The sequence below is a fragment of the Hippopotamus amphibius genome, chromosome 9, assembly GCF_030028045.1.
Source record: "Hippopotamus amphibius kiboko isolate mHipAmp2 chromosome 9, mHipAmp2.hap2, whole genome shotgun sequence".
Lineage (NCBI taxonomy): Eukaryota > Metazoa > Chordata > Mammalia > Artiodactyla > Hippopotamidae > Hippopotamus > Hippopotamus amphibius.
This window is the reverse complement of record NC_080194.1, coordinates 44,176,318-44,246,538: the sequence shown is the minus strand read 5'-3', so window position 1 is coordinate 44,246,538 and position 70,221 is coordinate 44,176,318. Positions and strand designations below refer to the sequence as shown.

Sequence of the window (70,221 nt, the reverse complement as noted above, 5' to 3'; positions counted from 1 at the left end):
GATAATTTTGTTTAGTTGACAATAAGGTCCAAAATTAAATAAAGTTCGAGTCATATGTTTAAAATTTTTAAAACTTATTAATTCCATTTAGAAAAACTTTCTAGTAGCAACTAAAACTATCAATAAAATTCTTGAAGCAATATTTTAGATTAAAATATGTATATTGTGAATTTTATATATTATAGTCAAATATGGGAACACATAATAAATTGCATATTTCATAATAACTATATTTACATATTAAAATAAATTTATAAAAGTTATTAAGGCATATAAATTATAAGAGAAAATATTCCAAAGCATTTTAATTTCATCATATAAATCACTACCAGTTATACTGTGATTTTTATTATTCCTTAAAGCAGTATCTAAGTCCATAAAGAATCAGCATCACGCTATGAGCAGACCTACTATAAACAAATGTAAGAGTACTATGAATTATTTAATGTTGCAAAATATTTATTAGCTGCCACATGCAACTGTTGCAAATATCAAGCAAATCTTGAGTTCCTCCTAGACCACGACTGGAACTCAAGGAGAAGCAAGAAAATGGACACTGGTCCTCTGTGAAATGACACCTCATGATGCACTCATGCTGAGAGAAAAGATTCCACGGGACCAGTTCATTGTTTGTCTCTTCTCTCACCAAGGAACTATACCACTCACATGCCCCCTGTACTCCGGAGCAGTGTCCAGCTCTGATGTGGGCAACAGCACAAGACCCGGAACTTCAGATACCTGTGATGGAAATGGTCTGAATCCATGATTGAATGGGATGGTTGTTACATAGGTGGATGTATTTGTCTCCTCAAACTATGCACGTAATGGGAAAAGTGTTTCCCTGGGGCCTGGGTGGGGTTAGGCACAAGAGGGAATGTTTAGTGTACAAGACTGGCAGTACCAGAGCTGGGCACCAGCTCCTGAGTGTCAAATCAGTCATGTATTCTTTAGTAAACGTTTGTGTCTAGTGGGAGAGGGGTTTATGTAAGGCCTCTAAAGCACAGGGCCAAGCTCCATGGGTGGTATTGCCCTCGATCCTGAATTTTTCCTTACCTTCCCAGCTGCCCCCCACAACTTCCAATCCATCAGCTCATCCTGTGGATTCTGCCCCCCAGATATAGCTTAAATCTCTCTCCTCTCCATCTCCTCTGCCCCCTCCAGCCCAGGTTGCTATCATCTCTCACTTAGACAATCTCTTTTTTTTTTTTAATTTATTTTATTTTTTTATTTATTGGCTGTGCTGGGTCTTTGTTACTGCACGCGGGCCTCTTCTAGTTGCGGTGAGCAGGGGCTCCTCTTCCTTGTCAGTCGCATGGGCTTCTCAGTGCAGTGGCTTCTCTTGCAGAGCATGGGCTCTAGGCGCATGGGCTTCAGTAGTTGTGGCACGTGGGCTCATTAGTTGCGGCTCATGGGCTTAGTTGCTCCAAGGCATGTGGGATTCTCCCAGAGCGGGCTCAAACCCATGTCCCCTGCATTGGCAGGTGAATTCTTAACCACTGTGCTACCAGGGAAGCCCTGGACAATCTCTTCTTAACAGGCCTCTCGGCTTCCACTCTTGCCTTCCCCCTGTCTGCTCTCCACATAGCAACCAGCATGATTTTAAAAGATAAATAGCTTGGCTTCCCTGGTGGAGCAGTGGTTAAGAATCTGCTTGCCAATGCAGGGGACATGGGTTCGATCCCTGGGTCTGGAAAGATCCCACATACCGTGGAGCAACGGAGCCCGCGGGCCACAAATACTGAAGCCAGCGCACCTAGATCCCGTGCTCTGCAGTAAGAGAAGCTACTGCAATGAGAAGCCTGTGCACCACAACGAAGAGTAGCATCGCACCCCACCCCAGCCCCTGCTCACCCCAAAATAGAGAAAGCCCATTCACAGCAAGGAAGACCCAACACAGGCAATAAACAAGCAAATAAATTTATTTTTAAAAAACACATAAATAGCATTGAGTTGCTATCTTGCTTAAAACCATTCAACTGCATTCTCTTTGCTCTTAAGATAAAGACCAATGACCTTAGTGACCTTACAGGCTCTAGGAGGACTGGCCCCTATGCAGATCTCTGACCTCAGGCCATTCTCCTGATTTATCCTTGATCCACACATCCTATTTAGTGATTTGGGTGACTGCCCACTGGTTTGTTTTTCACCCCACCCCACCCACCACATCCACCGCCCCCGCCCCAAAAGCAGGTAGGGACTATCTGTTCTGTTCATTGCATTCTTACCTTGTACAATGAAAGCACTTAATAAGTATTGTTGGCCAAATAGATGAATGGATGTTTTTAAACTGAAGGGTGGCACAGATGGGTCTGGGTTTTTGAGAGGTCTCTGGCTGCAGTGTGGAAGGTGAAATAGATGGAAACAGGCTGGAGGCAAGCAGCTGCCATCTATGCATGGGCTTAAAATCTCACTGGACCAGCTTCCACTGTTGAGAGCTAGTGATTTAAAAACAAAAACAAAACAAAAAGTGACTTAAAAGCTGAGGCAGGGAGGGAGAGGCCAAGAAGCAGAGGTTTTCTGTTTTATAGGATGAGAATCTATATAAGATTTCCTTGGGAGAGTTTCCATTACTAAAAACGGATTTCAGAGCCCTCAGTGTAAAGGCAAGAACACAGGCTGGTAGTCAGAAGCCCTGAGTTCCAGTCCTGCTTCTTACCCTAAATGCCCTTCAGTAAGTCCCTTGCCTTTCCTGAACCTCAACGAGAGCAGGTATCGGGATGATTTCTGAGGCCAGGGCAGAGCGGACAAGCAGCATCTACACAAGTGGGGCTGAGCCCTCACGGGCCTGCCCTGGCCAGAGTCTTCCCTGTGCCCCCTTAGAAGCTGAGAGGGTCAAGGATACTAGTGATCAGGGAACCTAGAGGTCCCAGGTCTATGTCTTATCCCATGCCTAGGGACATGCTGGGCCCCTGGCTATTGCTGATGGGGAAAGGGAGGGAGCGGATGGGCTCTGACAGGGGCCATGGTTGGCTGTGGGCAGGGGTCCTGCCTGATCCCAGCCCGTGTAGCCAGATGACAGAACAGCCTGTCTTCTCCGTTGCTGGTGGCAATCTTGCCTTGGGGACCAATAGCTCCGGTGTTCTTGCTGGCCGCCATGCCCCTAGACTGAGCCATACCCCTTTGGACTGGGATTCTGACTGTTGATCCTGACCCTTCAGCACCAGGCCCACAACCAACAATGGCCTCTCGTCATCCTGGGGGCAGATTTTAAAAACCCCAAGTTGAATTTATGTCCCACAGACTAAGAAGTATTCCTTGACTCCATCCAGACAGAGTTAGTGGCGCCCTCTTTTGTGTATAGCCCCTGTCATGCTGTACTGTCACCGTCTGTGGACATACTTGTCACTACTTCTGTGCCAATTCATTTTTGTATCACTGGTCCCCTCTGTGGGGTGGGGTAGGACAGTTACTATTCATTGAATGGATGGAAAGATGGATGAATGGGTGGATGGATGGATGGATGGATGGATGGATGGATGGATGGATGGATGGAAGATAAGTGGATAGGTAAATGGACTGAACCACATACTAACCCCATATGTTGGAGAAAGACTGGGGCTCAGTAAGCAGATGGATACTCAGGGGAACTGCATGCCCTTCTAATACTTCCCATTTGACTGCTTTTGTTTATTTATTCAATAGACATTTTCACTGAGTACCTGCTATGTGCCAAACTGTGAGATTTTTGCTACAGCGTATTTAAAGAGGAATAAGACAGAGTGTTGGTTAAGGGCAAGGATTCTGAAACCTGACTACCCAGATTTGAACCTTGTCCCTGCCACTTGTTAGCAGCCTAATGGTAAGCAAGTTACTCACCCTGTGCCTCCATTTTTCATCTGTGAAATGAGGAAAAAACAGTACCTACTTCATGGGTTGTTAAGATATTACGTGCAGGGACTTCTCTTGTGGCACGGTGGTTAAGCATCCACCTGCCAATGCAGAGGACACGGGTTCAATCCCTGGTGTGGGAAGATCCCACGTGCCGGCCGCGGAGCAACTAAGCCCGCATGCCACAACTACTGAGCCCACGTACTGTAACTACTGAAGCCTGTGCACCTAGAGCCCATGCTCTGCAACAAAAGAAGCCACCGCAATGAGAAGCCTGCGTACTGCAAGGAAGGATAGCCCTCTCTCGCCACAACTACAGAAAGCCCGCACGCAGCAATGAAGACCCAATGCAACCAAAAAAAAAAAAGATATTAGTGCATTGATGATTTAAAAGCTTTCAGAATGCCTGACACATGGCAAGTACAACATAAGTATTCTCAGGTCACAGGCTGGAGGAGGAGGGGTGGAAGGGTGATGAACCCAATTCACAATAACCCAGGTAGACTATGTACTAGAAAAGGTAGTTTGTTGAGGGAAGGGGTAGGGGAGGCATTGGGGAGGAGGCAGACTTTGAGCTGAGCCTTGTGGGTTGCATTTAAATTTTATTCAGCATGATATGGGACGAACACTTTTTAAGGTGATGGTAGCCAAGTATCAGTCCTCCTGTCCAGAGAATTTGGGATCACTAGGGACCTGAAGATCCAGTGTTTCCTTCTATGGTTGAGACCCCTGGTAAAAGATCCCAGTTCAAGGACAGACAGCTAGTTATTCATTTAGCAAATCATTCATTCATTCCCCAAATATTTACTAAGAACTTACTTTGTGCCAGGCACTAGGCTAGGTGGGATCCAGGGATCAAACTATGCATTACCTACCACAAAGGAGCTCACATTCTCAAATACATAGTGACAGACACAGAACGAGAACCCTGATCCCTTGCCTCCCAGGCTAGCTCCTTCCAGTTCATATCAGGACCTTTCTCGGGCTAAAGCACTGAGTTCATCTTTTACCGGAACTGAGTCATTTGAGTTACTTTCTCCACCTCATACATATTTATTTATACACTGTAGGTACCCCAGGACAGGGCCTTAAGTAATCCAACCTCTGTTTTTCCCTCATAGCCTGGAGCTATCTAAATGTTATGTTTATTTTTAAACAATAGCACTGCCACTGACAACTCACAATGACTTTTGTAATCTGCTCTGAAACCTACCACTGTATATGTCTGTCCACGCTTTTTTATCTCCTTCCTAATTTCTTGGCCCTGAGCCTCATTTTGGTTGTTATTCCTTGTCCGTACTCCGATTCTCACTTCCTCGTTCCCTACCTCTGTGGACTAGTCCCCTACACAAGGATTAGTTGTGGGCTAATCAACTACAGGAGGATTAGCTGATATTTAATGCTTAAGTGTCTGCACTCCCTTAGCCCTACAAATTGCATATGGAATCTGGCCACACACCTTTGAGGGGCTGCCTTCTTGTCTAGGAGCAGGGTTGGAGCTGAGAGAGATCACACCACCCTGGGTTCCCTCTCTTGGTTAGTGGGTTCATCATCCTCAGAGATCTTGTACCCACTGGGCACCACAGATCCAGCACCTGGAGCTGACAAGATTTTCAAGGGCCTAGAAAAGTTTAAGACTACCTCCCCCTTGCCTTTTTTTTTTTTTTTTACAGAATCCAAAGTATAAAAAGAAGACGATAAAGTCAAAGTCAATAAATACTTAGACAAATATCTACCAATGTAAATTTATATCAACTTCATTGGCTGTTCAATTTAATTGTGATAGTGACTGCCACATATGCCCTCCCTCCTTTATTAACAGATCACCTGAGGTTTAACCAGGCACAAGATCACCAAAGACTATACTTCCCAACACCTCTTGAAGCCAGATGTGGTCATGTGACTAAATTCTGGACATGAGAAGTGAGCACACACGCTACCTGCTACTACTGGTTGTGCAGTGAATGGGGTCTTCATCTTTCTCCTGACTCACTGACCAGAGTTATTGCATTGGACAACTCAAGGGGGCACATTCGCATTGTGATCTATGAGAATGGTGTTCCCTGCCATTGTGCAATGCAGTGGCCCTGTTCCTGGCCGAGATGCAGACCTCAAGGGGAGAGCTAGAGTTGGTATTCATAAATATTTGATTACACTTAAAAATAATTTGCAGGACTTCCCTGGTGGCGCAGTGGTTAAGAATCTGCCTGCCAATGCAGGGGACATGGGTTCGAGCCCTGCTCTGGGAAGATTCCACACGCCTCAGAGCAACTAAACCAGTGTGCCACAACTATTGAGTCTGCGCTCTAGAGCCCATGAGCCACAACTTTTGAGCCCATGTGCCACAACTATTAAAGGCCACAGGCCTAGAGCCTGTGCTCCGCAACAAGAGAAGCCACTACAATGAGGAGCCTGTGCACCACAATGAAGAGTAGACCCCACTCACATCAACTAGAGAAAGCCCATGTGCAGCAATGAAGACTCAAAGCAGCCAATAAAATAAATAAATAAATAAATAAATAAATAAATAAATAAATAAATAAATTTATAAAAAGTTAAAAAAAAAAAAATGCAGGGAATTCCCTGGCGGTCCAGTGGTTAGGACTCTGGGCTTTCACTGCCGAGGGCATGGGTTGGATCCCTTGTCAGGGAACTAAGATCCAGCAAGCCACATGGCACGGCCAAAATGAAAAACAAACAAACAACAAAACAAAACAAAATTTGTAAGTTTGATTTTCTCACTTTGCAAACATCCATGTATGGACTGTGATTGACAAGAAATCAAATCTTGTCATAATTTAAGTAGACATAGCCAAATGATTTCAATGTGAAATTTTAAAAATATTTTCAAATATTTTCAGCAAAGAAACAATATTTTATATGGGATATAGAAACATTTTAATATAGGATAGGACCTAAAAAATATATGTATGGAGGACCAATGAAGTTCTTAGAAAGGTCTTGATTATTCTCAGTCCCCCAAGCTAGAAATTTAGAATCATTTTGATATTTTCCTAGTAACTTATTCATTCAGTAAATAGTCAGCAATTACTTTCAGACAATATATATACAGGAGGATTATCAAGATTGTGGTCAGGCATACCCAGGTCTGAGTCCTAGTTTTGCTAGCTACTACCTGCGTGACTTCGAGCAACCTCTGTAGGTCTCTACTTATCTGTAAAATGAGGGCAAAAATGCCCATTTCTTATATAATAAAGAATCTGACTGGCCTCTGTCCCTGATTACCGGGAAGGTGAATTTAAGCCCTTGGAATTTCCAAAGTAATAGGGGTAACTTTTTTTTTTAAGGTAAAGTTTATTTGTTTGTTTATTATTTATTTATTTATTGGCTGCTTTGGGTCTTCTTTGCTGCTTATGAGCTTTCTCTAGTTGCTACTCTTCGTTCCGGTGCACAGGCTTCTCATTGCAGTGGCTTCTCTCGTTGCGGAGCATGGGCTCTAGGCTCATGGGCTTCAGTAGTTGCAGCATGCAGGCTCAGTAGTTGTAGCACATAGACTTAGTTGCTCCATGGCATGTGGGATTTTCCCAGCCCAGAGATCAAACCTGTGTCCCCTGCATTGGCAGGTGGATTCATAACCACCACACCACTAGGGAAGTCCCAGCAGTATCTTTGTTATCATCAGCTCTTTGGCTCATAAATCTGAGTCTCTGCTAAGAGATGGGATGACTCAGGATGGGTGCTGGTCATCAGAAAGACCAATCACGTGGTTAGAGGGTTGGGGCTCTGAGCCAACCTGATCTCCTAGGGAGAGGGGGAGAACTGGAGATTGAGTTCAAGCATGTAACCAACACTTCAATCAACTGTGCCTATGTAACGAAATTCCAATAAAAACTCTGGACACCATAGCCCAGGAGAGCTTCCTAGGTGATGAACACATCAGTGCTCCTGGAAGACAACACATCCTGATTCCATGAGGAGAGGTCATGAAACCTCTACATTCATAACTCTCGCAGACCCCACCCTGTGTGTCTCTTCATTTAACCAACCCTGATTTGTACCCTTTATAATAAAACTATAATCATAAGATTAATGCTTTTCTGAGTCCTGTGAGTTGTTCTAGCAAATCATTGAACCCAAGGGGGTCATGGGAACCCCAGAATTTGTAATCATTTGGTCAGAAACGCTGGTGACTGGGAACCCCCAAAAGTGCAACTGGCATCTGAAGTGAGGACAGTCTTGTTGGGAAGTATGCTCTTGAACCTCTGGAATCTGCTGCTAACTTTGGGTGTTTAGCGTTGTAATTAAATTGTATTTCAGTATGTGAGCTGGTGTCAGAATACTACCTCATAGAGTTGTACAGGATCAAATAAGAAAATATATACAAGGCACCTAGCAATAATAATGATGACTACCCCTTAGGGCTGGAAGGATTACATAAGCTAAAATGCATGAGGCACTTAGCATAGTCAAGTACTTAGGACCCTTGTGAGCCACACACTATGCTACTCATGGAAGATAGTGTGTCCATTTTAATTGCTGAGCAGTATTCCACTGTATGAATATATCACAGTATATCAGTTCTCTTACTGACAGACACCTGGCTGTTTCCAATTTGGGAGTATTATAAACAAAGCTGCAGTGGACTTTGTTATACAAATCTTTTTGTGGTATAAATGTTCTCATTTACCATGGGTAAATCCTTAGGATTAAAACTGGGTCATAGGATAGGTGTATATTTAATTTCATGAAAAATGCCAGACCTTTATCAAAAGTGTTTATGCCATTTTACACTACTACCAGCAATATGCGTCAGTTCTGGTTGCTCTGCAACCTTGCCAACACTTGATGTCTTCAGTCTTCTTAAGTTTAGCCATCCTGATGACTGTGTAGTGACATTTCATTGTGGTTTTAATTTACATTTCCATATGATTAATGATGTTGCGCACAGGAAGACAGAAAAAAAGAAAACAGAAATAATAAACAGAAAGAACAAACAAAAACAAAAAAAGGGTCAAGCTTAAGCCTTAATATATCAATAATTACCTTAACCTAAATGGTCTAAATATACCAATTAAAAGACAGAGATTGGCTTAGTGGAAAAAAAGCATAACCCAACTATATGCTGTCTATAATAAACTCACTTTAAATATAACAATAAAGGCAGATTGAAAGCAAAAGGATAGAAAAAGATAAATCATGCAAAATTAATCAAAGGAAAGCAGGAGTGGCTACAATAATATCAGATAAAGCAAACTTCAGAGCAAAAAAGTTATCAGACACAATAACATTATAAAATTATAAAAGGGTCAATTCTCCAAGAATACACAGCAATCATAAATGGATACACAGCAAACAACAGAGCTGAAAAATATGTGAAGCAACAACTGATAGAACTTAAGGGAGAAATAGGTAAGTCCACAATTATAGTTGGAGACTTCACTACCGTTCTCTAAACAACTGGTAGAACAACTAGACAGAAAACCAGCAAGGATATAGAGGAACTCACCAGCACCACTGACCAACAGATTCCAATTAACGTTTATAGAACATTGCACCCAACAACATTCTTTTAAATACACATTCTTTTAAAGTGCCCACAGAGCATGTACCAAGACAGACCACATGCTGGGCCATTAAAATTTTTTTAAAGAACTGAAATCATACAGAGTGTGTTCTCTGTCAACAATGGAATAAAACTAGAACTCAGTAACAGAAAGATAACAGGAACACAACACACTTCAAAGTAATCCATGGGTCAAAGAGGAAGTCTCAAGAGAAATGTTTAAAAACACATTGAACTGAATGGAAGTGAACACACAACATATCAAATTTTGTTGTATACAGCTAAAGTCATATTGAGAGGGAAAAAATTATCACTAAAGTTAGCACTAAATCCATACATTAGAAAAGAGGAAAAATCTGAAATCAATTATTTACATTCCCAATGAGAAAACAAAGGAAAAGAAGAACTTAATATATGCTAAGCAAGCAGAAGGAAGGAAATAATAAAGATGAGAGCAGAAATAAATGAAATTGAAAACATAAAAATAATAGAAACAATAAAACAAAGAGCTGATTCTTTGGAAAAAAGTAATAAAATTAACAACCCTCTAGACTGACAAATGAGAGAGAAGATACAAATTACCAACATCTGGAATAACAAAAAGGACCTTACTATAGCCATGTAAACATAAAAAGGATGGTAAGTGAATACCACAAACAATTCTACACACATAAATTTGACAACATAGATAAAATGGACTAATTCCTTGAAAAACACAAACTACTACAACTCACCTAATATGAAATAGATAATTTGAATAGCTCTATACTATTAAGAGAATTGAATTTGTAATTTTAAAACTCCCCCAAAGAAATCTCCAAGCTCAGATGGTTTCACAGAGAATTCTACCACATTTAAAGAAGAGTGAAGACAATTTACACAATATCTTCCAGAAAATAGAAGAGGACAAATAGTTCTCAATTCATTTTATGAAGCTAGTATTACCCTAAAAACCAAAGAAGGACAAAAAGGAAAACTAAAGACCAGTATCTCTCATAAACTTAGATATAAAAATTCTTGGGACTTCCCCAGTGGCACAGTGGTTAAGAATCCATCTGTCAATGCAGGTTCGATCCCTGGTCTGGGAAGATCCCACCTGTGCGCTGTGCTCTAGAGCCTGAGAGCCACAACTACTGAAGCCTCGCGCCTAGAGCCCATGCTCTGCAGCAAGAAAAGCCACAGCAATGAGAAGCCCGCACACCACAACTGAAGAGTTGCCCCCGCTCACCACAACTAAAGCAACAAAGATCCAACACAGCCAATAAATTAATTAATTAATCTAAAAAAATTTTACTATTGTTTTTTTAAATCTCAGCAAAATACTAGCAAACCAAACATAACAATGTATAAAAAGAATTAGACAGTAAAGCAATTATATTCCAATAAAGAGCTTAAAAAAAAAAGCAAACCTGAAAAAAAAAAAAAGAATTATACAGAACAACCAAATAGGATTTATTCCAGCTATACAAGGTTAGTCAACATTCAAAAATCAATCCAAAAAGTCAATCAATGCAATCTACCACATTAACAGGCTAAAGAAGAAAAATTACAAGATCATATCAATCATTGCAAAAAAAAAGCTTTTGACAAGATTCAACACCCTTCATGATAAAAACTCTCAGGAAAACAGGAATAGAGGAAAAGTGCCTCAACTTGATAAAGATCTTCTACAAAAAAACCTACCACTAACAGTATACTTAGTGAAAAACCGAATGCTTCCCCTCTAAGATTAGAAAAAGGCAAGGCTGTCTGCTCTTACTACTCTTATTCAACATAGTACTGGAAGTTACATTCAGTGCAAAAAAGGCAAAACAAGGGAATTAAACACATACCCATCAGAAAGCAAGAAAATAGAACTGTGCCTATTTGCAGATAACAAGATTTTCTAAGGAATCTACAGAAAACACTTAGAACTCAGGGCTTCCCTGGTGCACCAGTGGTTAAGAATCTGCCTTCCAATGCAGGGGGACGTGGGTTTGATTCCTGGTCGGGGAAGTGGGAACTAAGATCCCACATGCTGTGGGGCAACTAAGCCTGTGTGCTGCAACTACAGAGTCCATGTGCTATAAGTACAGAGCTGCAACTCTATTTATTAAAACTAATCACATGGTTTTTCTCCTTTTTGGTGAATTATATTGTTTGATTTTAGAATGTTAAGCCAATTTTGCATTCCTGGGATAAACACACACACACCCCCTGCAAAAACCAAAAAACCATGACCAAAGTTTCAAAACTTAGGGAAAGACAGGAGAAAATATGAAAATCTTGAGGACTTGGGGCTAGGCAAAGACTTCTTAGACCAGTAAAATCCATAAAAGGGAAAGCAGATAAATTTGACATTATCACAACTATAAACTTTTGCTCTGCAAAAGATCCTGTTTAGAGAATGAAAGTACAGTCCACAGAGTGGGAGCAACTATTTACAAACCAGATATCCGATAAAGGACAAGTATTTATAATATCTAAAGAACTCTCAAAACTCAACAGTAAAAAAACAGAATCAATTAGAAAATGGGCATAAAACATGAACAGATATTTCACTGAAGAGGCTATACAGACGGAAAACAAGCACATGATAAGATGTTCAACACCATTAGCCATTAGGGAAATACAAATTAAAATCACAATGAAATACCACTATATACCTATCAGAATGTCTAAAATAAAAAATAGTGGTAATGCAAATGTTGGCGAGGATGCAGAGAAACTATATATATATATATATATATATATATATACACACACACACACACACACATATACTGCTGGTGGGAATGTAAAATGGCACAACTACTCTGGAGAGCAATTTGGCAGTTTCTTGAGAAACTAAACATGCAGCTACCATGTGACCCAATAATTACACTATTGGACACTTACTCCAGAGAAATGAAAACTTATGTTCATACTACTTTGTCATAATTGCTGGAGAAATTTGCTAGTATTTGCTTAGGACTTTATGTCTACATTTATGAAATGTCTTTCATGAGAGCAATCAATGTTATTAGTTTCTATAATTAAAAAAGACCTGAGCAAAAGTAATGAAATATTAAAAATTGATAAGCCTGGATGGTGAGTAAATGCTAATTTGTTACATTATTCTCTATACTTTTCTGCTTTCTTCTTTTCATTCTTCTTTCTTTTCAATTAAACAATCCTTGGTTGCAGCTCAGAAGACAGATTCAGAGGATAGATTGAGGACATAAAAACTGGGTTCTGTATGCTATTAGGAATACAGGGGTAGGATAGCCATGTGTAACCTCTTCACATAGCAATGGGCCTAACACATAGTTGGTACTCAGTAAAAGTGTATTAAATGAATTTATATTTGTTTAAATCACACTCCAATACAACATAATGGACGCTGCGATCCAGATCCACCCTCAGGATCGTCAGTCATTCTCCCAGCTTTCGGGAGTAGGTTGCTCATGGCTCATAACTCCTTTCTTGTAATTGCCCTCCTCAAAGAAACAGCCTTGCCAAAAGTTACAGCACCTCTTCAGATACAGCCTCCATCACCGATCAATGCAAGGATATAAATATCTGGCCCCCTTCTTTAGAATAACTCTGAAAGGTCATCCCAGGCTCTTTGGGATTGGCTGAGGCTTCTGCTGAGATAGTTTCACAATTCAGCCTCTCCTTCTGCCTAATCCTGCTTAAATCACTCCCTCACAGGCTTGGCCTTGAAAGTATCTTCTCCCCACCCCACCCCAGTAAACCTCCTTCATGTTAATCTCCCTGTTCCTCGGGGAACTCCACTCAGGACACGCATTCCCCTATTTTACTTTTCTTTTCAAAGCAGTTATCTAGTATGTGAAATAACCTGATTTATTTAATGCTTTAATACTTGCTCATTGTCCACTGCACGAATGTAAGCTTCCCGAGACACACCTTTTTCTTTACCCATACAATATGCACTACTGTATCAAGCACCTAGGGCAGGGCCTGCAGAACTCAAGCAGGCCCTCAATACTGGTTGTTGTAATGAATGAATGAAAGAGACACACCTTGCACTAGGTATCTCACAGTCTCTCAATAGCCAGTAACAAGCACTCCGGGAAGGAGGCTCCGGACGAGTCCCCGAGTCCCCGCCCCTCCCGGCACGCCCCCAAGCCCACGCAGGAGGCGGGGCCCCGCAGACTCCGCGACTGGAGCAATGCGGCAACCGGTGGTACGGCTGGTGTGGCTGCATCGGGTGCCGTACGCCGAGGTGCTGGCGCTGCAGGATCGCTGGCTGCGGCGGCTGCAGGCCGAGCCAGGGACCGAGGCGGGCGCCCTCCTGCTCTGCGAGCCCGCGGGGCCCGTGTACACCGCCGGGCTGCGCGGCGGCCTGACGCCCGAGGAGGCGGCGCGGCTGCGGGCCTTGGGGGCCGAGGTGCGCACCACTGGCCGCGGCGGCCTAGCCACCTTCCACGGCCCGGGCCAGCTGCTCTGCCACCCGGTCCTCGACCTGCGACCCCTCGGCCTGCGCCTGCGCGCCCACGTGGCGGCACTGGAGGCGTGCGCCGTGCGCCTGTGCGAGCTCCAGGGCCTACCGGGCGCCTGCGCGCGGCCGCCGCCCTACACCGGCGTCTGGCTGGGAGAGCGCAAGGTCTGCGCGATCGGTGAGCGCCCAGTGGTGGTGAGGGCGGAGCTCCGGCTGGGAGGAGGTGTATCTGGCGCGGGATTTGAATCAGAGCTGCTGACTGCCTTTAGGAGTTTTTATTCAGAACCACAAGGGCCCTCAGAGGTCATCTCTTTCAACACTCGTTCTTTCGAACGGAGAGACACGGGAAGTGAATCGCCAGGGTGCTTCACAGTATCAGGACGAGGAGGGTGAAAACATCTTTTCAAACTTTTTTGTAAGCAACGGAATCTCTTTGTAAAAGGACATTTTCTGTAATCTCCATAATAAGTGCGGCCACTGTGGAGCCACACACCTCTTCTCCCGTTTTGTCCCCCTCCCCTGATCTGTGCACAACCGCTTGAGTGCTGTAGAAACAAAGTTGGAAAATCAGTGGTCCAGCCGAGTTTCCCCATCACATGATCCCCAGGGGATCTTGAAGCCTGGGGAGGGAGGGTACCCATTCTAAGACCTGTTGGTTTGCCTTGCAGGAGTCCGCTGTGGAAGGCACATTACGTCCCACGGCCTGGCGCTGAACTGCTCTACGGACCTCACTTGGTTTGAGTACATTGTGCCCTGTGGGCTGGTTGGGACAGGCGTCACTTCCCTGAGTAAGGAGCTCCAGAGGCATGTCACTGTGGATGAAGTAATACCACGTTTCCTTGAGGCCTTTAAAGAGACCTACAAGTGCACGTTGACCTCAGAGGACAGCCCCAACTGAAGGGTGTTTATATTATCACAGCCTTGGAAAGCACCACACCTGACTGGGAGTCACTGAAACCCAGATTCTAGACCCGGCCCTGTCATTCACACACCGTGAGACTATGGGCAGATCATGAGCTCTGAGCCATTGGTTCCATATGTACCCTTGTTTATTTATATCTTCCCCACCTACCTCTGCTATAGATGTGAAAAAATTATGTAAAGCATGCTATATAAATATAAGGCATTAGCACTACTGTTGACATCATTTTCTCAGCTTAGAAAAACTCATAGGGTGTCATTTTTCAAATATTATTTCATCAATACTGTATTTAACTGGGGAAGTCTGGGCTCCAGTTCCTTTGATTTTTGTGAGAATCATTTCTCTGCATCATCCAGGTGAAGGTGATGTGATATGGTGCTTTTTCATTTTCAGGAGACCTGAGTGCTTTCTGCAATAAAAGGGAAAGGCCTCTTTAAAGAATAAAATGGAATTCTGTCTTCCTGGGCTGGATTCCTCAAGCCTGATAGCTACTTTTCATTAGGTAACCTGAGCTAGGCCAGAGGCTGGGGAAAGAGAAGAATAATTTCTCACACTGTACAAATGCCAAAGATAAAAGTAAGTTTTTCTTATACGAGATCTCTAAGTTTGTAAGGTTCTGTATTTTCTATTGCTGTGTAACAAATCACCCCAAAACTTAATGACTCAAAAAATATTTATTATCTCATATACTGTGGGTCAGGAATTTGGGAGAAGCTTAGCTGGGTGGTTCTGAGTCAAGGTCTCATGAGGTGCAATCAAGGTGTCATCTGGGGCAGCTCTCATCTGAGGACTTGACTAGGGCTGGAGAATCAGCTTCCAAGATGATTCACTCACATGCTTCATTGGTACTGGTTGTTAACAGGAGGCCTTAATTCCTCACCTTAGTGCCTCATCAGTCCGTAGGGCTGCTTGCATGTTCTCATGACCTGGCAACTGGCTTCCCCCAGAGCAAGTGATGCCAGAAAGAGACAAGGTGGAAGCCACGGTGTCTTTTATGACCCAGCATTGGAAGTCACACAGTTATTTCTGCAGTCTCCCAATATGTGAGCCTTATTCAGTATGGAAGGGACTACGCAAGGGTGATAGGAGGTGAGGGTCATTAAGGGCCATCTGGGAGACTGCTTACCACAGGCAGTTAGGGTAGAAAGAGCCTTGAATGAGGAGTCAGGTGACCCTAGTTCCAGTCCTGGCTCTGTGGAACAGTAATCAACAACATTCAAGATGGCGGTTGCTTTCTGAGGGACTGTAATTAGGAGAGCTCCCTGCTGCTGATGGACTTGTAGTGGAGTTAAGCCACCAAAATATGGGGGTTGTTCATTACCACAGTATAACTAGCTTATGCTGGCTGATAAAATATGTTTATATTAATTAGGGCTGTTGTATTTGCAAGTATAGAAACCCAACTCAAACAAAACAAAAACAAAAACCCATAATGGGAGGGCTCTTGGAAAAGGTACTGAGGGGTCTCATAAAATCCAAGGGTGGGGCTGCAGCTGGGCTCCAGAAGAGAACCAGAGCATGTGGTCCTTTAGGAACCCACGTGATCTCTCCTGTTCTCTGCTGTGCTTCTTGGTGTGTTTACTTCATTCTGGCTTACTGCAGTACTGCTTTCTCTGTTTCCCAGGCCATGTGGTAGAAGATGGCCATTGCCGCCGTTATCCAAGTCAAGGGCAATCCCTAGGTTTCTGGCTTGAGCAAGTGGGTGGATTCTAGAGGTGTTGCTGGGATAGAGAACACTGGATGATGACCAAGTTTGGAGAGGATGATACTGAGTTCAGTTTTAGGTAAATCAAGTTTGAGATACTTGTGGAAGATGCAGGTAGAGAAGCCCAGCTGGGTGTGTAGATCTGGAGCATGGCTGTGATGAGTGATGGTTGAGGTCTGGGAGCCCAAAGAGAGAAGAGGAGGGCAGAGGACTGATAAATGTGAGGCACAGGCCAAGGAGACTGAGAAGCCGTCTAGGCAGAGATGCAGTGCGGGACCCAGAATGAGACAACCGCATCATCTCATTCACTCTTCTGGCATGGCAGCAAGATAGATAGGCTTATTTTATGAATGAAAAAGCTGAGGCTTGGAAGGCTAAGTGACATATGAGGTCATGCACTTAGTTAGGAGCAGAGTCAGTCCCTGGCTGCTAATGTGGGGTCTTTTCCACTCTTCCACAGCTGCCTCTGACGGGGGAGCAGGGCAGGTAACCTGGAGGAGACATGCCTCCAAGAACAGGTGGATCGACAGAGCCGAGTAGGACGCAGGGCGGAAGGCCAGAGTTAGGTTGAGGCCGGGTGTGTGGAATTGGGTCAGACCACTGCTGCGGGTTCCTGACTCTCTTTCCTTCCTGGACAGAGCCCACCTCTGGTTTCCCACTGGGGCCCTTCCTCAAGGAAGGAAGCTGAGTATGCGAAGGAGGATAGTTAACACCCTGGCTTTCCTACCTCCAGAAAACCTCTTCTTGTTTATGAGGAGTCTTTTCCTCATAAATAAACAAACTGTCCAGCGTCTGGTGAATGAGTAGTAAGTGTGAGGACGTGACCAACTGCAGTGACTGGCTCAGCATCTTGTTCCTCAGCGAGGCTGGCAGGAAACCAAACAGAACCTGCTCTGGCAGTGTGACCAGGTGCACAGCACTTCATGAAAAAAGCCTCTCACTGAAAACCCTCATGGAAATGAGATATTTCCAATCAAAATCTGATTTTTTTTTCACTAAATCGTAATTTACCTTACATATTATCATACCATATTATAACTATAAAGTTTTAAAAAACAACTTGCATTCCCACCTAAAAAACATCCTTTTCATTTATATGTTTCCAGTACTTGATTATGAGCAGATATCTTTTATTATTCTATCCTATTGTATTTTATAACTCTATTATTATGAGTTATTATGTGGATAAAATTTTGTACACTCTTTTAAACCAAACATAATATTACAAAGATTTTCCCACATTGGTAGTCTTTTATATTTTTAACATCTTAATTTTGTTTTTATTTCTTTTAAAACTTAGCTCTTTTAAAAAATGTGTAGGCAGATTGAACTTGGTGTACCCCCCCCAAAAAAAAAAAAAGTTACAAGAGAAAAAAAAAAATGTGTAGGCAATGAATGCACATGGAATAAAATTTAAAAGGTACAAAATGCTACCGTGAAATGTAAGTCTTATTCCTGTCCCTTTCCCCTGTAAACCCAGTCCCTTTCCTGGAGGCCTAAATGATGGTAAATGTCTTATTTATATTCTTCAGAGATATTTTATACATATGTAAGCATACATGCTTACATGTGTACATTCTTTTTCATATAGTAGTATACTATACACACATCCCTGCACTTTGTAAGATTGTTTCAGGTCAGCATATAAAGACATCCTCATTTTTAAAAACAACTATGGAGTATTCCATTCAGTGGATTTACCATGACTTATTTAGCTAGTTTAGGTTATTGCTGATCTTTTTCTTTTACAAATAAAGCTGTAATGAGAATCCTTATATAAATGTGCATGTGTGTCTCTGTGTGGTGTGTGTGTGTGCATATTGTATCACACATGGTGAGCACAGAGTTTGCATTTTTAGAAGTAATTTTCTGAGTCAAAGGATATGTGCATTTTTATTTTAATAAATGTTGTCATAGTGCCTTTCATAAAGCTTATACCAGTTTGTATTCCCATCAGCAATGTATGATGCGTGAATTTCAAATGTTTTAGCATCTTAGATTTTTTTCATCTTTAAAGCTTTTTATTATAAAATCTTTCAAACATACAACAATGAACCCCACGAACCCATCATACAGGTAAAACAATCAGCTCATGGCCAGTCTTAGTTTATAAACCAGTACCTGTTTCCTGCCTCCTCCCTGGATTGTTGTGAAGCAAATCACAGATACCATATTATTTCATGCATAAATGTTTCAGTATGTATTCCCCAAAGATAAGGACTCTTTAAAATACTATATATATATATATATATATATATATACAGGACTTCCTAGGTGGCACAGTGGTTAAGAATCCACCTGCCAATGCAGGGACACGGGTTCGAGCCCTGCCCCAGGAAGATACCATATGCCACGGAGCAACTAAGACCGTGCACCACAACTATTGAGCCTGCACAACTATTGAAGCCCACACACCTAGAGCCCATGCTCCACAAGAGAAGCCACCACAATGAGGAGCCCACGCACAATGAAGAATAGCCCCTGCCTGACTGCAACTACAGAAAGCCCTTGTGCAGCAACGAAGACCCAACACAGCCAATAAAAAAACAAATCCAATAAATAAATTTATTTAAAAAGTAAATAAAATAAAAATATATATATACAGTAAAACCTTGGATTGAGAGTAACTTATTCTGCAAGTGTTCTGCAAGACGAGCAAACATTTCTAATAAATTTTAACTTGATAAACGAGCGATGTCTTGCAATACCAGTAGTATGTGACAATGAACATCACATGATCACAACTGAGCCGATGGAGCTGACCACTGACAAACTGATGGATCTGTATCGCAAGCAACAGCAAGAGGTTGTGGAGGAGATCTCGTCTGCAGAAGAGGAGGAGAAAATGGCGGAGGAATCCCTCACTTCAAATGAGATTAGGGAGATGTGTAAAATGTGGGAAACAGTGCAAAGTTTTGTAGAAAAGCACCACCTGAATAAGGCTGTAGCGGTGCGAGCGATGAATCTGTTTAACGACAATGCGGTGTCCCATTTCCGCAAAATCCTCGCAAGGAGGCAAAAGCAAGCGTCATTAGATAGGTTCCTTGTTAAAGTTGCATGAAAAGAAAAAGATTCCATTGAGCCAATAGATAGCAGTGATTCCGTTAGTGATAGTGAAAGTCATCCTACACAATAACCCTCCTCTCTCTTGTCTCCCTCACACCAGCCACAAAGGTTTTAAAAGGTAAATGCAGGTTAATTTATTTTTCTCTATATTTTGTATTTTCTTTATTATTTTGTATTATAGTACTGTATTGTAATCATTTTTATATGAATATTTTTGGGTTGTGGAACGAATCACCTGTTTCCATTATTCTTTTTTTTTTTAATTAATTTATTTTATTATCTGTGTTGGGTCTTTTTTGCTGTGCGCAGGCTTCCTTTAGTTGTGGTGAGTGGGGGCTACTCTTCATTGTGGTGCGCGGGCTCCTCATTGCCATGGCTTCTCTTGTTGTGGAGCACGGGCTCTAGGTGCGTGGGCTTGAGTAGTTGCAGCACATGGGCTCAGTAGTTGTGGCTCACGGGCTCTAAAGCGCAGGCTCAATAGTTGTGGTGCACGGGCTTAGTTGCTCTGCAGCATGTGGGATCTTCCTGGGGCAGGGATCAAACCCGTTCCCCTGCATTGGCAGGCAGATTCTTAACCACTGCGCCACCTAGGAAGTCCCTCCATTATTTCTTATGGGGAAATTTGCTTTGATATACAAGTGCTTTGGATTACAAGCATGTTTCCAGAACGAATTATGCTCCCAAACCAAGGTTTTACTGTATATATATAACCACAGTGTATCATTAACACATACCAAAAATACTTCTTCAATATCAACAAATATTCAATTAATATTCAGATTCCTCCCTTTTTCTCCCTCCATCCCTCTCTTCCTCCCTCCCTCCCTCCTTCATTCCCTCCCTCCTTCCTTTCTTCCTATAGTTGGTTTGTTCAAACCAGGATTCAAACAAGGTCTACACACTGAATTTGGTTCATATATCTCATAAATGTCTCTTTTCGCCTAGGGTTCCCCTTCCATCTTTCTTATCTTTTTTTCTCCTGTTATTTCCTGGAGGTTAAAAAGTAGATCTCGATGATTGGTATGATTCAGGTATGATTATTTTTTTTAGCAAAACTGCTTTGTAGGTAATGGTGTATCTTACATCAAGTAGCATGTAGTATCTGTTTTGGGGCTTTATTTTTTTCCTCTTTTTTTGTGATGACTGTGTCCTAGATCCATCATTTTATTAGGGGTTTGCAAGATGTGATACTCTGATTCTGTCATTCCTTCTTCACTTACCAGCTGGAATACATCTATAGAACTGGCAGGCTGAGCACAAAAGAACTCAACGTGACCTGTAGCATTTGTTATTAGCATTTGATTAGTTTTTTTTTTTACTTTTGTTCATTTTCAGTAAAATTTGTAGAATAAATACTATATAAAAGATTTGCTTTTACAGTTGTGTTGGAGTTTAAACTGAGTTTAAATTTGAACGTATTTAGATTATCAGCACTGAGTACCTCAATGATTTTTTTCCTTTAAAAGGAGTTCATACATCATTCAAGTTCAAAAGACACTGGTATAAGTCTGTAGTGTTACATTTTTTTCCACTTACCTAAACTGTGAGCTTTTCTAAGCCAGAGACTGTTGCTTTGTTTTGTTTGTCTTTGTATCCTAGCATGTGAAAGGAAACAGTGGTTCAATGACTATTACTATGAGGAATTCCCTGTAGCCTCCACTCTGATCCTTTTGTCGATAGACATCAGTATCCAGTGTGTGACGCCGTCATCCTGGCCCTGCTCACACACCTCCAGATGTGGAGCGTTCTTCATAATTCTGATTGTTAGAAAGTTATTACTCATCGCAAACTGAAACCTGCCCCCAACAGTGTCATAATTCTGCCCCCCTTCAACTCCTCCTCTGAGAGGCCTCCGCTGGCCACACCCTGCATCCCCCTCGGATGGCAGTGGCCCCTATGATGTAGTTACTTATTTCCATCTCTGACCCCGTCCAGACTGTGAGCTTCCCAGACAGGCACTGCAGCTTCATCACCCATACCCCTCTCAGGACCAGCCCAGGGCCTCACACAGAGGTGCCCAGAAATGACCTGTTGAGTCAGCAAATGAATGCTATCCTAGGAGTGGTCTCTTCTTCAAGTTAAACTTCCCTGATTCTTTTGTTCTTCGTGGCATGTGGCTTCCAGACTCTGCCCCACTGCCCTCATCTCAACAGGATCCATTTGGCTAACATGCCCTTAACCTGTTTTGCTTGAGGATAACCTGCCTGGTTTGGTCTAGCCAGTGCAAGGTGTGTCAGCCTGGGTCCTGGGGACACAGAGATGGATCAGACTTGGTCCCTGTCTTCAAGGAGCTCACAGCTTTGTGGAGGAGACACACCAGTAAAAAATGTTCACAGTAACCTGTTATATGTACCATGAGAGAAGTTTGCACAGGTACTGTGGGAACTCAGAAGTGACAAATCTTAAAAGGGAAGAGGGGCAGAAAAGGCTCAAGTGAATTCTAGGTTGTAAGTAAGAGAAAACCCAGCTCAAACTCAATGAAAAATATTATCTTAGATCTCATAACTAAAGTCTGGGGATAGACTTTAGGCACAGATTGATTCGGGAGGAGGTGGCATCTAAGGGTGAGTTAGCCAGCCCCAGGAGGAAGGGTGTTCCAGGCAGAGAGAACAGTATAGACAAAGGCATGGAGGTGAGAGAGAGCAGGTGGGTATTGGAGGAACAGGAGATTGTCCTCCTACCCCTTTCTAGGGTGAACAGCCTGGGCTCACAGCCTCCTCCCACATTCCTTAGCTCTCTTACTCTTCCCTACCATCCCCTGCCCAGAGCAAGGCTGAAGAGAAATGGGGAGGACCCCACCCCTCTGACTGTTGTCACTGCCTCTGCTTGACCCTGCTGCCTGCCCCTCCGTATGCTCAACACCCTTCTCCACCCACCACAGGCCTCCTTGCTCTTGAGCTTCCATCTGGGTTGGTACAGAAAGAGGCAGCAGAAGACCATAGGGTGGGAGGGGAAGGAGTGGAGGGAAAGGAAGAGATTCACTTCCCAGCTCTCCCTCTGTGAGGTCAGCAGGGGTTGGTTGCAGTCTCTACATGAAGTCACAGTCCCAGGCTGGCTGCCCTCCCTGGGTTCCAATGAACCCATCCCACCCTTGCCCTCCAAGCCCAGTGATGCTTTTCCTCCTCACTGTTGCTAGCCAGACTTGCTGCACCATTCCTCGTCAGTTTCGTAAACCCTCTTTCATGCTCTCTTCAAAATATCTAGTTTCAGAGTGCCATCTGTTTCCTGCCAGAACCCTGACTGATACATGGCCCTGATCTGCAGTCAGAGACCAGACTGGGCCATGTTGTGCTCTGTGAGTTGCTGGGTGCCTACAAGGAGTTCTTGTTATTCAGCTCAGCTCAGATCCATCATACTCACTCCTCTCCAGCCCAACCCACAGGGCCCAGGGCTGTTCTAAGCACTTTACAGGCATTCCTTAATCATCACAGTAAATAACAAACCTACAAGGTTGTCTTGCTGACTGTGTTCTGAGAAGAGGAAACTGGCTCAGATGAAGATTTACCCAAGTTCATACAGTTAGTTAGAGGCAGGTCCATGATTTGAACTCAAGTCTGGACTCCAAAGGCTGTACATTAAACAGCACTCTTTTTTTTTTTAATAAATTTATTTATTTATTTTATTGGCTGTGTTGGGTCTTTTTTGCTGTGCATGGGCTTTCTTTTAGTTGCGGTGAGTGGGGGCTACTCTTCGTTGTGGTGTGCAGGCTCCTCATTGCTGTAGCTTCTCTTGTTGTGGAGCACGGGCTCTAGGTGCGTGGACTTCAGTAGTTGCAGCACATGGGCTCAATAGTTGTGGCTCATGGGCTCTAAAGTGCAGGCTCAGTAGTTGTGGCACACGGGCTTAGTTGCTCCGTGGCATGTGGGATCTTCCTGGAGCAGGGATCGAACCCGTGTTCCCTGCATTGGCAGGCGGATTCTTAACCACTGTGCCACCTAGGAAGCCCCCTAAACAGCACTCTTATGACTCCCATTCTGCCCTCCTCACAGGAAAGTGAAAGGACCAAATGAGAGAGTGAGCATGAAGGTGCCTTTGAGACCCTGAAGAGCCAACACACCTGGTTGGCCTGAGAACTGCAGTGTGTCCTGTCGCTCCCCAGGAGGCCAGGCTGAGTCTTTGATAGGGCACTCAAGAAGGTCAGGGCTGGCAGGTGCCCCGGAGCCTAGACAGCCTCACCCGTTTCTGTGCTGAGGGAGAAACAGCCCCGGAGAGGACAAGTGGTTCCCCCAAGGTCCCACACGCTAAGTAGAAGCCAGAATTAGAATTTAAAATGTCTTCAGACAGCACATAAATATATCAGGGAGAAGGATGTAGCATTCCCCTTAAACAGGGGTTTAGAAGAGAGAGAAGGGGTGGGGATCAGGATGGGGGAAGCTGATGATTTCTGGACTACAGAATTTCAGCTTTGAGGGATGCAAGGGATCTCAGAGCCCATCTAGAAGGCTTCTCTGATAGCCACTCTGACAAGGAAATTCTGCTTGCTCACCTCCAGTGATGAGAAGCCCATTGCCATTAGAGGCAGCCTGTTGCACACTCCCAGTGAGTGGAAATCTGGATCCTGTGACTCTCCCATCCCCGAGTCCACTTGGTCCCAGGTCTTCTCTCTAGGACTCCACAGAACATGCCTGCTCCCTGTGCTCACAGCACACTTACTCCCCTCTTCTCATTTCTCATTTCTGCTCAGCTCTGAATCTCCTCTTTGCCCAAATCATATCTGTTTTCCAAAGCCTACTTTAGAGGATACTTGTTGTTTCAGCCTGTACAGCCATTCAGACTACTTCCAAATTTTCCTTAGGGAATCACCCCCCACCAATTTTATGTGTATGTATTTGTTTGTTTGTTTCAATTGAGGTATAATTGACATGTAACATCATATTAGTTTCAGGTATACAACTTAATGATTTGATATCTGTATACATTGTGGAATGATGACTACAATAAGTCTAGTAAACATCCATCCCCTGACATAGTTACAAAATTTTTTTCTTGTGATGAGAATTTTTAAGATTTATTCTTTTAGCAGCTTTCAAATATGTAACCCAGTATTATTAATTATAGTCATCATGCTGTACATTATACCCTTAAGGCTTAATTAATTAATGAATTTGTTTATGTATTTATTTGTGGCCATGCTATGCAGCTTGTGGGATCATAGTTCCCCAGCCAAGGATCAAACCCCAGCCCACAGCAGTGAAAGCTGAGAGTCTTAGCCACTGGACTGCCAGGAAATTCCCTGCTTATTTATTTTATAACTGGAAGTTTGTACATTTTGCCCCTTCACCCATTTCTCCCACCCAAGTGTATGTGGTTTGAATAGAGATGACAGCTTTACCAGCTTCTGTGATTGGGGCAGGGATAGGCACTAAGTCTGTTTCAGGACAATAAGAATCTGACCCAGGACTTCTGTCAGGAGGGTTGTGGGGGAAAGACTCTCTTTCTATTGGTTTTATTCACAGAATAGAGTGTATGCATGGAACTGCAGGCAGTCATCTTGTTACAACAACATGGGATCCTGCCTGAACATGGAGCATCAGTGAGAAAAGCAGAATCCAAAGATGCAAAGAGACAGCTTCCTGAAGATACCATCTGAGCTCCTGGATCCAGCCATGCCTGAAGCTAGAATGTCAGGATTTTACAATTTTATGAGCTGATAAATTCCCTTTTCTACTTAAGTCAATTTGAGCTGGGCTTTCTGTCTGTTGCAACTCCGATTCCTGATTGATACATCCACCTTCTCTGCAAACCCTAGTCCGCAGTGAACCCACATCCTTCTGCATTCTTATTGTTTAAACCATAAGATTCAAAAGTCCATATTTATACAACCATGAACATACATGCCCTTATTTCTTTTTTTTTTTTTCCCGTGTTGCATGGCTTGCGGGGTCTTCGTTCCCTGACCAGGGATTGAACCTGTGCCTTTGGCAGTGAAAGCACGGAGTCCTAACCACTGGATCTCCAGGGAACTCCCAACAGTTCTTTATGGAACACTTGCTATGTGCCAGATACCGGGTGAAGCACTTTAAATATAATATCTTACTGTAATTCATACAAACATAAGATGTAGTTGTTTGTATCCCTATTCTACATATAGTGACTCAGTGAGGGTAAGCTCTCACAGCTGATAATTGGCAGGGCTAGGATTCAAACCCAGCTCCACTGGACCCCAGAAGCTACGTTCTCGACCACTGTTCCACCTTGCTGCCCAGGACACAGTATGTGTGAGGGTGAGGTTGGGGAGAAGAGGTCACTGAGATCTCCAGTCTCCTGACACCACATCTTGCTCCACCTCTTCCAGTGCTCTTTTCACTGCTCTTTTCTGCCCACAGAGGCAGGAGAATGGTTAAGCTCAGAACCAGAAGACAAACGTTCTGTGGGCTAAACTGACAGGCCAAGAGAAGACAAGATCGCGGAAGCACAGACACAGGCTCCTGATGAGTCACGGAATAAAATAACTTGATGTGACCGTTAAACTTCCTCTGTGATTCATGCTGTATTTTCCTTGGTAACCCAGGCTTCTGAGACTGTTGACAACAGACGTCATCCATGCTCATTCTACCTCCCAACCCTTCTCCCCCACCTACTACACAGACATTGAGTTACATCCTGGGTATTCTATGGTGAAAAAGACACACCTGGTCTGTGTTCTTGTAGTGCTTACAGTCTAATGGGAAAGGCAGACCCCAAATCAGTACACAGATAAATAGAAGACTGGGTTGAGTCCTATGAAGAAAACAAACAGGGAAGTGGATGGATGATGGTTCCATTTACCAAGAAATAGAAGACTGAAGGGAGCCAGGGAAGAAAGTCACAAGTTCCAGCCCCAACATGTTATCCAAACAGAGAGGTCAAGTAGGTAGTTAGATATAGGAGTCTAGTGCTCAGAGGAGAAAGGTCTGGCCGAGAAGTTGAAAGAGCATCAGGCTCTCTCAGGTTCTGTCTCTTCTTGGAAGCTTTCCCTGATAACATAATTCCTAGTGATCTTTCCTTGCATTACCTTTATTCATTCATTTATTCAACAAATTCTCAGTAAGATCTACTCTGTGCAGACTTAGTGTTGGCTTAGTGCCCTTAAGGAGCTTATGTTCTAGGTGTGGAATCAACAAATAAAGTAGACAATTATAACACAGAATGGTAAATGCTGCATTCAAGGGAAGTGCAGGGGCTGTAGGAGAATGGCCTTCTGCATCAGCCAGGTCTGGCAGGAAGGAGATAGCCATCTCACATCAGTAATTTGAGGAGGCTCTATTCAAAGAGGTGGGCAGGGAGTAAGGAAACCACAAGGGGTTGTGAAGTACCCTGGATCTTGAAACATTTGGGTACCACTACCTTTCCAGGCCTGAAGGGGAGAGGAAAGGGGGTGGTTAGAGGAATCCAGAGAAGAAAAGAGGTCTGAGATAGGGCTGACAGACAGGGGATGTGAGCTTCAGTTGAGAGATGCAGCAAGAATGACAGTAGCAATATATATATATATATATATATATATATATATATATACACACACATATATATATGTTAAGAAGTAGATCAGATGATGTTAGGTGTTATTGGAAAGCAAGGCAGGGAAGGGCTTTAGGGAGGGCAGGTAAAGGGAGGGATTAGGATTTATAAACAGGATGGCCAGGGAAGGTCTCACCAAGAAGGTGGCATATAAGCAAAGACGTGAAGGATATGTATCTCCAGATGAGTCTTTCCCGGACCCCTTCAGTTGGCGCACTCCACTCCCCCACCCTCCCCGTCTCAAGGTCCAGGGCCTTGTCCGCAACTGCTCTGGATTAGAGAGTTCCCTGAAGGTCCTTCTCAGACTATGGTTTCCCCGGGACAGGAGTTGTATTTCATCCTTCCTTCTCTCATCTGATAACAACAGAAGCTGCCATTTATTAAGCATGTACATCATGCTCTTGGCATGTTACACACATCGGGTCATCTAAGCCTCATAGCAGGACTGTAAGGCAAAATGGGGAAAATGAGGCAGTTCACCCCACTTTCCATTGGCCCCTTGGGCAGCTGCCTTTGCTAACAGGGTTCCTGCCCCATCCTCACTCCGGAGAAGAGGAAGTGGAAGACAGACCTTAAGTTTCTGAAGGACTGAAAAAGGGAACAAAGATTACGCATGTACTTGATGTCTCCATTGGGCACAAGGACCAAAGGGTAGAAGTCAATAGGAGGCAGTGTTTGTCAAAATGTGAGAACATCCTAATAATTAGTGCCTCAGATGCCTTGGAGGCAATGAGCTCCTTGTCACTAGAGCTGTGCAAGAGAAGCGGATCAATCTGTTGTTAAAAATGAAATATAGGCCAGCCCCTAGCTGGCAGCTTCACACTGCCCAAGGGCCAGGGGCGCTTGCATGACTCTCCTCTGCCCTGTGAAGGGTGTGCCTCCCAGAGCTAAGGGCCTTGGAGCCACTGCCCTCATTTTCTCTTGTTGTCTTGAATGCAGTCCAAGGGAGGCGCCCTGCAACCAGGACACTGAGTGCCAAGAAGGACCAGGAGATGGAACTGGAGGCACCACGTTCTATTTATTTAGGGGATGAAAAGTTTCCAGGAATTAAGTCCAGTTTCATTTCAGTATAGGATAGGAGAAAATGGTGATGCCAAAGATTTCTTCATAGAGAGTTCCTGGACAGAAACATATCCTCAAACACCTCCAATCATATCTATGAACGCATCTTTTAACACCATATCATCAGCTGTAAAGCAGAGTATATCAGCCAAGTTACACTCTGCCATGATGCACATGTTGTCTGAACATGCCAAGGACAATGAAAAGCAGTTCATGGAGGATTACCATCCCCGTTAGTTCTACGACATCCTTAAGCAATATCATCTTGGTTGAAACACCTAATACAGCCACATCAAGTGAAAAAAGACAAAAGAGAACAACTTTCAAAAGCCCAGAGGGAACTATATGCAATCTCCTGGGATAAACCATAATGAAAAAGAATATAAAAAAGAATGTATACATGTGTATAACTAAGTCATTTTGTTGTAAAGCAGAAATTAGCACAATGTTGTAAATCAACTAGACTTCAATTTTTAAAAAATAGAGAATTAAAAAAAAGAAAAAGAAAAGCCCAGAAACATAAGTTGGCAGATAAAACAGATCACAAAGGAGAAATTCCTCGAGGATGGAACTGGATTGATGTGGTGAAGTTAAGCAAAACTGGCTTTAAAATGATGAACAGCCCTAAGAATCTGAGACATGGGAAGAGCATCCTTTAAAAAATAAACTGGGTTCAAAATCTTTATTACTCTTTTCTGGTATTGAAGTGGGTTTTTATAAAACAGATTTTTTTAGGTATATTTCTTGCACAAAAAATGTTTTAAGCTGAAAGTTCAAAAGGAGATCTGGTTGTATTAAATTATTTTCACAAACTTGCCTTAATAAAAGGTGAAAATGTTACTGATTGGTATACTTTATGAAGCCAGTTGAGCTTTGTAAATGGACAAATATGGGGAATAATAATCAATGTTAACTTACATGATCTTATTCCACTCCTTTTTTTTAAAGGAGTATGAAGCCCTTTTCAAACTCTCCTCCCAGTGGGGCAGAATACTGAGTGAACAATTAGTCCACAGCAAGATCCCCATTAATAGGCTTCTTATTTCAATAAAGTCTGCATCTCTTCTTTCTCTTAATTACCAAAGCATAAATTGCTTCCGAGAAATATAAATACTAGTATTTGAACTTTATACATATATTCTTTGTAGTTGCTTTTTACTTTCAAGGGTGAACTGCTTCTTTTTAATAAATGAATATCTGTTTATACTTTTCTCTTGATTTGGGTCACAATGTTCAATTATGAGAGCTTTCAATGGAATGCTGAACAGGAGAAGATAAAAACAAATCTGCCAAATACATTAGAGAGCATTTGAATAGAAGTGCTGGTTTCTATTTAAAACATTTCTCTTTGCTGCAAAGACGAAGATAGATGGGAGTAAAAAAATGCCTTAATATTTAATTTTTGTATTATTAGAGACAATGGTTTTAAGAAATTCCTATTTATCTGTTGTGTATTTTTAGTTGTTTTTAACTGAGGTCTTCTAAATGGTTTAACATAAAACCACATTTCAAGTCTTGCTTCTTCTCAAGTATCCAAATGTATTTCTTAGCATTATTATAATAATAGACTTAGAAGTCTTTCAAATGCTGAACTGTAGTACATGCTTATTATTTTCGAAAATCATTAAGAGAGAAAACTATTGGTTGTTTTACCAGGAAGTTATTGATATGTATGTGTGATTCACAGTGATTTTGTATGTGCTCCCCAGCTATAAAAACACATAGGACCACTGCGGTGGTATCTGGAAGGGTTGATTTTTGGTTCCTCAAGTCATAGCTATGCAGCTCGGGTCTGAGTTTTTAAAGACTAGCTAACTATTAAAGAAATTTCCTTAGCAAAAGAGCAGTTGAGTTGTGTCCATGGTTTTTACTGGGCTAACACTGGCTTCAGTTAAATCATTTGCATTATGAAGTAAGTATAATTATGGTGAAGAAGTTCAGCCTCATTTTCAAAGGCTGAATCACATTTTATTTCTTGAATTAATATGATATAAACATTAAAATTCAGGACCATTGGAATATGTTGATTTGTTTGATTGTTTTTTTAAGGAAATTGAAACTGCTGCATTTGCTAGTGGAAGAAAATGGTTTGTTTTGCTTTGAAGACTTTGAAATTGATAGATTACAAAGAATAATGTTAGCTAAATGCCAATGAACTATTTTTACTCTTTTTATAGGAAATGTACAAATTTCAGGGGAGGGTGATGGTTGCAGTGGTGCCTCTTATTACTCATTACTGTATACAGAACAGTTGAACATTCTCATCAATATTGCCATCATCTGGGACTTCCCTGGTGGTACAGGGGTTAAGAATCTACCTGCCAATGCAGGGGACATGGGTTCGAACCCTGGGCTGGGAAGATCTCACATGCTGCAGGACAGCTAAGCCCGTGAGCCACAACTACTGAGCCTAAGTGCTAGAGCCCATGAGCCACAACTACTGAGCACACATGCCACAACTACTAAAGTCCATGCACCTAGAGCCCATGCTCCTAAATAAGAAAAGCCACCATAACAAGAAGCCTGCACACCACAACAAAGAGTAACTCACCACAACTAAAGAAAGCGTAAGTGCAGCAATGAAGACCCAACGCAGCCAATAAATAAATTTATTTTAAAAATATTGCCATCATCTGTTTAACACTCCCAGTATATTTTCTAAGTTTGTTTACTTAAAATTGTATGAAATGATGTAATTAATAAGCAATAAAATCTCTATTACACACACACACAAAGAATTATAGGGAATTCTTGGGTAAGGGAGTTGACTAGATAACTCTGAGTCCTTCCAACTTAGGTTCTATCAATAAATGATTCTAGAAATCTAACATGGTATGATTCTAAGACTGTGATTCCAAAATTTTAAGAGACAATCCCTATCTTCAAAGAACTCACAATCTGGTAGATGAGGTGGACAAATAGTTACTTTTGATAACTGTAATAAATAGTCCTATAGATTAGATGTTAGGCCCTGGCAGGATGTGGGAAGGAATGCTTACTGAGCCAGGGCTGCTTCCTCAAGACTGGTCTCAAGAACCATTTGCATCACAATCTTTCCGGAAGCTTTAAAAAAAAAAAAGCTAGTTTCTGGGCTCTAGTCCAGATCTCCTGAATCAGAACCTTTGGGGTGGAACCCAAAAGTCCACTTCACTTAAAATAAAGGCTGAGGTGATTCTTAGGTAGCCTGAAATTTGCGACTGCCTGCTCAGGGTCAGGATAACTTCCCTGAGAGATGATATTCAGACAGAGAAAAAGAAGTAGTTGGGTCAAAATATGAAACTACAGAAGGCACACAGAAGTAATGTGTTTTGATGAAGATTAGCAATTTTGTACAACATTCCCTCCGTGTGAGAGGTCTTTTTTAAATGATAGCACTTCTTAGATATAATCTGAGATTCTGTGATTGAGGGTATACACCTCAGATGTCCTAGAAAAGATCTTTGTTTGCAAGGGAGCCAGAGCTAGCCTCAGTTTGTTATTAACTATCCCAAGGCCGTAGGCTGGCAACGCGGGCCCTGGTAATGACTCGCCACAGAGACGTTGTGAGGCTGTTCCCTGCCACCATCCAAACCCTTGCTCATAGCCTCCTGGCCCTCATTTCCCAGCTGTCCGTGGCTGCTTCTCTTCTCTGGAAACTGCAGTGTCCCCAGTAAGGAAGCAATAGCTTGAGTGAGGGCCTGGTGGCCAGAAAGTGAAGGGTGTTCAGGGACAGGGAGCAGTGAGATGTGGCTGGACACCAGTTGTCTGGGCATGTGAGGGACTGTTGAGACTTGGAGGAGACATTGGCCGAGGTTAAAGGGAGAGAGTGGCCTAGCGGATTCTGCGTCTGAGCTCTGCCAGTGACTTCCTTGGTGAGCCTGGGCAAGTCGCTTTCCTCAAACTGTGCCCCTTCCCCAAACTGCACCCTGTCTGGAAAGGAAGGTTTGTTAGAATCAGATGATTTCTCCGGTGACCATCCGGCTTTAACATTTTGGATCCTAAGATCTCATCTGACCCTAACCATCACCCTGTGAAGAATGCATGCGGGAACTGTACCTATTTTACAGCGAGGGAGCCACGGCCCCAGCGAGGAGCAGTGACTGGCTCACCACCACACAACCACGTAGGAGCAAAGTCTGATTCCACCAGCACCCGACGCTCTTCTGAGATCCTCCTCAGCCTGGGTAAGCTGAAGCGAAGCAAAGAACATTCGGTCTCAGGTCCAGGAAGCAGGCGCTGCAGGGGGCGGAAGGGTCGGAGCCCACAGTGGGGTGAGGCCAAGCAGCTGGGCGGAGGCGCCCGAAGCCAGCTCGGGGAGGAGAAGTGGGTGGGTTAGGGGCCGGGCGGGGCCGGGGGAGGGGACGCCCTGGGGAAGGGAAAAGTCAGCGGGTCGCTGGTCCGATCGCAAAGCGGAGGGGGCGCAGGCGGTGCTGGGCGCGGGCTGCGAGCTGGCGGAGCGCTTTGGGGCGCCGTGCGGGGCACCCGCGAGCCCAGGGCGAGGTGTCCAACCAACAGACGGCGCCCCTGGGAGCCTTGCCGACAGGCAGGTAAGGCGCACCCGCCGGGTCGGGAAAGCTGAGCGCGCGCCGGGGGTAGAAACGAGGGATCTTATCCGCCTCCCTGGAGGCCACCGACCCGACGTGGGGGGCGGCTCAGATACAGACTGATCCTCCCGAGGACAGAGCCACAGGGATCCAGGGGCGCACGTGTGAGTGCGAGGCTGGGCTCCTAGCACGCTTTGCCCGGAAACCGTGGGGGCTTGGGTCGGCACTCACAGGCCCCGGGACGACGGCACCAAAGCTCCTTCCACATCCACAGATATGCAAGCGCACAATACACCAAGCAACCTGCGGCTCCGCGGCGAGCGCACATGCGGAAATGGCCCTCCGGGACCCAGCGTGTCTTCTTACTTGGCAAGAGCCGCTTGCTCTGCGTGCGAGTTGACTTGCCCATTCACTACTTCATGGTGCCCCCAGCCCCATGCGCCCCAGTCCTGGGAAAAGCCTAGGGGCTCCCATAGCCGTCTTTTAGTACTAGTAACATAGATCTAGGCTGAGGGTCCGGAGACTTGGGTTCTAGTTTACAGGCTGAGTAAACCTGTGCCAGTCGCCCACCTGCTCTCTGCTTTGTGCGTTCTTTTCTTGTCACCACCTGTAAAATGAGCCCCCTGGACCTGTTGCTCCATGAGGCGTGTGGGGGAAGGGTGACTGGGCCCCGGAGTCTCTTGTGTAGAAAGTACAGGAGTTCAGACCCTTATGGGAGGGCCCTTGGAGAGTATCTTCTCCTATCCCCGCTCCCCACTCCTCAGCAGTTTGCATATGGGGAACTGAGGCCCGGGGGGAGATGGCTTGCCCAGGGTCATACCAGGGACTGGACAGAAGTAGAATCCAATTCTTCTCACTCCAAGCCCACGGCTGACTCCACTTCAGCTACAAAAGTGCATTGTAAATGTATTAGCTGCTTATTATCTCCTGGCATCCAGCCAGTTGTCTGCTGTAAATGGAGGAGAGCCATGCTGGAGGCAAGGAAACTGCTTTCAGATTTTCTTGACTCCTTGAGATAACAACCTTCTTCATCCCTCACTCACTCCACACTTTGCAGAGCACATTTCTATCTATCAAATGAATGGGCAGATGCTCAAAATACGTACTAAGAGGGAGGCAAGACAAGAAACCCCATCTTACTGATGGGGTGAATGAGGCCCAGAGTGGAGAAATGACTTAACCAAGACACATGGCTAGACACGTGTACAAAATAGGGGCAGGTCTCTTGACTCCAACTCTGGTGTGTTCTCTATCACCAACAGGACTACAGAATGGTACCCCTAAATGGAGAAGGATTACAGGGCTGATCAGAGAGGATGAGAAACAAGGAAGGCTTCTGAAGGAGATAAGTGTGTCTGAGAATCAAGAAGAGTATTGACGAACCTCCTGCCTTCTTCTGAGGGTAGGAGAACCTAAGGTGGGGAGGGGCAACTTAGGGATGGCTGTTCTTGGTAACACTGGGGGATGGGGGAGGAGATAGGGAAACAGAAAAGGCAACAACGTGACCAGCCTGCCTAATAATTCTCTCTTATGTTTATATAATACTTTGCAATTTCTAAAACACCTTTCCCCCTTGGTCTCCCCAAGTTGCTGTGTGAGGCAAGGACAAGGGTAATTATCCCCATCTCATAGATGAGATTCAGAGGAAATAAATGCAGTGCTCAAGGTCACACAGCCAAGCATACAGCCAAGATTGGAACCATGAAAGGCACGCCTGAAAGGCAAGATCAGGGGCTGGGAGACTGGGAGTTGGACTGTGTGTGTGCAGTGGGTGGGTGGGTGTGGCCGCACCTTGGGTAGGTACACAGGGAAGAGGGTTACAAAGCCGCTGCTGGTGTTTTGGGGCCAAGAATGTTTGCCCTTTGGATTGAATGGGGTTCAGGTGCAGGGATCATCTGGGCTTCCAAAGGCGGCTTAGAATTCCTCCTCCCCGACTCACTTCCCCACCTGACCAAGATGGTGTCTTTGAGCTTCCCCTTCTCCAGGTGAAATGGAATCTGTTTTGGCCTGCCCTTGAAGTTGCTTTTTAAGTGCTTAAGCTGTTTTCATGAATGCGTATGTGCATGTTCGGGGCGGGGGGGGGGGGGGGGGGGGGGGGGGGGGCGGGTAGATAGTCTAATAAGAAGAGGCATTTATCTATCTTTTCTTGAGTGCCTGCTGTAAAGAAATGTATGAGGCACAGGTCCCTGCCCTCACACCTCCCAGCACACAGTTTAGCATATATTTATATCTGTTTATATTTATATAGAAATACACACCCAATTTCAGTACAACATAGTGCTCTAATAGGGTTTTATGCAAAGCACTTTAGAAACAGACAAGAAGAGACTTAACTGGCTAGGGAGTGGGGAAGGGGGTGTCTCAGGAGAGGATCTACAGAGGTGACATTGGAGCTGGGTCTTGAAGGATGCGTAGGAGTTCTCTGGGCAGATAAAAAGAGGAAGGGGATTTCTGCCTAAGAAAACAGCATGAGCAAAGGCAAGAGGTGTGCAAGTGCAAGGAATGTCTGGAGAATGGCCTGTAGCTCAGTATCATGGGGCAGAGGCAGTGAGTGGGGAGAACTGTGGTGAGATGGGGCTCGAGGCAAGGTCACATCCAAAGGAGCCTGAATGATAATCACAGGAGGTTAGACTGTCCTATAGGCAACAGAGAACTTATAGTGGAAAGATATGTGGATGAGATGCCTGTTTCTGGTCCCAGTTCCTAGGCTGTGAGACTTTGAGCAAGTGATTTCCTCTAGCGGTGGGGTGGTTTTTCTTACTGGTTGAATGAGGGGGTTACAACAATGACATGATTAATAAGATCCCTTTCAGCTCAGATTCTATTTCTGTGTCTCCTTCTAACTATATGTTAGGTTCCTCTCCCACCAGCGCATGGTGGTGATAAGACCACCAGAGGGGCCAGAGGCAAAATTGTGCAGTCCCAGGAGTTGTCTTTGGATCCCCTACCTGCTTTATGTGGCCTTTTCCCCCCTGCCTCTCTACCACGTTTCCAAGCACTTCAGACACTCATTCTGAAAGAGTAGCTGAAACAGAGCAATAGGGAAACCAAAAGAACTAATGGTGGCGTTTTACTTTTCCCCAGAGAAATCTGAAAGAAAACCTCACTAAGATACCCAGTTCATCCTTCAGGTCCCAGCTTTACACCTCTACCCCCAAGTTAGAGGCCAGGTGAGCTCAAGTCAAGAACAGGTTGGGCAAATCGGTTAATGTGCAGGAAAGAGTAACATTGGAGTGTGGAGGAAGAGTGTGGCTTGTATGGGGGAGCAGGAGTAGGTCTGCAGCAGAAAGGGCCATGTGAGACAAGACTATAAAGGAAGGTTAACTCCTCCAAAAGTTACTCACTTCTCCCCTTACTGGATCCTCAGTTAAGGTTGGTGAGGAGGGACTTCCCTGGTGGTCTAGTGGTTAAGACTCCACGCTTCCAGTGCAGGGGGCACAGGTTCAGTCCCTGGCTGGGGAACTAAGATCTCACATGCCAGGCAGTGTGGCCAAAAAAAAAAAAAAAAGATTGGCAAGAATCTGTGGTGCAGGAAAAAGCAGTAATGATGGACTTAGAGGAGATGATGCCCCAGGACATGGGGAGCCTGTGTTTGGTGTGATATGCAGCTCAGATGCCAGAAGACATTGCCATTCATAGTGGAAAGAGCACCTGAACAGCACCCTAAAGACCTGGGTTCTCATCCGAGCTCTGCCATTTACTAGCCATGTCATTTTGGACTAGCCACTTCCCCTCTCTGACCTTCAGTTTTCTCAACTACAAAATGGAGGGGTTGGCCTAGAATCTAGGTTCTAAATGAACTTTAAAATCTCTTTTCAGTCACTGTTCTTCTTCCTTCCTGATTATCTCCTGTTTCAAGTCAAGGACTCTCCAGGGCAGGAGCTCTGCCTCCCCCACCCAGAGAGCTTCATAATCAGTGACTGTCTTGAAGAGGGAAGCCAAGGAGCTCAGCAAGCGGAACAAAATTCCCCATGTTGCCAACTGCCAATCCTGACTTGGCGGGACGCAGAGGCAGGTCATAGAGAACCAAGCTGTCCCTTTATAAGCTCTCTGCCTCTCCTGACCCAACAGGATTCCCTTGCACACAGACCCTCCCTCCCACCTCAACCCAGCTTCTAAAGATACGCAACTATGGCCCCTTTGTTCGTTCCATCGGGACCACAAATATCCATCCGGGTCTATCCAGAGAGGCGCTGGAAGGAGGGTCTGAGGAATGAATGGTTTTGTGAACCTTTACTCCCCTTTTACCGAACTCCACCTCAGAGCCCACCCTGCCCCCATGCTTTCCCCCAACCCCACTTTCTAACACGGAGGCTGTCTCCCCTAGGCTAGATCACCCTGGCAGGTGAGCTATAAGGAGGAAAAATTAACAAGCCAACAAATTTGGCCTTCAGCTCATCTAGGCTGTAATGTTAAGTGTAACTCAGTCCTGGGACTCTGAATCACCTTAACCTGTGAGGAAAAACTCTGCAGACCTCTCTGAGGCACTCTAGAGAGCCCCCAGAATCCTCTTCCACCAGCCCGTCCAATCTCTGAAATCTCACATCTGGTTTTATGGTATCTTCATGGGATGTTAGAGCTGATCAGGACCTTACAAGATTACATAGTAAAACCCCTTCATTTTACAGATGCAGACAGAAGCTGGGGCCCAGAAAAGGGAAGTCACATGCCCAAAGTCACACAAGTAGCAGCTGAACCAGGACAAGCTCTTTGGTCTTCATTTCTTTCACTGTAAAATGAGGAAGGTTAGAATAGATGGACTCTGAAGGCCCTGCCAGCCTCTGCTCTGGACAGTTAAAACCACCACCACCTCTGTGGAGTGTCTAGTGCCAGGCACTGCATAATTTTCTCCTTTTATGTTCACAACAAAGCTATGCTACAGATAGTGTTGATGCCAGGCCTATGTTTATTCGCAGTCTATCCAAATAGGTTGACTTGTAACATCATTTGTTCCTATGTAAAATGGCAACCCAGTCGCTGGCTGCCAGTCTGCCACTCAAATCATTTCCTTGGGTCTCAGGCCCTTTCACCCTTTTAGAAGCTCCTGCTAAGATGCCAGTACCCTGGGAAAGGGGGCTGTTTTAGACTCACTGTTAGCTGGTCCCCGAGCAGCAGCTCATGTGTTGAACTGAGGTTTCTCATGAAGCCACCTAGTTGAGACATTGTGAACCTGGAGTTGGGGGACAGCAATCAGATGTCCCTTGGCCATGGCACAGTTCCTATAACTGCAACCCTAGGCTGGCCTGATCCAGCTGCAGCAGAAAGTGGGGGGGGGGGGGGGGGGGGCGGGGGGGCGGAGCGGGAGGGGATCGGGACCCATAGCACAGCTATTGCACAACCATTGGGGCTTGGCCTTGGGCCATCCACCCTGGTTCTGAAGTTTTTTCTGTGTGTCTAGTTCCTTTTCTGTCCCCTCCCCACTGAGCTCCCAAAGTTAATATTGAGACCGCAGATGTGTCCAGGGACTCCCTGAAGAGACCAAGGGGCTGAGGAGCCTTAGGGCAACCACAGGGAGATTCCTGGAGCTGACTAGGAGCCAGTGAATTTGCCTGTTTTTGGAGAGTCTTCCAGATGGAGGTGGCCCTCCATCTGCCCTGTCAGTTCAAATCCCCTTGCAAGGATATCTAAGAAAACTGGTGACAATGACCACCCTGGGAAAGAAACCTGGGCCATTGGGAACAGAGAGATTACATTTTCATTGTACGTACTGCTTCAGATTTTTTTATTGTGGATTTGTATTTACTTCTAAAAAATGAAAAATAGATTTTCATCTTAATGAAAGCTTTTTTATTAAAATGTATTCAAAAAATACTCTTCACCACAATAAAAGTATATGCTCAGGCAAGCCTGGAGTGGGGATAGAGCAGAGATAATAATCTTTTTTTTTTCTTTTTAATTAAGAAAATTTTAATGTGGTAAAAAAGCAACATAAAATTTACCATCTTAATCATTTTTAATGGTACATCTCAGTAGTGTTAACTATCTTTACATTGTTACACAACAGATCTCTAGATCTTTTTCATCTTGCAGAACTGATACTCTGTTCCCATTGAACAGTAACTCCTGGTGATAATCTTTTTTGATAGATGAGGAAACTGAAGTGCAAACAGGGCAAGAAACTTATTTCCCTCAAAGTGACCTCTTCCAGCATTTATGCCATCTGTCTGTTGCCTGCATATAAAACTGTCTGAGGCCCCTTCCTCCCGCAACCATTGCATTAGCCATTCCCTCCCCCAAATGCCTCTCACATCCTCCATCTGTCCCCACCCTCACCTTGTCATCCCCTCCACCCCATCTGCCTCAGCTCAGGACTCAGCATCTTGAACCCAGAGTAGTTCACTTGTCACTGAGCTCCCTACCTCCATTCTTGCCACCTTCACTCCACACTCTACACAGCAGCCAGTGTCCTTTCCAAGCACAGATCTGATCATTTTACCCCCTTTTAAAATATCATTCCATGGTTCTTCTCCACCTGCAGGATAAAGTTCCAACTCTGCAACCTGACACTCAACGCCCTCCATGATCTGGTTTGGGCCAGTGTCTCCATCCCACATCCTATCTTATCCTTCCCTGCATCTTACACGCTTTATGCTACTTTCCGTTCTTCAGAATGTGCTTTCTTGTTGGTGTGCCTTTGTCCATCTGTTTCCTTCCCTTGCCTTCTCTACTTCCAAAAAATCCTTCAAGGGCCAACTCAAACTCTTTCATCACTGTGAACACTGTCTGAGCACTGGTCAGAATTCCTCCCTTCTTTCTTTAAGCCCCAGTAAGCTCCAAGATTGTCTCCCACATTCAGAGCTGGTGATGTGCCCCTGAGTGTAGCCACTGGCCTCCTGGAGCTCCCCGGATGAGGTTGCCCAAGAGTGGGCCTCCATAAATGATGGCTGGCCAGATGATTCACTGAGCCATTAATTTCATTGTGCTTCTCCTGCTTTCAGTTAGCCCATATGAGGAAAGAGGAAGGCACAAATTTCTTGCCTGACAAGTGGGATAGTAGATGAGAACCTATGCCTCTTGGATCTTAACTCTTCCCCTCCTCCATCCAGACAAGGTTGCCCAAGTACTAGATGGAAGGGGACCCCAAAGGCCTCACATAAAATGTGGGCCAGTCCTGGGTGATTGCTATGTAATTTAGATTCTTCCCCCCAAATTCTGCATTCATAGTGTTTTTCATGAATATTTATCATGATCATAACTAACTCATCTTTTCCGGGGAAGAGATGTGTTGGTTAATAGTCAAGTGTGTTAACTTTGGTTTGTTGACAGCTCTACCTAGATAAAGGAGGGCTTTGGAATCAGTCAGTGAACACTGAGTGCTTGGCCTATGGAGAAATCCAAAGTGGCTATCTTTACTGGAGGCCACTGAGGGAAGGAGAACTAGAGTAGTCCCCTAGACTTGGGGGATAGACACAGCCTTGCTGACCAGGAGCATGTGGTCTGTTGATAACCATTATCAATAGCAAGAGGACAGCCACACATTGCCTCATATGTAAGTGCTGGGGCAAAGGGAAGGCTGCGATGATAAAGCTTGTGGAGGATGGTGGGAGCACACAAAGGCTTCCTGAAGGAAGTGAGTGTGGAGCCTTGTTTAAAAGGAATGACATATGTTTTTCCAAAGACTAGGATACAAGGCTGTCTTTGGCTATTTTTCTATATTGTAGACTAAGGATCTCCGAGAGGAAGGAAAAGGAACATCTGTAAGCACCTATTATGTGCCATGTACACAGTGACGTTGTTTTGGAAGGCAGGATAGTTGAGGTGCTAGTGTCTTTTTCCTCTGAGGTGGGTAAAACCCCAAACCAAACTGAGTGCTCCTTTCACTCTGCTGCCTTCAGGCCCAGTGCCTGTAGTGGTTATCAGCTTCTTCCTGCTTCCCGAGTCACCTCCTTTCCAACAGAACTTCCCCTCAATAGCTAGGAATACCTAGAGTAGGACCTAGGATGCTTTAGAGGTCAAATGACCCAGCCTCTGGCCTCTGGGTAGGGGGAAATCTAGGCCATTCCCAAATATCTTCTACATGGTGTCTGTGATGCATAAAAAACTGTGCTGGGGGAGAGTTCTGAGGAATGTCTTCTAACTGTGCCACACAGTCCTGCCCAGAGCTGGCATGGAGGCCAGAGGAGCTCTGAGCTGGCCATCGAAGAGCAGGGCTCCATCTTGCTCTACCTCCAATATTCTCTATGATCCTGGACAAGCCAACTATTCTCTCTGCGCCTCAGTTTCTGTGTGTGTAAAATGGAAGAAATTACATTAAATAATCCCTAAGGTCCTTCTAGCCTAAAGCTCAGTGACTTATAGAATCCAAAGAAAGGATAGATCAGCATGCTTACAATGGTCAAGGAAGACTTCCTTCTACAAGTATTTATTGAGCACCTACTGATTGCTGTCATAAGTGCTCATATATAGCATTGAATAAGGCAGACATAGTCCCTGCCTTCTTTGGGCTTCCATTCTAGAGAAGAAGCTAGACAAGTAAACAAGCAGAATAAACTGTGATGTTGGGATTTTAGCTGGGGTCTGAAGGAGTGGGAAGATCATTCAAGCTGCAAGTAACAGAAGCCATCCTCTCTCTTTTCTGTCACTACCAGAGCATCCTCTGATTCTTCCCCCACCTCAATCCCTGTTGCTATGGAGACCACCAATGGGACTGAGACCTGGTATGAGAGCCTGCACGCTGTACTGAAGGCTCTAAATGCCACTCTTCACAACAACTTGCTCTGCCGGCCAGGGTCAGACAACCTGACTGAAGAGCGGCGGGCCAGCCTACCTGGCCGTGATGACAACTCCTACATGTACATTCTCTTTGTCATGTTCCTATTTGCTGCCACTGTGGGCAGTCTCATCCTGGGATACACCCGGTCCCGCAAAGTGGACAAGCGCAGTGACCCCTATCATGTATACATCAAGAACCGTGTGTCTATGCTCTGATGCTAAGAGGCCGGGGATGGCATAAGATCAAGATACCCCAGGATGATCTTGTGCGGCCTCTAGAACTCAGCTATGGGTCACGTCAGGCCTCAGAGTCCTTACTGTAAGATCAACAAGAAACAGCGCTAAGGGAGGTCATTACTGGGGTAGGAGGAGAGGATCTGGCAGACCTGGGCCTTGTGGATAAGGATTTTTTCCAGCGAAGATAGACTTTATAGACAGTGGGAGCCCTATGAACAAATATATAGAAGTGGCAGGAATTCCCCGGCGGTCCAGTGGTTAGGACCCCGCGCTCTCACTGCCAAGGGCCTGGGTTCGATCCCTGGTCGGGGAACTAAAATCCCACAAGCTGCACAGTGCAACCAAATAAAAAAGTGTGTGTGTGTGTGTGTGTGTCTGTGTGTGTGTATGGCAACATATGATGACAAGTGAGTGGTCTAGTGGCTGGAGTGTTGGGGGCTAGGGGCGAGAGGAAGGAGAAGAGGAAGCTGTAGCAGAGGGAAATGAGACAGGAAAATGCCCCGAGGACACATTTTTGGATGTATCTTCAAAGACCATGAGAAGCAGCAATGATTATCCCATATCACAGATAGGAAATCTACGTTACGTTACTTATTTATATATTTGTTCACATTTTATGTCTTCCAGCCCATTTAACATTTGTGATTTTACCCCCGTGAGGGAAGCAGAGCAAGTGCCATTCTGCCCATTTGGGCCAGAGCAGTGCCATGACTGGAACCCAGGTTCTCTGGTCTCCTTGCCTAGTGCTTTGCCAAACTCTGTGCTACCTAGGAGTGGATCTAGGCCTGAAACTTATATAATTCAGGGGGGAGTGGGGGCATCCTTAAGAAAAAGATTTTTAAAATATCTTATTTGTGCCCTTCCCAGCCCCATCTCCAGTCCTGGGGACTTCACTGCCTCTAAGGCAGCCTCTAACATTTTCGTTGAATTCTGTGAGAAATTTTCTGATACCAAGTTGAAATCTGTTTCTAGATTATTATCACACCTAGAAGATTATCATATGAAAAGAAGCAGGTATCTGATTCAGTGGAAAGAGAACCAGCCCTGATTCTACCACCAGTGTGGTGTGTAAACTGGCTAGACACTTCTCTCTCTGACTCTTGTCCTTCCTCAGTGCTGTGAAACAGTTAGAAAATTGAAATAGTTGAAAATCTTTAAGGACTCTGCCAAATCTGACATTTGAGGCTTCACACACAGTGATTTTGAACCACATAAAACTGCTGTGCTTGTAGGTCAAAAACAGCTGAACATCAGTGGTTTCACATGGTTCATTTGGATACATGAAATGTGGCAAGCTACAAATCCCAGGCTGGAACCTCCCACTGTTCTGTTTGATTTATATTTTTAAGGGATCTCCATGGGATCTCCAGAAAGCCCTATCAAAACATAACACATTTGTGTATAGGAAAAACTTTGAAAGAATATTTTGATAGCACTTACCTCTGAAGAGAAGGATTACGGGTGATTTTCCCTTTCTACTTTAAAAATGTACGTAATATTTGATTTACTTGACCATAGTACGTTTCTCATTTAATGGGGGGGGGGGGGGGGGCGGGGAGCTACTTCCACTTTGAAAACATGAAAATAAATGCCTATGTGTTACTTGAATGGAGTATCATAGAACACATTTGCTCCTGTGAGCAAGTTAATGTTGATTCCATGCAAATCTGTGCTGAGCCCCACATGTGCTCAAGCCTTTCCTCGTGTCTTCTTGAGGGAGAAGGTGAAGACTTGATAAGATGTGACATATGGGTGGACAAGGGACTTAGAAGTCTGCAACAGGATGGGACTTTGGAGACCACCCCGCCCAAACACCCAAATAAAATATGGAATCCCATCAAGTATAAGAATGAATGTCAGGTGATGGATGCTATCAGGATTTTAAGAAATGAGGTTGAGTAGATGTAGAGGAGTCAGAAAGGTAGAATTTGAACTGGGCTTTAAGAGATAGGACAGATCTAAGTGGGCAGAGAGAAGGAAGGGAACAAGACAAGGGACACTTGGAGGCAGAAAGGTGGCAAGATCACTCTCCTGAAGAGAGCGGGTGGGCGTGTGGACGGAGCAGGAGGCAGCCCAGAGTGGCTGCACTGGGAGTTCAGTGTCCTTGCCTATGGGGAGACTCCCCTTCACGCAGTCCTTATACTCACAGGGCTTAATAATAAAGTAATACCGATTCTTTTGCTTGTAAGTGACAGAAATCCAGTGTGTATTAGCATAAGCACAAAAGGGGATTCACTGAGAGGAGTATGGGGTGGCCACAAGTTCAAAAGAGGAGCTCCCAGGGCAACTCTAGGGATCTTGGGGCCTGGAACTACTTATTTGTCTGTATTTATGAGTTAGGGGCTCAATATACCTCATTAGGTACACGCGAGGTTGGGCTAAGTAAAAATCTAAGATTTTAAGGTATAATTTAAACATTCTAACATTTTATGATGTAGGTACTCCCCTTGGCCCTCCCCCAGCTCTATCTATCCCACCACCTCCTTCAGCCTGTAGGCTCTTTTGACTGCGCTGGTTCTGCCCTCTGCTGGCCAGATCCCAGGACATCACCTTGGGCCCTCAAAGCAAAACTTCAATAATCTCTCATTCAGATACTGAGTGCCTGCCTCCTATGTGCCGTGGACTCATCTAGGCACACTTGGAATACATAAGCAAACAAAAGAGATCAAAGAAATCTCTGCCCTAATACTTAAAAGCACTTAATACTTAAGATACTACACGTCAGGCTGTGGCCTAAGCATTTTACAGACATTAACTCACTTAGCTTTTAAAACTTTCATAACATCCCTATGTGGTAGGTATTCCTTACAACTACTTCAATAGAGCCTACCTGTTCTTCACGTAGCCCCTTCCACATCCTCACCCCAATTTCAGCACCAGGGCATACCCAGCCTAGGCATGGGTCTGAACAGTCCCCAGAGATGATTTGCGAAGATGACAGCAGAGTATTGACACCAGTAGGCTGAAGCTGGGTTCCCTAGAAGCAGAGGCTGAGACAGGCATTTATTGAGGGAGCATTTTTGGGGGGAAACGTGCAAGGGAAAGAGTGAAGTAGATAGGAAAGGGAAGAAGACAAAGAAGTTATGTGTCAGGTCATATCTAGCCCTGGCCTGATCCACAGGGAACTGGGGCATAAACCACATGGCAGATTTATACTCCCGTGAGGCAAGGGGGCTGGGCTTTTATGCCCCATATCAGTCAGTCTTTGGTTGTGGGCCACGCAAGTGGGGAAGGTGGATGAGAGGAGGGTTGCGAGGAGGTCCCCATCAGCTGAGGGCAGGTGTCTGGAGAAGGGTGGCACCTGTGAGCAAGCGCAGCCTACAGCCGTTGTCTTGGTTGGAGATACGCAACCGCCTAGTTCCTCACGAAGGTTCTGAAGCTCAGTTTTCACCACAGGATCAGCCCCATCTTTTGTGACTATCCTTTTCTACCCTGTGTCCGTCACCATTGACTCCTGGCTGCTGGGGGAGGGCATGTAACCTCCCACGGGTGCTCACATCTGGCTGAGGTCAAAACCCTGGAGAAGGGGGCAGCTCAGAGCTGATGGCAGCCAACACGACAGCAGCTGGGGAAGGGGGCTGTGTGGGGACTCCGTCAGCATCCACAACAGCTGTGCTGGGGGGGAAATGGAAGCAGAAGCTGAGTGTCACATCTCAGGATCTCCTTCTAGCTTAAGAGCCAAGAACCACACACTAAATAAAGAACAAGATAACACCAAAAAGGACCAAGTAGGAAACAATATAGTTAAGTATCAGAAAATGTGGGGAACTGATATTAAATGTGATGGTCAAGAAGAGGGAGAGGGACGTATTCATGGATGTTTCCTGGAGATGCGAGGCAGAATTGGATTAGGTGGTCCTGTGTAGTATGGTCCAAGACAGCGTTTCAAGTAGGTGGATGGCTCTGCTCTACTCGGTCATTCAGGGACCTAGGATGATGACTGCCATCCTCAACATGTAGCTTCCAAGTTTACTCTGGTTGAAGCACTTCTAGTTAGTGAGGAGAGAGAGAACAGAATTCCAGGGCCAGAGATTTACTATTAAGCAAGCAAGGCAAAAGCTGCATACATCCCATCTGCTCACATCGATTGTCAAATGTTCAGTAATATGGCCGCAGCTGGCTGTAAGGTTCCTATCTGGGCAGTCATGTCTCAGCCAGATCTAAGGAAGAAAGAGTGGATTTTGTGGACAGCTAGTGGTCTCCACCCTCCTCACTTTCCCCAGGACGGGTCATGATTAAAAAAATGTGCAGTCCTAGGAATTCCCTGGCGGTCCAGAAGTTAGGACTCAGTCCTTTCACTGCCGAGGGCACAGGTTCAATCCCTGGTCGGGGAACTAAGATCCTGTAAACCGTGTGGCACGGGCAGGAAAAAAAAAAAATATACAGTCCTGCCAAGAATGGAGAAGTGCTATTACTCTAATTCAGTCATGTTTTCTGAGGGGTGCAGGTGGGAGCCTTGTAGGTCTAAGCCTGTCCTGGGAGTGTAACTTTTGCTTTTTTTTTTTTTTCCCCCCTGGCACTGGTGAGTCTGGTCTCTCCTCTCATTGGAGTGGTAATGTCCAAGATATTTGTTTAGACAAAGGGGAAATAGACAAAGCAAGGCTTTCAGCCAGCTTTGTGGAGGAAAAAGAATCCTCTCTCAGGTGCCACTAGGAAACCAAGAACATGATCTGCCTGGATGAAATCAGAGAACCCATTTGTAGTTAAACTGTGACAGAGAATGAGGTCTGGGAGCAGGAGAGAAGGAAATTAGTGAACAGGAAAGAAAATGGGGAGAAAAACTAATATTTGATGAGCAACCGATCTCTGCCAGGAACTGTGCTGGGAAGGTCTCGAGGTAATTATTTTTTTAACCTCATTTTATAGATGAGGTGACAGAAGCTCAGAGGAGAAATAGCTTGTTTAACATTCATTTAATTAATACAAAGTGCTGTTTAGACTTTAACAGACTTAACTGTATTCAAAGCCCATGTTCTTCCCACTATAGCTGGTCCCTTTGAGAGTCACATTAGATCCCTTCTTAAGGCTAAACACTCCTAATCTCCCAGCAGACTCTGTGGCGAGCCTCTCTGCTCCCCTTCACAGATCAAGTAGAGCAGTCACAATCTTGTCCTCACCTAGCTTCTTCTTCCTCCCTAGCAAGATGCCTCAAAGAGAAGAGAGGCCATTGTCACAGTGCTTATGGGAATAATAGGTCAATTGGGACAGCTCTTGGGTGAGAGTCCCTGAGTCCATACAGCACCAACTCAACACTGGAGACAAGAGAAACATAGAGACCAGCCACAGAATCTGTGGGGAGATTAGAAGGGTTAAATATCAAGAAAAGATCTAATGTGAATCATTGGTGCATCTCCCTCAGTTGGAGAAAGGATGACATTATTTAAATACATTTCAAAAGATCTCTGTGGGACAGCTACAGGCTCACAGTTCTGCTCTTGGTTTATCATTCATTCATTCAAGAAATAATTATTAAGTACCAAAATATAAGGCAATGTGTTTGGCCAAAGAATATAGTAGCAAATAAGAAAGGCACAGCCCCTGCCTGCATGGGGGCAAGGAACAGCTCACCCCCTTCAGTTTTTCTACCTATAAAACTGTTCCATTTCTATGAAGCTGTACTTTGAACTACCCTCCTCTTCACAGGTGGAGGCTTCTTTCACTCATATTATTGCCCTGCTTATAATTCTCTGATAATTTTCACCGCATTATACTTTTCAGGTATGTCTTTTCCCCTCCTAGAAACACTGCAAAGGGGCAAGCAGGGACCAAGTCTAATGCACCTCAATGCCCTCATCAACTAGGACGAGGCTTGGCACAAAGTGTTTGCTCCTTAAGTATTGGTGAAATTAATCAACATTACTGTGAGTATTGTGCTACATAATCTCTCACATGTGTGTGTGTATGGTGCTTCCAACCTTCCAAGACATTTCCATCTCCGTCATCTCATTTGGTTTAGAGAGTTTGGTCTGGTGGATTCAGTTAAAAGTGGACGTGAGAACACGCTGTAAAATATGAATGGTAAGGATTGTTACTGAGCCATATTGAATATTGCTAGCCTTGAGGCCAGGATAATTTAGGTAACATACCTAAGGTCATGTGGCAGGAGACTGTGCTAGAATCTATGAGAGTGAGTCAAAAATGATCCGCACTCCAGTTACATTAAAACTTCTGTAAATTCTACAGGCAGAGTGCGGATAATTTTTGAATCACCCTCATATGTCTCCTGACTTCTGTTTCTGGAATTTTCCTCCCTGCATCAAGGATAATTGACAAAAGAAAGGTGCAAAGTGCTCGGGTAGCCCCTAAATATACTGCAAACTCCCAGGAGTGGATACAGTGGTACTCCGCCCAGATCTTCAGGGCCAGCACACCCATCCCCCAGCTGCTAGGAACATGGGCTGCTGACCGCTCACAGCTGCATCCTTCACTGTGAATTTCCTGGGCCACAGGGAACTATTTCATCCAAGGCTATAAGCCCTCCGGGGCGGAAGGGTGGGGAGCAGTTGATGACCAAGGACAGACTGATACAGGGATACAAAGTCTGGTTTTATTGCATCAATTTGGGACAAATTTTGCGCTATCTCAGCTCCAGAACTCCCTGTGGTATCAGCTGAGGTTTGGGTTGCAGCCACATTGTGAGTTAGCTTCTCCCTCTGCCCACTCCTGCTTCCTCACTTCCTTACTGATGTATCCCCCAGGAGAGCGCTCCAGAAGACCTGCATGCCCCTATCCATCTCAGTCTGTTCCCAAGAGAATCAACCTCTCCCTCAAGAGCTGTTCCCTAGCCCTGAGCCTGTTCCAAAGTAGTTGTCAGTAATGATAGAGGTATGGGATGACAGAATACAGACGGAGACAGTGGTTCTAGCAAAACCAAGATGAAGACGAGGCAGTAATAGAGTCCAGCAGTGTAGAAAACAGTGAGTTACAGTCATTGAATAAAAACTGGCCACTAGAGGGCCCAGCACTACATGTCTGTCATTCTGCGGCTGCTTTTGAGCAAAATTCTAACTATGCTGGTGTCTGCCCTTGTCTTGGCAGACACCGGCATAATTGTCTACACTAGGGGGAAAACTGCTGGTCTAATACTTCCTTCTCTTTTACCTATGCCGTGAACATCCATGCCCTAGCCTGTTCCAACACCCTGTCACCAAGCACTGTGTGCCGTTACGTACAAACGTATACCCATAAATCAAAGCTTCCAAAGCCTGTGCTTTTTCCACCCACTTGGCTCATTGTTCCCAGGGGTTCTGAAGATCAGAAATGTGGAATTCCAAACAGTTGGTTGTGACAGTTCTCACCCAGAAATGGAGAGAATCAGCAACGTAATCTGTCTAGTCCTCTCCCTTCCGCTTCCCTGCCCCGCTTCCTCTGTTTGCAGTAAAGATACACAGGATTACATGTGAACTATAGAGGCCAAGGGAAAAAGGGGTCATGGAAGACTTCACAGAAGATGAAAAAGGTTGAGAACATTGTGTATGAATTAATGATTAATTAATTAAATCAATTAATTTTTTTCTGCAGTGGACTTAGTAAAAAGACTTGAATAAAATTCTCCTGTATCTTTTTTGGAAGGACAGTTAGTCCTTTGTAGGCTGGAAGGCTTTCCTTGAGGGATGGGGAGGGAGGGTCTGGACCATTTAGAAGTCTCTGTTTCCAACATATACATTCTTTTTTGTTTTGTTTTTTAAATGTTGCATCCTTTTTTTAATTGAATGAAAAACTCTTTAAATTCTGTAGTGCTTTACAATTTTCAGAAGTTTCACACACGTGATTTCATGTAATCCCATAATAACCCTTTTTTTCCCTCTACCCCTATGTTGTCCTTTCCCCTTCTCTCTCCCCACTGGTAACCACTAGTTTGTTCTCTAAATCCTTGAGTCTGCTTCTTTTTTGTTTTATTCACTAATTTCCAACATATACATTCTTAAAAGGACAGAGCTGGATTGTTTGGGAGGGAAAAAGCTATGAAGATTAAAGGGGAGTAGAGTTGGAGTCTACATAGCAAGGAGGATGGAGGGGTTGGTGGAGACCTGAACTTGGCTCTCTCCCAGTGTCTCTGGCAGTGGTGACTACAAGCACACCTGGGGAATAAACACCAAGCCATGGCTTTGGGAGCCATACAAGAGTTCTTGGTGGCCTGGTTTAGAATAGAAGGAGCAGATGCCTTGAGCAACTAGGCCAGATACATCTGACTGCAACCCTCCTGTGTGGACAATGAGATATACCTACAGTGGACTGAAGACAGTTCCCCAGGTTTTCTAGGTTGGGTAAGCCCTTACGTTTTTTTCCCCTCACAAAAGTTCTAATATTGAATGTCCCACCAACCTGGTAGGTGAGGCTGAAGCCAAATTTAATTTGATTTGAATTAGAAAAATTAAAATTTAATTTGATTCAGAAAAAAAGTAAAGATATCTAATGTTTTTGCACTTGTTATTGAACAAGTCAAATGGGTTCTGATATCACAATAGTAAATCTAGCCTGGCTAGATTAATAAAAGAATGGTCATAATATTTTGAGGGATTATGAGTTAGGCAATACACTATTTCATTTAACCCTCACAACGTAACTGTGAGGTAGGCTGAGACCTAGAAGAGTCAAGTGGGTCGCCCCAGGTCACGTGGTTCATAAATGGCAGAACCAGGTGTGCTGGACGCCACATCTGTCTAACTGCTGTTGCCACTCATTCCCTGTCATCTAGCCTTGCATTCACTGACATCTAGTCTGTTGCTCATTCATTCCTTTAGCCAGATATTCACTTAGACAGTGAGTGGTATCAATACAGTTATTCTGTTACTTGAACAGTGAGATAAATCTAGTAGTAGCTCAAAGAACAAAAGAACCTTAGAATTAGAGAATGTTTGCACTGGCAGCTGGTCTAGCGGGAAGAGCAAAAGCTTCAGAGCCCAGTGGATTTGCTTGGAATCCTGGCTCTGCTACTCACTCCCTATATAACATTTTGCAATTTGTTTCACCTCATTCATTCTCAGTTTCTGTATCTGTATATCACAAATACTAATACACACACGAGGCTGATTAAAGAGTAGAGATAATATTAATCTCTCTCTTTCTCTCTCTCATACACACACACACACACACACACACACACACACACACACACACACAGGACCAGCTACATGATTTGCTACATAATTTCTGGAGCCCAGTGCAAAGTGAAAATGCAAAGCCCCTTATTTAAAAATTATTAAGAATGTCAAGATGATGACAATGGATTAAACCAACCATGGGGCCCCTCTAAGGGTCCTGATGGCATCTCAGTGCCTGGCACAGAGTAGGTGTGCAATAAATGGTAGTCCTCTTTTCTCCCTAGATCATTGATTCCAACCCTCTCCTTTTTGCAGCTGAGGAAACTAAAGTCCAAAGAAGATGAAAAATGCAAGTTAAGGGCAGAGCCAGGACCATAACCCAGACCTCCTCTGTTCAATCAGTAGTCTTCGCCTCAGCATTTCCCAAATGTTTTCTGTATGATGATACTAGATATTCCATGAATAAAAATTTCCATCAACAAGCAAGTTTGCAAAATACTGGATTACAGTTAAATAGACATCTTTTGTAGAGCTCTTCAAGAGACTTTTCTATGAGCAACATGAATCTCCAAGACAAGGATATAAAGTGGAACATTCCCCCAAAGTACTGATATGGAATCCTTTCTCAGGAGTATATTAAATATCTCTAAGAGTGCTTTCTTATACATTGCTGCAGGGCAGTAGAAGTTTCCATGGATTTTGATCTGCGGGGTGTGGTTGTTCTTATTCTAAATTAGAAGCAAACATATTCCTTCCATTAGGCCTTTCTGTTCACATCTCTGCCCCAGCTGACTTGTGAGCCTGGGGATATAAAAATAATGAAAACCAGACTCCAGAAAGAGCATACTTGTTTAGAGTCACCTAATTGCATCCAAAAGGCAGATCCACTCTGCCCCTCTCCCAGCAGTAGGAATATAGAGGAAAAAACACACACCATGACCCCAAATTCTTTCCATTGTGAGTAATCTGCTCACAGCCACCACATCACAGAAGTGACAGCTAAAGTCCCTTATGAAAGCACACAGGAGGCCAGGAAATCATGATTCTCATGTTAGCTCTTCCTCTACTAGCCATTGGACCTAGACTAGTCCTCTTACTTTTATTGAAAACCCTCTTGCATCAAATTAATGTCTCCCTTCTTTGGGCTACCATTCACTTATATTTTGTCTGCCGCACTCCTCCCCCCAGGCCCTTGAAAATCTCTTTGAAGCATAGTTCAAGAACCAGTAGATTAAATGATCTCTACAGTTCCTTTCAGTTCTGATAATCTCTAATACAAATTTGTATGTATTTTTGCAAGCTATTGCCTCCACCTGTTATTAAAAGACCCTAGCTCCTCGAGAAATGCATCTCAATATCTGGGAGGCCCAAAGAGTGATTCTCACTCGCTGTGTTCTTGAGATGCCAGGTGACACTGACCCTTCTCGAGTCCCCAGTCCACAGAATCCATCATGTGGATTGTGCAGAGGAGAGAAGAAACTTTTCTCCCACCATTGTGCTATATTTTGTCACATGAGCTTCCAGTAGGTACTATGTATGCTCTTTTGACTCATGGAGTTTTTAGTAAAGCAGCTCTTCTGCATTTTGCTGATTCCTCCTCACCCCCATCCCCCTCCACAAATTACTAAGCATGAGCCAATGGTGGGGTAGGCGTAGGGCTGCAGTGAGGCCAGGAAACAAATTTGCATGATAAACCTAATATTGATTGAACTTTGACTCACTTCTCTTTGATTCTGAAGATTCTGTTGCTGGACCCGATTGCCTGTCTTCCTTGCTTTCCTTAGGATGAGTTCCTCCCTGGAGAGACCCAAGGCCTTCATGAAAAATAGACTTTGTGAGTGGGACCCACTAAAGTGGAAGTGCCTGTTTGAATCCTCTGGGAAACAGATGCCAAGACAGAGTAAGAAATGCAAGACACTTACTAGGGGAAACACCTGGGAAGGATAAAGGGGAGAGGGAAGAGGAGTAGGTGGGAGAGCCACAGACTGCAATGCAGGCCTGACACTGGTGAAAGGAGAGGGAGAAGGAAGGAGGCTTGGGCAGGAGAAGCCTCAGACTTTGATGCAGCTCTGAGAAAGTCTCAGCCAGGCTAATCAGAAGCCACAGAACAAGACTGCCCATTAGGGACTTCCCTGGTGGCACAGTGGTTAAGAATCCACCTGCATCCCTGCCGATGCAGGGGACACGGGTTCGATCCCTGGTTCGGGAAGATCCCACATGCCACGGAGCAACTAAGCCCTCATGCCACAACTACTTGCCTAGAGCCTGTGCTCCACAACAAGAGAAGCCACCGCACTGAGAAGTCTGAGCACTGCAGTGAAGAGTAGCCTACGCTTGCCACAACTGGAGAAAGCCCACGTGCAGCAACGAAGACCCAACACAGCCAAACAAAAAAAAAAAGACTGCCCATTAGAGGAACCCTGTGTTACGCAGGAATTGTCTGACTCTAGAAAGGAGAGGGAGAGCAAGACAGTGGTGTAAACACAGCAGTAGATTTCAACGGTGCTATAGCCAGAGGCTGTCAGACGACACTTCCCAGCAGGCTCTCCGTGTCGGGGATCTGAGCGGTGTGCTCCCCATGCCTGCCACACTGGATGTGCACACACCTGTGTGAATTTAAAAGTGGATATAATTTAAGCTCAAGCTGAGGCATATTTGACATATTTATTACAAATATTTATTGAGCCTATAAAAGGTATTAACTCGGCACTACAGCAGCCCCACCCTCTCCAGTGGAATGAGTGAGTCTGGGAAGGTTTCAGATAATCAGGTAAGTTTTTTATTACCATTATTGTCAACATGAGGCGTGTTTTACTAGTCTCTATTGTATATTAATACTGTGTCAAGCTTAACACAAAAAAGAAAAATCCTTAGGGAGCTCAAGATAAGGTTGCAATAGAATATCCCTCCCCTCTGGGGAGCTCAGAGGAGACTTCTGAAGACTTCTCTCATTCCAATCACCAGATGTGCCAAGGAGGAAGGAGCCTTTTAGTAGAATTGGCCTTGGAGGTAACCAGAGAGACCTTGAAACTGATCTGGCAGCCAACCGGGTGGCACAAGGGCATGCTCCACCCCCAGGACCACGCCAGCCAAGATTCAGGATTTGCTGAGAGGCAGACTCAACACCTGTTGTAGCTCCTGGATCAGAGTCAAAGTCTGGGAGGAAGAAAAGAGAGAAGAGGAAGGAACTGGGAAGAAATAAGATAGTGGGCTTTTCAGAACCATGCCAAAATTCATCTCAACCTCTTCACCTGGCAAAAGAAATAGTGCCCATGGCAAAAAGAATGCTGTGCACGACACCCAAGCTCTGCCTCTAACTCCCTGGCTAACCTTTGTCACTCAGTGCCCCTGTGGCCCTGTGCTCCTTGGCTAGAATCTGCAGAGCTAGGCCAGACACTCTTTAAAGTTCTTCCCAGTTGAACAGTCTGACATTCTAACAGCTTCCATAAGACAATCCTGGAAGAACCTGCAGAGAGCCATGAAAAAGAGGGGGTGTAGGATGAAAAGAATTCCCAGTGAACTCAGGAATAATATAACATAACGTAACATAACATAACATAAGTATTATGATAAGTAGGAGAGTGTGAGAATGGGGACCAGTAAAATCTCTAAAGTGGAGCTCATTTCATGATCAAGACATTCAGGACATCAAAATGTGACTCTGTTCTATCTCTATATGGAGGTAGAGATGATCCGAGGAGGAACATAGTTCCACCTGTCAGCTGGTTCTAAAAGATCTGAGATTCATAAACATTCCACCAACACATGAACCCCCAGTATTATCAAAACAGATAGCACTGTCCTTGTCCTTTACTGAACCCTTCTCCAGTTTTCTCTTATAAAAACAAACCATTTCTACTCCCCTTTAAGTCTGCATCTGCTGCTTATTTTCATCTAGATAAGAATGCTGGGAGGGGAAAGCATACTGTAGGATATTCCCCAGGCCTAATATTTTAGGCTTCTAATAACAGGATTCCATGCTCCCTTCTCATTTCTCTCATTAAGCTAAGAAAACACCACGGTTAAAAAACAAAAACAAAAAACTGCAGTCAGGGGAATGGCATAATTAGCAGCCAATGGGGAGAAGGCTCCAGGCCTTCAGATACTGTACCTTGCAGACGAGCCCTTCCCAGAGAGGATCAGGTTTTCTCTTGGGGTTTCTTCCCTTTTGAATTAAGCACCACTGAGGGCTATGGTCCAGAAACACAAACCCTAAACCTGGTCTCTGGTAGACAAACAGGTCTGGGGAGATTGTATGACCCACAGAGACAGAGTGCTCTGGGCTCCTTGGGAGACCAGGCTGAAGTGAGGGGGAAAGGGTGTGGTGTCCATGAGGACTTAAGAGTAGCTACAGGAGGACTGTGCTGCCTAAATAAGTAATGTGGTGCTTGGCAGCAGTCCCAGTTCAGGCCTGGGGCTTGCACGTAGGAAGTCAGCTAACTCACTCTCACCCTTTGGATCTCAGCTTAAATAGTATTTCCTGTGGGAAGTAGGGTGCCTCACACAGTTGTGCAGGTTGCACACTGCACATACCCAGGGTGTGTCACAGTATAGATATTACAGATTTATATATTTTTATGACAATTTTCTGGCAGTTGATAGTCAAGTGTTTTGAGGAAAAGGTATCTGTTTTGCTGATTCACAAAACAAAGGTGCCATATGGGTTGGCAGTGATGCTGCTGGGAAGCCTTTCCTCACTCAGATCAGGTTTAGCGCCCCTCTTATCTGCTTCAGAAGGACCCTGTACTCCCCCTACCATCACATCTATCACACTTTATTCTACATACCTGTCTACTGGTCTATATCCACTCTGGGTTATCAGCTTTGTGAAGGTAGAGTCTGTGTCTTGTTCAACACTGTACCCTGGGCCAAGAACGATGCTTGGCCCTAGCACAGGCTCAGTGGTATTTGTTGAATGAATGAGCAACATATTCTGAGCCAGCCCGATGCTCTTGCCCAAGTGGACAGAGAGCCTGGCATGGTAGAAAGAGTCCTAGCCACATCTTGGGTCCAAGACCTTGCTCTTCCTCTCACAAACCATGTGACTTGACTCCAGTGTCTTTGATGCAAACTAGGAATAACCCTGCCTTGTCCTGTCCACCTGAAAGGGCCATTGTGAGGAACAATTTAAAACTACCACTTGGTAAACTGTAAAAATACTAAACAACATGAGAAGCAAGCAGCTGTTCCAGGGAAGCTGGACCTATGAGAGGCCCTGGACCAGCGGTAGCCTTATATCTGAACACAGTAGTGACTTCTAACAGAAAACTGATTTCTGGGTCAGGCAGTATCTTTTTGGTTGCTAGGAACACAAACCCCAAAATATTACAAGGCAAGATTATTACTTCACATAACAAGGGGAACGTTGCAGCTGGCCTCCAGGACAATGGGGAAAAGCACAATAATGCCACAAGGTAATGCCTTCTTGTTTTCCTCCCCCTCCTCATCTCCCCCCACCCCCACACCCTGCCTCCCTCTCTTTTCAGCCTACCTACTACAGATGGGCTCCCTCAACACAGCAAGGGACGTGGCTACCACTGGTTTCTGGCTCCACCTCCCAGTTTTGCCATCTGAGAGGGACTGAGCCCGTTCTTTTAATTCCAATTTGCAAAATCTCCCTTTGTCCAGCTTGAGTGACAGATCCAACTCTGCGCTAAGGGTGAGGGATCCGGTGACTTCTAGCCCCCACCGGAACCACATGACTAGAGTAGGGCAATCCGTGTTCACACAGAAGGGAGGTTAGTGTTCCAAGAAGAAAGGGTGGGTGCAAGGCAGACAAAATCACAAATGTGGTCCATCACCATTTTCTAAAGATAATTCCCACACTGAGACCTGAAATGCCACCATTTGCAATTAATTAGCTTTGGTTTGGGTTCTGCTCCTCTAGGCTCATTTTATCATATACCTTCTCTGAGTTCCCTGTAACAGAGGAGGAAAGCAGAAGGGTGACAAGAGCAGGGAGAAGGATGAGCAACAGAGTAAAATCACGGTGCACTTTCCTCTGCAAACCTTCAATAAACAGTCAGAGGGGCCAACCACAAATCCAGAAAGGTTAGCTCCCTTTCTAGAACTGGTAACTTCCTTTCTAGAACTGGTAGCCACTGACTTCACCTGCTCAACATCTGATCCTAGAATCCTCTGTGCTTTGGCTAGGTGGTGGCTCAAGTGACAGTGTTACTGAAACAATACTACTCAGCTAGTCTGACCAATTTCACTTTCTTTTTTGTAGCAGAACTGACCACTCTCTTGTCTCCTTGTAAATAGTCGAAACTACACACCTTACAGATGAAGAAATCAGTCTCCAAGAGGGAACATTTCTTATCCAACATCACATATTAAAAGGGAGTTAATGAAAAAAAAAAAAAAAGGGAGTTAATGGCCATACCAAGAGCAGATTGCAGGTCGTCTGACACTTGTTTTTCCCATTGTGCCACACTTTGTTTTTCTGCACACTTATGACCTGAAAGATGAGCTACCCCTTCATCTCACCTTCTTCCTGTTCTTTGTCTCTCTGGGTCACCAATTGAGATACCTTCTCTAGGTTTTACTATATTACTGTTTAGTCACCTCTAGCTCCCAGTCAGCTAGCTGTTGCCTTATTCTCAGCTGTCAGGAATGAGAGATTCCCCCACCAATTATGTCATATTCTCTTCACTACTCTTCAACATGAACCAACTATTTAAGCAAACTAGTCTTGACTTGTGGCAGAATTGCAGGCATCAACTTGCGAACTCCAACTTATCTCTCAGATGTCCATTTAGACATCTATTTCAGGAAGTGAAATATATCTTATTAGGTCTGTTTCCCCTGGCTGGGTCAGGAATACCTCCTATAAGCACCATTAGTACCCCACATTTCCTCCAACAAAACGTTTGTCACCCTGGACAGTAACTCCTACTTACTTTATTTTCTACTGTAACTTCTGTGAGCACAGAGACTATTCATTCCTGCTTCCCTGTACCATTGTTTCCCCCAGGACCCAGCAAAAAGCCCAGCACATGGCAAATGCTGCATAAATATTAAATGAATGACCAGAACTCTGCCTCCGTGGTTCCTAATTATTTGCACAGAGTGATCAAATGACAAAAGGATGTGAATACTTCAAAGTTGAACACATTATGTGAAGGACTTATTATGTCAAAAGAACTCATTAAATTAGCTATCACTATTTCGAAAACAAAAAACAGAAAAACCTCTGCTTCTGATATGGAGATGCAAAAAAAAAAAAAAGCGCCTAGAGCCCATGCTTCGCAACAAGAGAAGCCACCACAATAAGAAGCCCACGCACTGCAATGAAGAGTAGCCCCTGCTCACCACAACTAGAGAAAGCCCGTGTGCACCAACGAAGACCCAATGCAGCCAATAAAAAATAAAATAAAATTTAAAAATAAATAAAATTCAGCATTCCATCCACAAAAGCTTCCAAGATTTTTAAATGTTTAGAAGGGCCCTGCTACTGACATTGGCAAACTTAATCACTAGAGTCAAGCACTGCCTTTGTGACATTATCCTCACCTCAAGGGCAGGCTGGACTCTCTGCCTCTGGTCTCTTCCTCAATCTACTTGGTGTCCCTGTATTGAGTGCCCACTGTGAGTCAATACCTGCTCTAAGTTTTCACATGCTTTATCTCATATAATCCTTACAACAACAGCCCTAGGAAGAAGGTCCTATTTTTATTTCCTTTTAACGATGGGAATACTAACACACAGGGAGGTTATATGACTTGTGAGAAATCACAGAGCTGTCAACTGGTGGAGCTAGGATTAAAGCCCACCTCTTGCTCTTAATCGCTGTGCTATAAGACCTTTCTTTCTATTACTCCAGGGACAACACCTTACTTAGAATGGCCTCCTCCTGTCATCCAAACACAACTTGGACTTTTCCACCTCCATGCATCTAGAATATAATTCCGTTAAGAATCTGAAGGATACTGATAGATTATCTTATTGAATAATCCTATGTTTTCACTGACAAACAGTAGTATGTGTCATGGAAAGAATACCAGCTTTGGAACGAGGAAGACCTAAAGCCAAAACTTGGCTGTTTTCATTACCTATGGCTTCGCAACAAACCACTCCATCACTTTTAGAAGTTAGAACAATAGCAGTTTATTATTTCTCACAATTATGTGAAGTGCTGGTTTCACTTGAGCTCACTCATGGGGTGCCAATTACTGGGATGGTCTGCAGGGTTGGAAGGTTCATCACGGCCTCCCTTACATGTCTGGCTTTGCTGGGGTGCCTTCCACATGGCTATTCACCCTCCAGAAGGCTAGACCAGCTTCCTTATATGGTGGTGTTGGTGACAGGGACTGAAAAGAATTTGTGGCCATATTTAATTTACCTCAATTACTATCTGGTTGACCTTGGGCAATTTATTTCTCCTGAGATCAGTTTCCTTATCTGGGAAACTGTGAAAGTAATCCCACTTATCTTAGGTTCTTGTAAGTATATAAGATATGTCAAGTACATAAACTCCCTGCCATATAACAACTGTTTATCCCATGTTTTTGTTTGTTTGTCTCTTTTTAAAAAAATTTATTTTATTTTTATTTTTGGCTCTGTCAGGTCTTAATTGCTGCACACGGGCTTTCTCTAGTTGTGGTGAGCGGGGGCTACTCTTCGTTGTGGCATGTGGGCTTCTCATTGCGGTGGCTTCTCTTATTGCAAAGCATGGGCTCTAGGTTCACGGGCTTCAGTAGTTGCAGCACGTGGGCTCAGTAGTTGTGGTACATGGGCTTAGTTGCTCCGAGGCACGTGGGATCTTTCCAGCCCAGGGATCAAACCCGTGTCCCCTGCATTGGCAGGTGGATTCTTAACCACTGCACCACCAGGGAAGCCCCTCCAATGCTATCTTTACTTGCTGTAAGTCTCATAGTTACTTGACACTTCTAGGGTCTGGAGTGAATCCTTCCTCCCATTCCCCATCATCTCTCTGCTGCCTGTTTAAATCCTATACTTCAATCAAAACACAGTTCCAGTCTCATCTTCTTTACAAAAATTTCCAAAATTACTAGCCTTCAATAAGTGTCTATATTAGGAAATTCCAAAGCTCTATGTATCATTAACTGTTCTCAGCCTTTCCCCCATCCCTACAGAAAGCTTAATAGCTTAAGTTACATGTGAGATGATTTACTGTTATGCACAGCTTGTAACTTCTGGCTAGCTGGAGAGAATTCTACCCCTTCCTCCCCAATTTAGGAAAGTCTACTGAAATGTGAACAAAAATGTCTTTATTATCCTGGTTTATTTTATAAAAGTAAACTGTTTGCAAAATTTGCATTACTAGCAACAAATTATTTGTGATGGTTTGCTGGTCTAAGTCACTCATTTGGCACTAAGCACACATCCCTTTATTTTTAAATCTTTTAAAGGATATGTCCTATCTTCCTAACTAGATTAAAAACACTAGTAAAAGCAAAAATCTTGATTACATATACATACACGTATATAAATATGTGCACATATATATTTATCTTGTAGTTTTATCGAAGTGCACTAAATGTACTCGAAGGGCGATGCCTAGTTCCCAAACCCTCCCTGTTGAGGTTTGTGTCCACGATGAGCATGAAGCAGCTTGGACAGTGGGAAAGAAAACTGGATTTAGAAGCACAGGCTCCAATTTTAGGTGCTGGCTCTGGAATTCTGGACCTGAAGAGGAAAGTTAGAAACTTACACTCAGCTAAAAACAACTCCACGCTTGTTTTGCTTTTGCGAAATATGCTTGCTGCACCAAGAAAAACAGATAAACCGAATGACCTAACAATTCAATGTAACTTTAAGATGTTTTGCTAAAAAAAATGGAATGTTCTGTACCTGCTCTTGTAAGTTTCTGTTTGGAAGATTCCATGCTCTGTAAACATGTGCACTATAAAAGTAAAGCTCACCTTGAGTTCGGGGCCCAGAACTTTGGAGCCTTAGTTTGTCTAGTGCTGCTGGCTTAATAAACCTGAGTTCTCCAACCCTCCGAGTGTGGTGCTTGGTTTCTCGATGGACCGATTTCTGCAACAGACCAAGAAGTACTTATTTATCCCTTAAACTTCTATGGTACAATGGGAGAAAATGTTGGATGAAGAGAGAAGGGGCCCTTGGGTACTTAAAGCTCACTATCTTAGGCCAATGGGCTCAAAGACCGCAGCGGGGTCACTTTTTATCAAAATACACAGGCTTGATCTGTCCCTTCTCTTGCTCACTGATACACTCTGGGGTGGGAAGGCAACAGAGAAAGATGTATGTGGGAAATGTTCTCCTGCTGAGAACCACTACAGTATTAGACTCTGAGATTATTCAGTGTAGTTAACTCTAACAGCTTTGTGCAGTCGCAGGGAGAAAGCATCTTTCTCTATATCTCATGATTATTGTGATTACTTAGAGCTATTTTTATTCAACTGAACCCAGTATCTGTTTTCTCAAAATGGAATTATCAGCTCCAGGGGACTGAAGAGGGAAACACAGAGATTCCTAAGTGTTCCAAGCTCTCTACAGTCTACCTACAAAACCCCCCTGGCCAAATCCTAACCATATAATCATTACCTTCAATGCCTTCCTCCTTATCACGGTCAGCTCTCAAAAGTCCTTGCATTGATAGGAGTTTGCATAATGCCTAGAAGATAGCACAGTAAATGTTTGCTGCTTCTCCAGTTAGTGAGGACTGCTCTCTGTGATAATTTACATTAACAACTTGTTATGGTTATATTTATATCTAGCACAGTAGGAGATACCAGAAGGTGCTTAATAAATGTTTTTGGATTGACTAGAATGACCTGTATATCTTGGTTGTTTTCCAGGACAGTGGAGAAAACCCTCTAATTTAATCCAACTCTCGCTCTTAGTAGCTCAGAGAAAAGTCTCTTATGAAAAGGGAGGAAGATAAAACCCTAGGGAGGCTGTTAGTAATTTAACATTCCTGAGTCAGGTGGGCACATTTAATTTGCTCACTAAAGACAGCAACATGATCTCCAGGGGATGGCGAGAACAAAGCTACTGCTAATATAAAGCCTTCACATTTTTTACCCCTTAATAGATTACAAAGTGTTTTCATCTCTCTCACCTCAGTTGAGCCCCCAGCAACCTTGTCAGGCAGATGTTATCCATTTTAATTTTATAGAAGCAGAAACTAAGGCTTAGCTGGCTTATGCAACATGCCCAAAGTCATGCAAGAAAGAAACTTAACAATTTATTGACTGGAGACATATTAATACATCTTTTGTTACCCAGACATTCTTTTTTTTTTTCTTTTTTTTTTTTTTATTTATTTTTATTTTTTTGGGGGGTACACCAGGTTCAATCAACTGTTTTTATACACATATCCCCATATTCCCTCCTTTCCTTGACGCCCCCCCCTCGATTCCCCCCCACCCTCCCTGCCCCAGTCCTCTAAGGCATCTTCCATCCTTGAGCTGGACTCCCTTTGTTATACAACAACTTCCCACTGACTATTTTACAGTTGGTAGTATATATATGTCTGTGCTACTCTCTCGCTTCTTCTCAGTTTCCTCTTCACCCCCCGCCCCCTCCCATACCTCGAGTTCTCCAGTCCATTCTCTGTATCTACATCCTTGTTACCCAGACATTATTGATCAGAGACGTAGCAATATGTTTCCATTTTATTTTATTATTATTTTATTTACATATTTATTTACCTGGCTGCGTTGGGTCTTAGTCGCGGCACACAGGATCTTCACTGCAGCACGTGGGCTTCGCTCTTGCTGTGGCACGTGGGCTCTCTAGTTGTGGTGCGCAGGCTTAGTTGTCCCATGGCATGTGGGATCTTTGTTCCCGGACCAGGGATCGAACCCATGTCCCCTGCATTGGAAGGGGACATGGGTTCTTAACCACTGGACCACCAGGGCTGTCCCTCAATAGGTTTTTAGAGATTAATACAATTAACATCACCGTGCAAAGTTGTTAGAGCTTAAAACTGATCAAAGGTTCATTATATTGTACAACTTACGATTGTTGTTGTCATTCACATTTTTCTCCGTTAGGTTTCTGTTCCAACCTTTTGTGTATTATAAACACAAGCTTATTACCATAAAATTTTCACCATTCTGGTGAATGTAATGCTGGTCCCGCACCTGATCCTTCTTGTGGCATTTCTAAAAGAGCTCCCTGCAAAGATCCACCTTGTCGACTATCAGGTAAAATAAAAGAACATATTCTAAAGGAAATAATACCCAGAGGACTAAAAAAAAAGAAAAAAAAATGCTGCCAGAAGGTTCAGAGTCTGCTCTTCCAGGGGAAAGCGCAGTGAAACACAATATATTTGTAATAGCTGTTCTGTTCCCCTGCACAGAGGTGCCTGCTATACTGCCCATCACACTCTAACAAAATATTAGAATGCTTTAGTAAGACACGTACAAAGTTTCAAATAAATACATTAAGTACAAAAAAAGTTGTTGATATTTACTCAAATGTGGGTGTTTCAATATTCACTTACATGACAAATAGCTGGCCACAAGGGTTAAGTTTCTGCAAAAATTCCCCAGTCAATAATGTGTTAACATATAATAGTTTAAGCAGGAAATAAACTTTTGGCTTAGACAGCTGGCAAGGTATAGAAGCTACTGTGGTTGTCTCCTCAGTATCTGTTCCCTTTTCTCTTGGTATCTCCCCTATTTGTTGTTCATTCTCTGCCCTCCCCCTCCATCCCTACTATGAAGCCCATGTGCTTTGGGAAAACTGACCCACCCCTGATTCAAGGAGAAGGGCTTATGCTCAAATTTAAACTAATCAACATAATCCTACCTCCTGGCCACAGTTATTGGTTCGAGGATGGGCATGTGACAGTATATGGACCATTTGCTAAGAGCTTCAGGGAAAGAATTTCTTGAATTTAATGAGAAAGTATCTGCAAGGAAATGTCTCCCACCAGATGTGAGGGGAATGGATACAACTTCCTTTTTACAACTATGTAGAAAATCAGCCTTAGAACAAAGATGACAATGTGGATGGCAAACAGGGTCCTTGGTAACATTACTAAAGTACTAGATCAACTATTTCTGAAGCCCAATATATCTCTAACTTTGCAGTTTCATAAGCCATGAGCTATCTTGGTATACTTCATGGCAAGTAACAGAAAACTCAACTCAGATTGGCATAGACAGTAATGGGCTTCCTGTTACTTGCCTGTTTACCATGGAGTCTACTAAGGTAACTGAAGGAATGGAAGGAAGAGCTGTAGAAACAAAGGGCTTCAGGGACTGGAATTCAGATCTCTGTGACATCAGGATTCTCCCTCTTCATCTTGTACTTTCATTCTCCTTCATCCTCTTCTACTGAAGATATGCTTGTTCCACTATGTGGCAAGTAAATGATCACCTGCCACTTCAGGGTATCAGAGAGAGTGCTGACAGGAAAGACAGGCCTTTCAGACTGAGTGATCTGAGGAGAGTACAAAGAGATCATGTACAAAGATATAGGTAGAAATACCACAAAGGATAATGTAGTGCCCCAGGGCTAGAAACAGCCTGGTGGGGAGGTGTTACCTCTCCAAAGCCTGAAGGGATGAGGGGAGGCAGCAGTTACTGGAATCAGAGACCAAAAAGCTGTGTGAAAAGGGTAACCTGACATGAGTTTTGCCAAGGAATGTCAGACTGCATCCTAACCTAAACCTCCTCCTTCCTCTAGTTAATTGGCCAGACTGGAAGCAGAGAAGGAAGCCTGTGGATGAACTCCATAAAGGTTAGCCCCATGAGGCAGAGTGGGCTGTAGACGGGTGGAGGGTAGATCTGGAGGGGCGTATGGAAGACATCCAGTACACTAAGGTTAGCAGCCTCTGCAGAATGAGAGATTTTCTTTTTCACGTCATCTGAATATCAACATATATATAATTCCTTACTTCTAAGAAATACTCTATAGAGTTGACCTTGGAAGAGTATATCGAGGAGAGGTTTATTATAAAACATAAATATCACCATGAGTGGGAAGAATATTTAGATCTTACTTGGTTTTCCACTGACCTTTTAAATTTATGACGTTACATACAAGGCTAGGGCTATTATAAAGCATCTCAGGCCAATGTAGCAGTGTTATGACGGCAATCACATTATTTATTGGTAGTAGTACTACTAGATTAGGGCATTATTTTTATTACTGTTAAAATAATGTATTATTATTATTAAATTGTAGCTTAATAGTTGGAAGTAGGACCTTTGCTCATAACAGCAAAACTAAAAACAATCTAAATTTTCTTGTTTTGTTCTCACAATGGAGTATTAATCAAGAATGAAAATAAAGTGACAGTAAAATTTTAGTAACATAGAAAATCCTAGAAGGTAATGTAGGTTATTAAAATCTTTTTATAAGAATAAAAAAAGTAAAACAATGTATGTGATTAACCCCCCCCCCCGCAATAAAAACAAAATTCAAGAGGGTGGGTGTCTAAGGGTTGGGATAGGAGTGGAGAACACACGAAGATGTAAGTTATTTGTTGTTAGCTTGGGTGGCAGGTTCATGGATATTTATTTATTTTAATTAAGTAATTAATTAATTTTTATTTTTGGCTGCATTGGGTCTTCGCTGCTACGCACAGGCTTTCTCTCGTTGTAGTAAGCTGGGACTACTCTTCGTTGTGGTGCTCAGGCTTAGTGCAGTGGCTTCTCATGTTGTGGAGCACCAGCTCTAGGCGCGCAGACTGCAGTAGTTGTAGCACGTGGGCTCAGTATTTGTGGCACATGGGCTTAGTTGCTCCGTGGCACGTGGGAGCCTCCCAGACCAGGGCTCAAACCCATGTTCCCTGCATTGGCAGGCAGATTCCTAACCACTGCACCACCAGGGAAGTCCCCATGGATGTTTATTTTACTATTACAGATAAATAAATGAAAATAAATACATGAATAATAGGGCTATGCACTGGACCAGTGATGACACTGTATCATAAACCGAGGATCATGTTTAATCCAACACTCTCTTCACCAAGAATAATGTTCATAATGGTTTTATTTGTAATAAAGAAAACCTGAAAATAAACCAAACATCCAACTCAAATAACACCAAGTAAAGTAGTGAATGGTTAAATAAAACTTGGTATGTCCATACACTGGAATACTACTCAGCAAAAAAAGGGGGGAAACTACTGATAAACTCAATAACCTGGATGGATATCAAGGGCACTATGCTTAGTGATAAAAGCTAATTTCAAAAGGCTATTTACTTCACGACCCCATGTAATACCATTCTCAAAATGACAAAACTATAGACATGCAGAACAAAGTGGTTGCCAGAAGCATGACAAGATGGAGATAGGAAAATTAATGGGTAGCACTAGGGAGCTCCTCTGTAGTTGTGGAACAGTTCTGTATCTTGAATGTGGTCACGGTTACACAAATATACATATAGGATAAAACTGCACAGAAATACACACACACACACACACACAAATGGCATATTATAAAGATACAGTATTCCGAGCATGTTCTTACAGACACGTGAATGGAAAAAAAAAGATCAATGGAATGGAAAGGGAAGATCAGATACGGATCCAAAACCTTTTAGAAATTAGGTATCTGATATTTCAAATCAGTGACAAAAAGATGGATTATTAAATAAAAATTGTCCTAAATAGATCAAAGATATATATAAGCAAAAAAAAAAAAAAAGGCAAAATAAAGGGCAAGGAGAAAGCATGAGATAATTTTTTCTTAAATAATCAAGGAGAAACTCCAAAAACATGAAGTAAAATATTTAAATAGATGACTACATAAAAATTAAAAATAGCACACAGTAAATAATACAATAAACAAAGCAAAAGATAAATGACAAGCTAGAAAAAATGTTTGCAAGACATGTGACAAACAGAAAATTGATTTTCTTAATATATAGAGTTCTTGCAATAAGATAGAGACAATCAATGTAAAAATGGGAAAAGACACAAACAGAAGTTGATAACAATAAGCTAAAAAATGCTGCAAAATATATATGCTCTGCAACTCATTCATAATTTTAAAGATATAAATTAAAATAAAAGACTTTAAAGGTTTGATAATAAATTGTATTGGCCAAGGTTTAAGGAGCAAAAAATGAACTGACATCTCAGAAGGCCATCATTTCATTTCATTCATACGTTTATTCATTCAACAACTCACAATACTTAGCATCTACAGGTGCCAGACATTTTTCGTACTGAATATGCAGCAGTGAATAAAATAGATAAAAAACCCCTGCCCTCGTGAAGCTCACATTCATTCTGGGAAGGAAGGAAGAGGCATGATGGGAGCAAGCTCTGGGGGAAGAGAGGAGCAAGATGGGAGAGACAGGGATAAACGTTACCTATTTCACATCTCTATACATGAATCTCTTCTCCCTCAATTGTCTGGCAGTATCCTACCTACCTACTTCAGGGTTCATCTCTAATGAATCCTACTGCCTTCCTGACTACTTCCCATACACACCCACATTGTAAAAAATATTTTTAAAAATTATGAAACAGTATATATAGGAGGGTGAGTCAAAAATCATCCACATTCCAGGTATATTAAAACTTCTGTTGGCTGCACTGTTTTATCAGTGCTTTCTGTTCAAAGTTACTGTCTCCTCAGTCACTGCTGTGCAGGTGTTAACATGTTACATCAGTTCATTTGTAACTGCAGGGTGAGCCAAAAAGGATGCCCCACTTGTGATCTGCACGAAAGAAGAGCAGGGTGCAGTGATTTGTTTTCTGTGGTTGGAGGGTGTACATGTCCACACACTTCTGCCCACACTGTCGACACTTTGCAAAAATTTCGTTTTGAGGTGTTAAAGCATCCTCCCTATAGTCCTGATCTTGTTCCATCGGACTTTCACCTGTTTTGTCCCCTGAAAGCAGCCCTATGAGGACAAAGATTCACTTCTGATGAAGAAGTGAAGACAGTGGTGCATTTGTGGCTCACAGCTCAGCCTAAAACATTTTTTAATGAGGGAATACAAAAGCTTGTTGACAGATGGACAAAGTGTATTGAAAAGCAAGGAGATTATGTCAAAAAATGATGTATTTGTCTTTTCTAAAAGTTGAATTAAAATAAATTCTACAGCCAGAGTGCAGATAATTTTTGACTCACCCTCATAAAATACTGTTATTTTTTACATCTCCTGCAATGTGTACAATTGTGCCATGGACATACCAGATGTTAGGTAAATGAATGAATGAATTTTTGTCAGAGGCAGCATGTGGAACCTGTAAGCAGTAGAGCTGTTGTGAGAGAAAGGAGATGGCTTGCAGACAGGGGGCAGGAGAACAGATGACCAGGTTGCTGCTCCAGTATGCAAAATATACCTCATATTAACTGTGTAATAAATGTGAATCATCAGTACTCTGTTAGCAAATATGACATCATTTTTTGTCGGTCATAGTGTAGCTAAAAGAAGTTATTAAATACAGTAAAGGCAGTCTAACATGCCCATGCTTTTTTTTTCTTTTTTCACTATATTTCTTTTTTCTTCTTTTTTTTAAATTGAAGTATACTTGATTTACAATGTTGTGTTAGTTTCAGGTGTTACAGCAAAGTGATTCAGTTATTCATATATCTATCTACCTATTCTTTTCCATTATATGTTATTACAAGATATTGAATAGAGTTCCCTGTGGTGTACGGTAGGTCCTTGTTTATTTTATATATAGTAGTTTGTATCGGTTACTCCCAAACTCCTAATTTTCCCTCCCCCCATTCCCCTCTGGCAATCGTAAGTTTGTTCTCTATGACCATGAATCTATTTGTCTTGTAAATAAGTTCATTTGTATCATTTTTAATATTTTTATTTTTTTCCTTTTTTTAATTGAAGTATAGTTTGTATCATTTTTTTGATTCCACACGTAAGTGGTATCATATGATATTCGTCTTTTTCTATCTGACTTACTTCACTTAGTGTGATAATCTCTAGGTCCCTGTCTGTGTTGCTGCAAATAGCATTATTTCATTCTTTTTATGGCTAACATTCCATTTTATATATATATATATACATATATATATATATGTATATATATATATACACACCACATCTTCTTTATCCATTCATCTGTCGATGGACATTTAGGTTGCTTCCATGTCTTAGCTATTGTAAATAGTCTGCTGTGAACACGGAGGTGCGTGTATCTTTTCAAATTAGAGTTTTCATCTTTTTCAGATATATGTCCAGGAGTGGGATTGCTGGATCATATGGTAACTCTATATTTAGTGTTTTAAGGAACCTCCATACTGACTGCACCAGTTTACATTCCCACCAACAGTGTAGGTGTTTTTCTCCACACCCTCCTCCAGCATTTATTTGTATACTTCATGATGATGGCCATTCTGACCAGTATGAGGTGACACCTCATTGAGGTTTCAATTTGCATTTCTCTAATAATTAGTGGTGTTAACATCTTTTCAGCACGTGCATTTTTGTTGGTCTATTTGAAAACAAAAGTATTCTAAGCCTATAAACGCAATGAAAATATATTTAATTAATAGATAAATAAAACTAGTATCAGGTCAAAGAGTCATTTTTTAGGCTCTTCACCACCCTAACTTTAATTAACTAAAACCTTTTTGAAGTAGAGCCTATTCAGTCTTTTCGAAATAGAATATATTCCCCAGTGCTATTATTATACAGTCGGAACACAACATCCTTAGCATGACATAAAAGCCACTTTTTTTGTGTATACTTGTAAATCAACATGCAGTAAAGAGAGACTGCAGAAAATTCAGGAGTGAAAACTGGGAACAAGTGGGAAAAAAACATAATAAAAAGCCAGGATTGTAATGCTCAAATGACATGGTACTGGAAGCCTTAATGAATGCACTTTTCAAAGATTACACACCACCAAACTCCCTCTTCACCAACAGGAGGTCAGAGAAATATAGGAATTTGCACAAAAGGCAGACTCAGAATAAAGACGTGACATCATTCAAGTCAGTGATTCGTTATGGAAGAGTTCCTGAGGGTCAAATGACTCATCACCAATTTTGATCAATAAGATTTTCCAATTCTTCTTTTTGGGAACAAGTACTTGCTCTTCTACTTGGAATCAGCATCGCAACAAATAAGTAGTAAGTAGAAAAGTATTTTTAAAATATAAAAAGTTTTAAAATAAAAAACAAAGGAAGGGTTCTGCATCTGTGATGGGTAGAAACCAGAATCTGTTCTGAAACTGTCCCCGTGGCGGCTGAAGCCCAAGAGGTAACTGTGCCCAGGGCAGGAACGGACAGAACGAACTGCCAAGAATGGCATCCTGTGAGAGGACCAGCCTTTACCAATGCATACTAAGTTAGGCCAGGTCCATCTTGGGAACAACAGCTCTCTTCTAAGTTAGTCTCAGCTTGCCAGATGCCAGTACCGATCCCCGGGGTCGCCGAAGGGGACAATGTTCCCCCACGCACCTCGGCTGCTCCATGATGTGGGGACTTGCTAGCTTCCACACTTTGGAGAGGACCTGTCAAGGCCAGCTGCTGCCACTCTGCCACCAAGTCCCTTTCCCTGAGGGCACCTCAGCAAGACAGCATCAAGCTAGTTGTATTCTTCTAGTCAAGATATCTTGATAATACGGAGTGGGGCTGGGGGGGAAGGGATTTTTATTTAGCTATTAAATCAGTATATTTTCATTGTGTTACTTGCCTGGGTGCACTGGGTGTGTCAGGCACTCATACTCTGGGCTGGATGAAAGGCACAAAATCTGTGGCGGGAGAGAGCAGGGGACACTGTGGCTACACAAAACTTTTCTGCC

The 70,221-nt window shown here is 43.5% G+C and overlaps 2 protein-coding genes and 1 pseudogene across 6 annotated transcripts; all 3 read left to right on the top strand.

The window, feature by feature from the left end:
* The first annotated feature begins 13,491 nt into the window (after positions 1-13,491).
* LIPT2 (lipoyl(octanoyl) transferase 2) lies at positions 13,492-18,931 on the top strand. 3 transcript variants are annotated; one of them, XR_009047516.1, is made up of 3 exons: positions 13,492-13,953; positions 14,444-15,273; positions 16,863-16,942. XR_009047516.1 is itself a non-coding variant. In XM_057695869.1 (2 exons), exons 1-2 carry the CDS (start codon positions 13,506-13,508, stop codon positions 14,671-14,673), a joined length of 678 nt encoding a protein of 225 aa, XP_057551852.1. In that variant the 5' UTR covers positions 13,492-13,505; the 3' UTR covers positions 14,674-18,931. The 3 variants fall into 3 exon arrangements, 2 of the variants coding, with proteins under 2 accessions (XP_057551852.1, XP_057551853.1); XM_057695869.1 differs by having other exon boundaries at positions 14,444-18,931; XM_057695870.1 differs by lacking the exon at positions 16,863-16,942 and having other exon boundaries at positions 13,492-13,940; positions 14,444-14,633.
* Positions 18,932-27,081: 8,150 nt separating this feature from the next.
* On the top strand, positions 27,082-28,686 carry LOC130860864 (RWD domain-containing protein 4-like; annotated as a pseudogene).
* A 3,701-nt stretch (positions 28,687-32,387) lies between these two features.
* Positions 32,388-42,298, top strand: KCNE3 (potassium voltage-gated channel subfamily E regulatory subunit 3). 3 transcript variants are annotated; one of them, XM_057750367.1, is made up of 3 exons: positions 32,388-32,553; positions 33,813-33,952; positions 41,139-42,298. In XM_057750367.1, exon 3 carries the CDS (start codon positions 41,179-41,181, stop codon positions 41,476-41,478), a length of 300 nt encoding a protein of 99 aa, XP_057606350.1. In that variant the 5' UTR covers positions 32,388-32,553; positions 33,813-33,952; positions 41,139-41,178; the 3' UTR covers positions 41,479-42,298. The 3 variants fall into 3 exon arrangements, with proteins under 3 accessions (XP_057606350.1, XP_057606351.1, XP_057606349.1); XM_057750368.1 differs by having other exon boundaries at positions 33,813-33,967; XM_057750366.1 differs by lacking the exon at positions 33,813-33,952.
* Positions 42,299-70,221: the final 27,923 nt, after the last annotated feature.

Bases quoted from the DNA above. Each gene is read 5' to 3' on its own strand.
- LIPT2 (XM_057695869.1), top strand. From the start codon at position 13,506: ATGCGGCAACCGGTGGTACGGCTGGTGTGGCTGCATCGGGTGCCGTAC. The intron at 13,954-14,443 runs GTGAGCGCCCAG...TTTGCCTTGCAG, and splicing joins GCGCAAGGTCTGCGCGATCG to GAGTCCGCTGTGGAAGGCAC.
- KCNE3 (XM_057750366.1), top strand. From the start codon at position 41,179: ATGGAGACCACCAATGGGACTGAGACCTGGTATGAGAGCCTGCACGCT.